Source organism: Ambystoma mexicanum, chromosome 6q, assembly GCF_040938575.1.
Source record: "Ambystoma mexicanum isolate Mex_15411 chromosome 6q, UKY_AmexF1_1, whole genome shotgun sequence".
NCBI classification, from domain to species: Eukaryota; Metazoa; Chordata; class Amphibia; order Caudata; family Ambystomatidae; genus Ambystoma; species Ambystoma mexicanum.
In genome coordinates this window covers 1,151,520,567-1,151,592,655 of record NC_090937.1, presented here as the reverse complement: position 1 = coordinate 1,151,592,655, position 72,089 = coordinate 1,151,520,567, and positions in this window count along the sequence as shown.

Genomic DNA, 72,089 nt, shown 5'->3' with positions numbered 1-72,089 from the left:
TGTAATGATCCTGTTGGAGTCACACACCATTTGTACATTCAGGGAATGAAATTGTTTTCGGTTGCGGTACTGGGCCTCCATGGCATGTGGGACGACCAATTCCACATGGGTGCAGTCGATGGCACCAATGCAACCCGGTATGCCGGCAAGTGCATGGAATCCCACTTTTGTGTTGGTAATTTCCTGCTCCGAGCGTGGTAGAGAGATGTAGTCGTCTGCGTGCTGCAGGAGGGCATCGAGCACTTGCAATAGTGTCCGTGAGAACAGTGGCTGAGAAATGCCATGCAACTGTCCGATTGTGTGCTGGTTGGTGCCTGTGGCCAGGAAGTGGAGTACAGACACCACCTTCAGTAGGGGTGGGATGGCGGTTGGGCTATCTATCATGCTGACAAGGTCAGCCTGTGTCATGTCCACAATGGCGGCTATGGTGTCCCGGTCCAGACGGTAGAGGGTGTGGATCTGCTCATCAGTGAGGTTGAACGGATGTGCTCGGAGGCGTGGGATTGCGGGCTGCCTGCGTGGTGGTAGTGGCTGTGCTGGCGGCCCTTGCTGGCCCTGCCTTGCCCTCCTCCTCCTCCTGCGTCTCCTCCGTGCGGCCGGTTGTAGTTGGTGTTCGTCTTCTTCTTGGAGTTGGAGTACTTGCAGTGCTATCAGGTCCCCCAGGGCCAACATCGCGAGTCCTGCCGGTAGCATTTCGGAGTGGGTGTGGTTGTGGGAGGAGACTGGGTGTGCAATTTATGTGTTTTCAGGCTGTATGGCCTCCACCTGTGGTGATTCATTCCACCTGTGCAAACTGCTCTCCCCTTTGGCCGAGCACGTCCCGCACACAACGCTGCAATTCGAGGAATGGCATCTTGCTATTGCAATCATGTATTTGTACCCGATGGCCGTGTAACATTGGTTGATATGTTCATTCTGCTGTGGTCCCATTGTTTCACATACTATCTGTGCAGTCGCGAACAGACTTGTGAAGGGTCAGTGGTACGTAGTACTCGAGTAACGGTGGGCCCTCATGCATCACTGTACCGAGTTGCAACGACGGGCGGGGCGTCCCATTTGTGGGTGAAGGCAGTTGCCATTTTCACACACAGCCGCACTAGATGGATTAATTAGTGATTTCAAACGGCCACAGATGCCTCTTCGACGTGATGTTGCAAATGAGGAATTCGAAGGGCGGCGCTTTCGGTTTTCAGCTAGCGGCGAGGAAATGCCCACAGGTCTGACTGCAAATATAACGTTCTATTGTTCAATGTCCTTGAGACAGGGGCCATGGCGAGGATGCAATGATTAATATGAATGGTTTGGGATGCGCAATAGCGACGTGGGCGATGAGGCTGGACGTTCCCAAATACATGTTACTTCACTACACTGGAATTACGGGCTGGGGCACTGTGGATTTTGCAGGCTGCATAACGCACAGACTCAATGGATATTTCTAATGTTATGTGAGTAAATATTCAGGCGTTTTAATCCCGGGATGAGGGAATGATGAATGGATTCATGGGCAGGTGATTTGATACAGAGTTTGCCATGTACAGGGCTTCTTGGAATCTATCCGCCTCCCCTGCGCTATGTGATGCAGGGCTGCCATAGTGGGACCATCGTCTATCTGGCCTTGTTGAGCCCTCCCTGTCTCGACGCGCCCTCAGACACTTGTGTCCATGCACGTTACCAATCCCATCTGATGGATTCTGTTTTGACAGACGCATGCACAGGTACACTCGTTTGTGATGGTGTTTACACCTCGATATAGATAGTTATGAGTCGCAAGTGGTTTTTGGGTGGTGATGATCCTTTGGAGTGGGCTAGCATGCATATGGCTGTGGATTTAGTGTGATCATTGAAGTGAGTTGTTCGAATGTAGTTCTGATGGCCATTCTGTTCTTTTTCTTTTCTTTTGGTTGACAGGTATCTCCTCCCCTTTTGCCACTGCCATCTGTATGCCACTCCTGCAGATGGCTTTTACTCCCGACACCTGCTGCTTCGTGTTAATCAGTGGAGCAGCATTACGATCTTATGGGACGATCGCCAATGGGCCACATGCCCTTACGCAGTACTGGTGGCTCGGAGCAACATTTCGGCCTTTCAGCTGGACTAGTGCCTCCCCATTGGGACGGCCCTGCGGTTCTGTGCGCTTCCATGTTGCCTTTTCGTACGTGAATGTGGCTCTGTGTACCATGATGGAACAGGGCGTCACACAAGTAGTGGCTGGTCATTTCTTGCGGATGCAGCCCACAATGGTGAAATGTGTTTTGGAGTTCATGGCCTAATGGCTGTATGGGCTTGGTGATTTTGTTGTGCATTAAATTTCTATTCTGATTTGGCCCGTGTAGCGTTCTTCTTTGCAAGTGATGTGGCATATTCCTATTTGGGGAGCGATGTATTGGGAGGAGATCTGCATTGGGTTCCAGCTTCGGAGTTTAGTTGCGTGGTACTGTACTGGGCGCGTTTGCCTACGAAGCCCAGTGAGGTCAGGGATGGGGGCTGCCAATATGACTGTTTGAATGTTGTCATGCTCAGGGGCGGGGGATTGGGTTTTGTGTAACAGATGCCGGTCAGCCAGGTGGACTGGTGGAATGATGTGATTTTCGGAATATTGCTGGTCACAGGTGCCTGTGTTTGCGTGCGTTTCGGGGGGGGGGGACTGTGGTCATGTCCATTGGATTGGCTTCTGTATTCGTGCCATCTGTGCCCTGCAGCTCCCATTGGCTGCTCTTGTGTTTCTTTTGTTCGTTGGCATGCATGGGTGACTTGTACATTTCACTGGTTGCATTGTGACTTCATTGCACCTACGGGGAGTTGTACTTTGTGGGCAGGGAGCGGTGTACAGGCACTCAGTGGGGCCGTTTACGGTTGATTCGCGATGCCGTACTTCTCAGCATGGCGGAATGGTACATTCCGCCAGGCTTGATGGCGTTAGGTACATGTCCGCTAGGGTCGGAATTAGCGTACCCTTGCGCCATGGTGGTGTTTACGGTTTGGCATGGCGCGCGCGTGCGTGCTTGGTGCAGTTAGCGTTGGCGTTCACTACGGTGTCGCTAATGGCTTCGTACTTTGCGGTGACGGGTCATAGTCGCACCGAGCGCTATTCGATGGCGGTATTGCATTTCCGCCATCGTTTTCCGAATTCCGCCAGGGTCGTAATGAGGGCCATTGACATTCAAAGGAATTACACACATTCATGTCCAAGAGTGGGAGAAAAAAGAGTCTCACTCTTGGCAGGATGGAAAAAACCAACTCCAGAAATCCAGCAAAGCTGCTGAGGGACTCACTAGGTTAGGAAATTCAGCCTAAACAGAGAATTCTCCCTAACACTGCCCCCCCAGACTAAGGGACAGGAGGATTTAATCCACTCCTGGATGAATCTCATACCTCTAGTCGATGACATACATCCTAGAGAGACCATCAGCATTTTGGTGCTGACACCCTGACCTGTGCTCAATGGTGAAATCAAACCCTTACAGGCAGATCGACCATCTCAATAGTTTCGGGTTTTCCCCTTTCATTTGCATTAACCATCTCAAGGGTTGGTGGTCAGTCTGAATGACAAAAGTAGAACCATACAAGTACGGCCTAAACTTCATCAGAGCCCACACGATAGCAAAGCACTCTCTTTCGATTGTTGCCCACCTTGTTTCAGGATCCTTCAGCTTGCGGCTGATGAAGCAAATGGGGTGCTCCCTACCTTTCCCATCCAGTTGACTGAGTACGGCACCTATTCCTACAAATGAAGCATCTATCTGCACAATGAAGTGTTGGCGGTAATCAGGAGCTCTGAGTACTGGGGCTTGGCAAAGAGCCTTTTTCAGGTTTTCAAAAGCCTGATTGCACTCTTCGTTCCATGTAACCTTTTTAGGAAATTTGTGCGAGGAGATGACATTCAGTGGAGAAGCTATGGTCCCATAGTTCTCGATGAAATTCCTGTAATACCCAGTGAGGCCTAGGAAGGCTCTCACTTGGGTTTGAGTAGTAGGTGTTGTCCAATTTTGCACAGCGTCAATCTTACTGAGCAAAGGCCTTATTTCTCCACCTCCTACCTCATGTCCAAGATAGACTACCTTACTCTGTCCAATTTGGCATTTACTCGCCTTTATGGTCAGATTGGCTCGTCCAAGAGCCTGCAAAACATCTCTCAGGTGGGTTACATGTTCTTCCCAGGAATTGCTGAACACTGCGATGTCATCCAAGTATGCCATGCAGAAGTCCTCCATCCCATTCAGAACCTGGTTTACCATCCGTTGAAACGAAGCAGGTGCATTCTTCAATCCGAAAGGCATTACCTTAAATTGGTATAAGCCAACGGGGGTCGGAAATGCAGTTTTCTCCTTGGCATGGTCTGTCAGGGCTATTTGCCAATAGCCTGACGTCAAGTCAAATGTGCTGAGGAACTTGGCGGCGCCAAGTTTATCCACCAACTCATCTGTTCTTGGCAAAGGGTGGGCATCAGTCTTGGTGACTGCATTAAGAGCTCTATAATCCACGCAGAATCTAAGCTCTTTAGATCCGGCCTTTGGTACTAACACAACTGGGCTAGACCATGGACTAGTAGAGGGCTCTATTACCCCGCGATGAAGCATCTTGCTGACCTCACCTTTGATGTGGGTTCGTACGTGTTCTGACATTCAGTATCCTCGCTTTTGACTGGCAGACAGTCACCAGTGAGTATGTCATGCTGGCCCCAAGGGGTCAAGCCTGGTGAAAGCGAGAACAGAGAGGCAAACTGATTCAACATGGATTTGCACTCTTCTTGTTGCTCTGGTGTCAGATTGGAGGAGAGATTTACTCCTTCAATTTGTTCGTCTAAAGGCAAGCCTCTGAGGAGATCCGGAAGAGCTTCACTCTCTTCTTCTTCCTCGGATGATGCTAGAAGCAACGCTCCTACATCAGGTCGTGAGACATACGCTTTGAGTCGGTTGGTGTGGAAGACTGTCGGAGCCTCCTTGGGATTGCTCAAGTCCACCACATAGTTAACCTCTCCAAGTTTACCCACAACTCTGAAGGGTCCCATCCATTTGTCTTGCAAGGCCCTCTGCCTTGTTGGGATCATAACGGGAACGAGCTGGTCTTGAGCGAACTCAACCATGTTAGCCTTTTGATCGTGCCAGTGCTTGACCAATGCTTGTCCAGCTTTCAAGTTATCGCTTGCTGCTGTCATCATGTGCGACATTCTCCTCCGGAGACCTATCACGTAGTCAGTCACTCTGACTGGCTTGGGGGAAGGAGCACTCTCCAACGCCTCCTTAATCAGGGCCAATGGACCTCTGACGGGATGACCATAGAGAAGTTCGAAGGGAGAATAACCTACTCCCTCCTGAGGGATTATTATTATTATTTATTTATTCAGATTTGTAGAGCGCACATCAGCCCGTGGGCATCGTGGCGCTTGTTACAGACAATATCTTAGTTACATAGGATACAGTAATTACATACAATACAGAATTTACAGTGGACATGCATACATTTGCAATGCAGTATATTTACATGGATTCCTGAGAGTTTCCCAATTATTTTGCAAGGAATGAGGTTTTCAGTTTCCTGCGAAAAATGGGGAGTGCGTTTTCAGCTCTAATATCTGCAGGGAGAGCGTTCCAGGTCTTGGCTGCAATGTAGGGGAAACTTAGACCTCCGGCTTTGGCTTTTTTGATGCGTGGGATGCAGATTAGGTTGGAGTATTGCGTCCTGGTGGGACGGGAGGAGGAAGGTTTGAGGATGGTTTCTGATAGATAGGATGGGGCGGAGAGAGAGAGGCATTTGTGAGTGAGGGTGAGGATTTTGAGAGTGATCCGTTCTTTGACCGGGAGCCATTGGGCTGAGTGCCTGGCCTGGGTGATATGCTCTCTTCTTGGGATACTAAGAGCGGCCCGGAGAGCATTGTTCTGCGTGACTTGTAGTCTGTTTATGTTTTTGGCTGATGTGGACTTCCCTATAAGCAAAGAGAAGGCATGTCAGTAGAAGGTCCCACTTACGCTTAAGGGGTTCCTCTAAAGCACCTATCATGCTCTTCATGGTTCGGTTGAACCGTTCTACCAACCCATTGGTTTGTGGGTGGTAAGCTGTTGAGAACTTGTAAGTAACTCCACAGGTTTTCCACATGGCTTTCATGTAGTGGGACATAAAGTTTGACCCCCTGTCAGAGATTACTTCCTTAGGAAACCCGACCCTAGTAAAAATACCAAGGGGGGCCTTAGCAACAGCCGGAGCTGTAACAGTCCTCATAGGAATTGCCTCAGGATACCTAGTAGCATGGTCTACTACAACAAGTATAAACCTGTTGCCTGAGGAGTTTGGAGGATCAAGGGGACCAACAATGTCAATCCCTACTCTCTCAAATGGGACTCCCACAACTGGGAGAGGCACTAAAGGTGCCACATTCTTGGAGCCAACCTTACCAGAGGTCTGGCAGGTGTGGCAGCTCCAGCAGTGTTTTTCCACTTCGGCCCCCATCTTCGGCCAATAGAAGTAGAGACAGAGCCTTTCCTTAGTCTTCTTGAAACTCAAGTGACCAGCCAAAGGAATCTCGTGGGCTAACTTCAAGAACTGTGGTCTGTTCTCTTGGGGTACTACAAGCCGCTTGTAGTCTCCAGGTGCAGACTCGGTCGGTTCACTGTAGAGGAGGCCATCTTCCCAGTGCAACCTGTATTTCCCAGGCTCTTGCCCTTCAGCCTGAGCTTCTGCCTGGTGGCGAAGACCTTCCAGAGTTGGACATTCTCTCTGTCCCTTACTGAAGTCTGCCCTGCTGGGTCCACCTTCTGCCAGTAAAGACTGAAGCTCAGGATGGTCAACAGGATCCAGATCTCCAATAAGTTCCTGGCCTTCCATTAGCTGTTCCTCAGAGTCTAATTCTACCACACAGGGTTGTACCTCCCTCTCAGCCTCAGCTGGAGGTGGAGTTACGGGTGTAACTTTGGACAACCGCGGGGAAGTCCGTGTTGGCTGCACTGAAATGCTGGCTGCTGGTTTCGGGGTAGAAGTCTTAGGTTTCCCTTTCGCTTCTGATTTCTTTGAGACAGCGGCCGACAATTCCAGTGGAGCAGGAGTGAGTTCTTTCTTCCTCATCTCCGGGAGAGTACCGCGCATGGTCCTCTCTCTTGCGGGACTGGTTAGCTCCTGTAACCATTTACTAGGAGGTCTGGGAGTATGCGATACAACTCCGAGAGTTTTCAAATCGTTACCCAACAGTACGCGTCCTGGTACCTCACTCTGTATGCTGACAGGTATCTTCACAGTCATGTCGTTACACTGGATGAGAACTGGTAATTGGGGAACCATCTGCACAGGCCCTCCAGCTAACTTGGTGAGGCGTTTGGGTGCCTTAGCAACATCCTCAGCCTGAAAAAACGATTTATCCACCACAGTTATGCTGGCCCCAGTGTCCCTAATGGCAGGAGTCTCCTGGCCATTCACCTGGCCACTGTCCTTATAATACTCTTTAGTATTATCGGGGATAGAATTATAGACATCTAAATTCTGTTGTTCCCACAACCCCAGAGATAATAAAGAAACGCTGGCTGAGACTCCAATGGGTTTGTCAGCTAGCAGTAGAAAGTTTCCACTTGCCATTTGGACTTCCTCCTCTGGAGCGAAGGCTAAGGAGACAAGCTGGACCCCTGAAGGTTTACCCTTACATCTGGGATCTCCTTTCACGTGGTCAGTCGAGCCACAAACAAAGCATTTACCGAATGCTTTTTGGAATGGTGGCTTGTTCTGGCCTCCTTCCGGTTTTACACCAAAAGACACACTATTCTGCTGCGGTTTTCCTTGTGGCTTACCCTTCTGGTTTTGTTTGGGGCCCTCTTTGGAATTTGAGTTATTCGAATTCTCTTTTGAGTCTTTTTTAGGCTGTTTTCCCTCATCCTTTTTCTGAGTTGCCCCAGAATCCTTATGAGTAGCCCTGTTGGCAACCCATAAGTCAGCAGCCTTAGCTAGCTTCCGGGAATCCAATTCCTTCGAATCAGGCAAGTGCTGTCTGAGCTCAGGAGAACAGGCATCATAAATCGACTCCAACATAAAAAGATTCTTCATACCCTCATAAGTTTTCACTTTGTAACCCTTAATCCATCCCTCTAAGTTTTTCAACCCTTCGCTCAACCAGGTAGCCCAAGGGGTACCATCATGCTTTTTGAGGGTTCTAAACCTCTTAAGATACTGGGAAGGGGTTTTCCCAAATCTAGCTATCAAAGCTAGTTTCACACTTTCGTAATCCGTCTTATCCGCCTCCCCCAACTCCATTATCACATCAGTCGCAACAGGGGGGATCCTAGAGAACAACCAGGGAAGTAAATCATTCCCGGTGATGTCCTGGAGCCCATGATTGTACTCAAACAGTTTTAACCAATCCAACACATCCAATCTCGGTTCATACATACCCACTAATTCCTTCGGCATCCGGGGTCTTTTGGGACTGGAGCTCCTAGAGGAACCAGAGGAGAGAGAAGCATTTTCCACAGACAACTTTTTCATCTGTAACTCGTGATTAAGTTCTATTTCCCTGAGTCTTAACTCAGCTTGCCTCTGCTCAGCCTGGGCATTCATCCGTATGAACTCAAGATCTTGGTTTCGTTCAGATTGAGCCAAGAACCGTTTGTATTCTAATTCGAGCTTCATTTTTTCAAGTTCAAAATAAGCAGGGTTACATGTGGGACCTGGTATGGGCCCCGAAGGTACAGCTGGTAAGGCAGGTAGAGGAGCAGGGGAGACAGTTTCGTTAGCCTCTCCTTCCTCGTCAGCCTCTTCATCACTATCGTCAGAATTACGATTTAGATCAACACCATCACTGTTATCTACATCTGCTGGAGAAGTTGGTTCCTCTGAACCATTACCCAGACTTTGGTTTTCCAGCAATCTCGCTATCAGTTTTAACTTCTTGCCTCTTACAGAAAGATTCTCTTGCCTACAGAGAGCTCGTAAACCCTCAATATTTTCACCTGACAAGGATTCTTGACTGTAAGCTTCAATAGTAGACATGTTTTTGAAAGTTGCTTTTTAGTGCTAAGCTTTGTGGTTAGTTATCCTAAAGTGTCGAAAAGCACTCTAAACTGTATACTCGATACAAATCCCACCGCTGTACACCAGTGTTAGGCGGAAACTTGTGCAGTTCCCTCTGGGACCACTGCAAAGGATTTAGGACTACAGGTGTTTAGCAGTAAACCCACTTGGTAGCAGTCTGCACCACACAGATTCACTTGGTAGCTGTGGCTGAGCAGTCAGACTTCCCTCAAGAAGAGTTAGGCAGTATGTGGAGTATACAATATAGGGCAATCTACACAGTAGAACAAGCAAACACGGAACAAGGCTTCGGTGTAAAGATATAAAGGTATTTATTTATAACAACACATCTATGGAAAACACTCTGGCACTAATACGGCAAACAACTTCAATCACAATACTATACAATGAAAAAGATCATACCTCCTAACAATAGTTTAACAAGTCTAGGTTCACCGGCATCACTTATTTGCAGACAGAGGTGTATGCTTTAACCTAGATGGTATTCTAAGATTCGTTAGGACGGGAGAGAAAAATAAGGCAGGTTATGAAGTCAACTCGGTACCAATACTTTTTGGACAAATGCAAGGCAAGTAAGGCAAGGTCTACTGCAGATCACAAAGTTCAGAGGCCAGGCCCACTCGGAGAGAGGCAAAGCGATATGTCCCAAAAGTGTCTCAGTGGAAATGCGCTTCGAGTCTTTATCACAAAATTGTTATGGAAAGATTGGACCAGTTCAGAACAACACGTTAAAGAAAGCTTGGAGGCGACCCAATGGAAAGGCGAGGATTAAGACACCTCACTCGATCCGGCAGAAAGGGAAGCCAGGCGGACACGGTACCTTGTTTGTGGGGAGACAGCTCCGGCGGGGGCAGTTGTTCCTGGTGGTGGATGCACGTCGGGTCTTTGCCAAGAGTAGAGATGATCTCGTCGTCGAAGAAAAGTGAAGTCCAGTGCACCACCAGGGAAGAGACCAGCCGCGGAGTGCTCCGTCACAAGGCACCACCTTTTGGTTGCGGTACAGGGGTAGTGGCTATCCGGTTGCCGAGGTGCTCTGCACGGGCAATTCGACCACTGCGTCCTGGAGCAAAGAAAAATCAAAGGGGACTGGTTGTTCCCACCAGTCAGGGGAAGAGACTCTCCGGCAGGGAGATCTCCTCTGTCGTCGGGAAGTGGTGAGTCGGTTCCGCAAGGTTCCACCGGAGGTGTCGTCGTTGCAGGTCGGCTCAGCTTTACCCTCGTCGGATTCTTAGGTCCTGTGGCGACTTCTGAAGATCCAGTCCCAAAAGCCCTGCTTTTATGCAGAAAACACCCATTCATTCAGCCTAGCTGTCAATCACAACACGCTAAGTGGTGAGCGGGGTGGCTCACCACTTGGGCCAATCACACCAGAGTGCGACCAGAGTTGGCAAGGCAACTCGGTCCAGCGTGCCTAAACCCCCTCCCACACCCCTGTGGTAACCCAGACAGAATGGCACCACTTTGCAGGGTCTCTGTACAGAAGCCTGCCAAAACTGGAACAAAGGGCCCAACCTTTTGGTTTAGGAGTCACAGAGACGAACACAGACGCGATTTTAAAAACCGAGTCTGGCAGAAAATACCATCCGATAGACTTATTTAAGATCAGTAAATCGGTGGTAGGTTAGAGATTAACGAGGAAAAGTATCAATCTCCAACAATGGGAAAAATCCCATAGGTTTATGTTCGGGGTCGAACATAACAAGTAGTTTCCACTGCCACCAGCCAAAACTCGATGAGGGGGGACGGGACAGTGCCCCCTCGAATAACAGACCTAGGAGTAATCGAATTACCTCTATTAGCACGTCCACAATAAGATGGTGTGTACTAGTTCTGTTAGTAAATTTAGGTCTAGTAAAGCCAATGGTGACTTTACATGCCCGGGGAGACAGTAGGCAGTCCCCGGGTATGGAGTCTATGATGGAGGTCCGCTAGGACGCCCCAGTGCTACGGCACAGAGGGTGCGTTGTAACACACATAGCAAAACATATGAGACCCTATGGAGTAAAAGACCCCATAGCCCATAGAACACATTGACATTCAAAGGAATTACACACATTCATGTCCAAGAGTGGGAGAAAAAGAGTCTCACTCTTGGCAGGATGGAAAAAACAAACTCCAGAAATCCTGCAAAGCTGCTGGGGGACTCACTAGGTTAGGAAATTCAGCCTAAACAGAGAATTCTCCCTAACAACATAGAAGCAAACAAAGATATTCTTTAAGGATACACATATGTTTTAGACTAGGAGAATGCAATATGATTGAAGGTATTGTTGATTCTGTAGAAATAATTTTTATGATACCTCCCATGTTGAGACAAATCCCCACACTGAGGGGGGGTGCCTGGGACAGGGATGCATAGGTACACTGAATATGGGGGAGGGTGGACATTGGGTGTAGTGGTCATGTATTGAATAGGTCCCTACATTCAGACCAGAGGAGGGAGTGTAGAGGACCCCTCCCCTCCAAGCTGGGTATGGATTGCATGGTGGGCTGATCAGTGGTTCCATTATTGCAAAAATCAGAATTATAGTGCTTTTCGAAGACAAAGAATGCATAATAGGGCGTCATATATTTTCTGGGTCAGAAGGACCCAGGAGATGGAGGGTGCCTCAGCTATTACACACACGTTATGAATACGTGAAAATGTAGTCTGAAAACTGGATAGAAAAGAAGTTATGTACAAAAGTAGATTGGTTTGCCAATTTTATATTTTCTAAAATGGATGCCAGAGGCAAAATGGCATCTTGGGTGCAGGTATCAAAAGCCCTTACTCATGCAGAATAATGAATATTTCTTTGGCAGCAGTTCACTATAGATACGCATGGCTGGGATTGGTATATTTAGAAACCTTGGCAAGCAAAGCAGACAATGATTGATAGTATATCAGATAAGGGGCATGGGAAGTCTACCAATTAGATGGAACAGCTGCTTACTTAGCAACAAATAAGATGTACTCATGAAGTTTCTCATAGTATAAGCTGCCAAGTGAATTTTGGCAGGCCTCGAGAATCAGATAAGGGCTGCTTCTTGGCAGGCATTTAAGGATTTATAATGAGGCCCGGCTGGATCTCACCAAAGCTTATCAGATTATGTGTCAGTCAAATAATACTTTCCAAGATGAACTAATGTCGCTTTGTGAGTGAGAGTTAAGCCAACCAATCACAGACAAGTAGGGGTTTGTTTTTGGCTAAAAGGACCAATCAGAGATGTATTCTGAAATTGTATGAAATGTTGCATCATTCTCAAAAGTGTATAAAAGGCAAGATGATTGCAGGAGCTCAGTGCTGCTTCTGCTGTCTTTTGAATCTGTATCAAAGATGACTTTGAACCTATGCCCGGGCATCTGTTCCATTGGTCTTGTTGTGATTATAATGGACGAAACATGTTGACCATCTTTTTGTTTTTGTTTTTTTATAATTTTTATTTTTGTTCAGAGAGTTACAACAGTACTAAACTGGTTGGCAGTTGGCAAAGCACATCGATCACAACAACATAGATACATATTAACAGTATAGGTTGCACGTTTTCACATTGCACAACAACAGTACTAGAATGGCAACGTCGGATTATCTTCTCCATCAGATATCATATTACATAAATATAGCCTGAACAGTGACCATATATCTTTGGGGCGGCATCTCGATGGTAATGTTATAATACATTTTTCCTCCAGTTCGTTAATCATTGACAAGTCTTTCAAGAAGTCCAGCCGCTTTGGAGGATGTATTGATTTCCAACATTTCAGTATATTACGTTTTGCGACCACACATGCCAAATTAAATAATCGTCTAGTGGTGGTAGCGGCTTTACCGATATCTCCAAAGAGATATTTCAGTGGGGAAGGTGTGGCAGGTACCCCCGTGATGTCTTCCAGGATCTCCGCCACCTCCCCCCAGAATGTAGTGACCGGTGGACAGGCCCAGTACATGTGAAAAGAGTCTGCATCAGGGGCATCGCATTTAGGGCATTTTCCTGTGTGACCTTGTACAAATTTAGCTAACTTAGCTGGGGCATAGTGTAACTGGTTAATAAACTTAAACTGAATGAGCCGCAGCCCTGAGTTCATGGATACATGTTTGGTCAACTGTCAGTATCTCAACCACGTGTCTTCACCCAGTTCCACCCCCAGGTCCCGTTCCCAGTTCCCTTTAATATCATTGCTTGACTTGGAGTGTGTTTGAACAAGGTTGTAGAGCGCAGACAGACTTTTACTATGTCCACCTGGTTCCGTCATGGCTGCAATACATTCATGTGTGGCCGGTTCCTCAGGGAACGAGGGGCATTTAGCGGCAAAGGCAGCCCTCATTCTATGAAAATGAAATCACTTAAGGTGATCTCCACCCACCGGCCCAATAAAATCGTTGAGAGCACAGTATTTCCCTTCCAGAAACATATCTCGCATTCGAAATTACTTTTATGGGTCCCAAGCACCTTGGAGGGCCCTATAAAAGGTGGGGCTTATGCCTGGGAAGTTCCATAGTGGCACTTCTGGATCATACAGGGTTGTAAGGGCGAGCCTATTGTATATCATAGACCATGCGCGTACAGTGGCGTTGACAGGGTCATATTTGCATGGCTCTTTTCGTTTAAGATCGAACATAACGGCTCATAGTTCTATAGGGGAAGCTGCAAATCTTTCCAGAGGGATGTGCGGAGCAGTGTCTTCCGGATCAAACCAGTGTCTCGCAAAGTGTGCCTGAGATGTTAAGTAATAGAGTTCGAAGTCTGGGGCTGCGATCCCACCCTTTTCAAAGGGTTCTGTCATTTTTGACCATTTCAACCTAGGCGTCTTCCCTCCCCATATGAAAGTGGTGGTTAGAGTGTTGAGTTTATTAAAGAAGGCTCTGCCCGGCCAGATCGGTATATTGCAAAAGAAATATAGGAGTTTGGGTAACACAGTCATCTTAAGTAAGGATATTCGCCCATATAGGGATAAGGGGAGCCTATTCCAGGATTGTAGTTTAGCTGTAAGGGATTGTAAAAGTTCACTGTGATTTTCCGTGTACAGTGTGCTCCAGTCTTTTGAAACCATGATCCCCAAATAGCGGATGTGTATAGGTGACCATTTGAATCCGTGTGTATCCGACATCTCTCTAGTACTGGGCATGAGCGGGAACAGTTCCAACTTGGATACATTGATCTTGTATCCCGAGTATTCGGAGAACGTCTCAACCTCTAACATGATTGGCCTTAGGTTTACTTCCGGGTTCCTAATGTATAATAGGGTATCGTCCGCATATAGGGAGATAATTTGCCGTTTCCCAGTCATGCGAAGGCCTCTACATGCATGGTTTTGTCGGACATATTCAGCCATGGGTTCTATGGTAAGCGCAAAAAGGATTAGGGAGAAGGGGCAGCCCTGTCTTGTGCCTCTACCCAGACGAAACAGGGACGACATGGTTTGATTAGTTAGTATTTTCGCTCCAGGGGAGGTGTACAATAGCTTAACACAGTTGACAAAGTAGCTTCCCAACCCAAATCTCTCAAGGACCTGAAACAGATAGACCCAGGAGACAGAGTGAAACGCCTTCTCGGCGTCAAAGGTGGCCGCCACCGCGTCTGCCGCCGGATCTATATGTGCCATAACTCCGAAGAGTCTGCGCAGATTGAGAGCGGTAGACCTTGTAGGTACAAAGCCCGCCTGGTCAGAATCTACCAGTATGGGCATATAGGGCAGCAGTCTGGTGGCCAGGATTTTGGCGAAAATCTTCACATCTGTGTTAATAAGCGAAAGGGGTCTATATGACCCCATATCATGAGGGGGTCTACGAGGTTTAAGCAGCACAGTTATGACTGCCTCTCGCATGGTGTCTGGTAGTATACCACATTCCATTGCTTCTTCCCAAACTGTCAGTAAAAGAGGGGCGAGTACGTTGTGATATTCTTTGTAAATTTCGGCGCCGAGTCCGTCAGGCCCAGGGGCCTTACCAGAGGTTAACGCTTTTATTGCCTCCGTAATTTCATCTAGTGTTATGGGTGTATCCAATAACATGCGCGTATCAGAGGTCAAGGTCGGGAGATCAATAACATGCAGGTAACTTGCTATTTATTCTTTAGTTTTGGTGTCTCTATTAGAGTATAATGCTTTGTAGAATGCAGCAAACATGTCATTGATTTCTTGTTCACCATTTACTATGTCCCCACTAGGCGCCTGGATGGCTGCTATGGGGGGACGACCATGCTCGGTTTTGAGCATCTGGGCCAGAAGTTTCCCTGCTTTATTACTTTCCCCGTATCTACGAGCTCGGATCGGGGCAGCCATATACTGTACCTCCCTTGCAGCAAGTTTATTAAAGTCTGCCAATGTTGTGTGGATATCTAGAAGGGCCTCCTTACTATGTGTACAGGTGTATTCACACTCCAGGAGCTCGAGTTTGGCTTCTGTGGTATCCAACTATAGTCTAACTGTTTTAAGTAATCCTGTGGTTTTAGCCATAATTGCACCCCGAACCCACACCTTAAATGCTTCCCATAACTTGGCGCACCATTTCACCGACCCCTCGTTTAGTTGAAAAAATTCCTCTATTTCAGTACACAATGATTCACAGACATTCGGGTCTCTAAGTAGGGCAGGGGGCATTCTCCAGCGTCTGGCCCTGATGACAGCTTCATCTACACTAAGAGTAAGTGACACAGGGGAGTGATCTGAGAGGGTGCGGGGGTGCATTTCACAATGCTGGACCATATTCACAAGTGTGGTGCTCATTAACCAGTAATCAATTCGGGACTCTGAATCATGCACTGATGAGTAGAATGTGAAGCGCTGCTCTAGGGGGTGTAACTCATGCCAGATGTCTACCATAGTCATTTGTTGCATTATTTGTCGTATGGCCAATGCAGCTCGGGTTAAGGGTCTGTATGACGTTGGAGACCTGTCAAGAGATGTGTCAAGGATTGTATTGAAATCTCCCCCCCCAGACCACTGCAGTATCTTCAGCTTCAATCAACATAGTATGTGTAGCATTATAGAATTCGGGGTCATCCATGTTGGGGCGGTACATGTTAACCAAAACCATATTCCGCCCTGCCAACTCTCCCCACACCAACACATATCTTCCCTGTTGATCAATCTTAACGTCATGAGTGCGGAAGCCCAGTTTCAGATGTATTAGGCTGAGGACTCCTCTGGATTGGGAGGAGTATTCGGTGTAATATCTCAGAGGGCCCCACCTAGACAGGAAATTGGAGCAAACCTGCCCTAGTGCGTGCGTCTCCTGCAACAATATAATCTGGGGGCCAGGTCTGGTAACATATGCTGCGATTTTCCTAGATTTAATTGGGTTGTTCAAACCTCGTATGTTCCATGAAAGGAGCTTAACACTTACAACTTTGTCACTCAGTACCATAATGTAATGTCAATATCAATGAGTGAAGTAGTTCGCCCGTGCCACAAACCGTAACTGTCGCACCTGTTGCAACCTGACTCTGTATTTTAGAACATTTGCCAACGATGGCAACCATTTGTGCCCTTCCCCAACCCCCACCCTCACCATCAACCCCAACCCGATGATGTATCCCTTCCCCCATAACCTGTGGAACGTTCCTGAGGGTCGCTGGTCGCAGTCGCCAGACCTCCATCAGTAGAGGCTCACGATCCCTACTTTTCCAAAACAATATCAACTGGGGCCGCTATACCCAAGAGGGTCAGCCATATGACTTGGACAAGATGTTCCCATAATCTCAAATCAGTCTGCTGAGTCCGGGATGTCATCCTATTTCGATCTTGTGGATAATCTTCCGGAGGCATGGGGATGGACGACTCAATATACGAAATGGCATCTGCCGGGTTTTCAAAGAAATGCGATCTGCCTCCATGTTGGATCTGCAATTTCGCCGGGAAGATGAGGGCGTACGGGACACAGGGCAGTCTCAAGAGCTTTTTGGCCTGTTCGTAGGATCTGCACTGCATCTGGACACTTGTCGAAAAATCAGGATATATGTAGACCTTGTTGCCTTCGTACTGCAGAGAGCCCTTTTCCCTGGACAGCCTGAGCACCGTGTCTCTGTCTCTATAATTGAGGAGACGGACAATGGTCGTGCGCGGTGGTGCCCCAGGCTTGGGCGGTGGCGCGAGTGTACGATGAACCCTCTCAACCAGAAAGTGGTCAGAGAAGGATTCCGTTCCCAAAAGGGTTTTCAACAGGGCCTCTACCTGTCTCTCCATCGGGCCCTTGCAGAAGGATTCTGGAACGCCGACAACACGGATATTGTTTCTCCTGGATCTAGATTCAAGGTCCTCGCATTTTGCTTGAGTGTTGCGCAGTTCACCCTTAAGCTGTGCTATATCCCGGCCATGCTGTGTTATCGTATCTTCATTAGTACTGATTCTGCTTTCGGCCTCTGTAATGCGAGAGCTTTCCTTGTCCACTCTAGCCTTGAGGGAGCTGATGTTTGAAACAATATCGTCTAACTTAACATTCACAGCTAGGAAGCCGTTCTGCACCATGGTCATAAAACGGTCTTCTCTGGCGTCATGCCCTGTCTCAGCAAGTATGTCATTTTCCATGGTTGTGGCCGCCGGCGTCCCCTGAGGTTGGGAGCTGGCAAAGGAGTCCATCGGGCCAGTTTTTTTCCCCCCTGTGCTTTTCTTTTCGTATCGGCCCATGAGCCGTCTTTACAGAACAAGGACCGTTGACATGAGTCAGGCCAGGCTCACACGATGGTGCAGTATCGTTCGCGCAGTTGGTTCTATTACAGTACATGATGAGTGCCGATATATCGACTCTCAAAACCCAAAGGAGTCTTTTTGCCAGTATAATATAGCGCAAAGTCTACGGATGTATTGTGCTCTCCCACATTAATCAGCGTCTCCGATAGACAGGTAGAAAGGTATGCACTACGATGCAGCTGGGTCCGTGCACTTTCAAGCCCCTCACCAGCCCTCGTAGCGCCAGTCGGAACCTGGTTTGCGGCAGCCCCACAGAGCTAACTGGGGCCCTGCGTGGGAGACCGCGCATCGACCCAGCCGTTGTTCGGGAGGTGGGCAGTAGCAGCAGCCAATCTTCGTCTTGCAGGGGCCTCGGCATCAACACACACGGTCTGCCCGTAGGCCCGCGTATCAAGGAAGCGCCGCCGAGATCAGCGCCCCTCCCCCACACGGCCCTCCGGCGTCTGCAGAGTCTCGGTCTGGCGTGTGACCCTTCCGGATCTCAGGGGCGGCTTGCAGTCAGCCGAGCGGCCGCCCCGCAAAACGAGGCTCAGAACTCAGCCGAGCCTCTGTGGTTTCACACAGGCTTTGCACACAACGTGCAGCAAGAATGCCGGCAACAGCAGATGTAGTCGCTTCCTATCTTCGCGGCCCCAAAAAGGATTAATTTATGATAAGGATGTCCTCGGGATCGGAGCACTCCAATCAGGTGGCCATTTTAGTTGTGCGCAACAGCGCCCCCCCCATGTTGACCATCTTTAAGACTATGAGCTAACAAATTCTTTTATTGACCATAAGCCAACATATGCCTCTTAAAACTAAGTTTTGCTATTATTTTATGATACATAAAGAATAAGAATGACTCTGTCATATATGAATTGTATAGGTAATTTGTCTCTTTGTATAGAACCTATGATATGACCCTTTTCTGCCATCCATGAGAAGGAAGGATGAAGTACAATAGAACAGCATAATTAGAACCCCAATCCAATAGGTTTTATGGAATTGGTGATTGATTCATTTACAATGATTTGTTAAACAAAAAATCCTTTTCTGTGAACATACGTAGTGAATTCAATACACTACTAAATTCTGGTTTAGAGTTTTTTTCGAAACTGGATTTTTGAGATGTTATGTTTTATAAAATGTGTAGATTGCTAATACAGTTATATTTTGGATATATTTTGTATGTCTTCTGTCTCGTGGCTGAGATACTTTTGAAGTGTAAAATTTGAATATGTTTTGATTAAGTGGTATACAGTTGTGGCATCAGTGCACCGTTCAGGTTGGAGAGAGGGGTAACCAGTTTCCTCGTGTGTTTATTTACTTTTGAATTTTTCCCAAATGGAAACAAAAGGCTTTGTATCCAATGTCACCCGAAAATTGTGCTGAAAGAGATTTACATGTTTTCTTCACTTCAGAGCGGAACTGGCCACCAAGAGCCACATGGGGTAGAACTGGGACAGGAAGTTGCATACAAATGTGATAAATACAGTGGCAGTGTTGGCCTATATAGTTGACACAAGCCCGTGATTTTCTGTGAGCTCACCCAACATGAAATGGGGGTAGCCCTGCATATATTGTTGAGACAGGCCACATGATTGACATTGGGCACCACCAGTATGAAAGGGAGGCAATACTCAAATAGATTGTTGAGACAAGCCACAATAGTCTTTGGGCACAACCAGTACGAAAGGGGCTAGAGCGTACATATATTTATAAGGCAAGTTTCATGATTTGTTTGGGACATAATGTATATGCAGAAGAGTCTGTGGAAGCAAAACACAATTTTCACATTACAACATGATTGAAGTGCAAACGGTTGAATAGAAACACACAACCCCTATAAGCAAAACCTCCTCACCACAATGGAACCACAACAATTTAGAATAAAGTGCATACAATGGAGCACTCTATACATTTCGACAGTCATTAAAGTGCGTAAATGGTTTACATTGAACTTGTCGAACCATGTAACATTTGTAAAGTGCAGTTATTAAACTGCATAGACAAATCCCAAATGACTTACAGTCCAAAGGAAGATTCAAGTCAAACAGGCAATATTCCTTAAGGGGACTCCAAGGAATAAATATAGAACGGTGGAAAATATAATGTGTATGTTTCCAGAGCTAGCCAAGGGGATCAAGTTGAAATGATTTCATTCCTCCAAAGCTAGCCAAAAAAGGCCGGTTTTGACGTAAATTGCAAAGTTATGCATGTCTTCATCTAGGTATACACAAACTAAACACTACAAGACAAATGGAAAGCGAAAGGACTTGGAAGTCAACCAGTAGTGCCTGCAAGATATATCTAACATTCAATACGCATTGTTCACAATTGTGATTTTGGTACTCACAGTGAAATAGAACCATCAATTCAATGCAGCACACAATCCAAAGAGGGAAAATCATAATGCATAAAGTGTTCCCCAACCTCTAGGAGGGTACCCCATTACCACTGGTGAAACAACAAACAAAGGAGCTAATTTAGAGTATGAATGAAAGTGTTTTCCACCACACATCTGCAGAAAAACCACCAGAATATTGGTGGTATCACAACACCAACGGAACAATGGCAATCTGACGTCAGAAAGTCACTCCTTCGGCGTACATGCATCTGCCAATAAAGAGTGGTTATTACGCCACAAAACCATCAAAAATTACACGGGAAATGTACACCACAACGGATGCAGGGGAAATAACATAAAAGCAACAGAGGAAGTTCTGCAGATCCACCAGAGCACAAGATGGCAACTGCAGGGCCATACCTACCATTAGTGGCTATCCACCTGCAAACACAGAGACAACAGCAAGCAAGAGTAAGAAGGGTAACACAGAACAGGGGCATTTGAAGACGCAGCAGGACCAAATGACAATGTGGCACAACATGGACGGTGAGTGCAGCAAAGTAAATGCATACATATGTTGGGACAAAGTGTTCGGAAGGGCATGCATAATGCATGCAATGTTAGCAGGGAAGGTCGAACATGCAAACAATAGCACACCCATCTATGTGTCACGCCAAGGACTGCAGGGGGATCACTGCATACAACCCGGTTAAATGGCAGAAATGGGGTGTGCATGAAAGGCATTGCAATGCACATTAACATGCATGCTGGTAAATTAAAATTGAAACCAAACTTTGTGCACCCTACAGGCAACACCTCAGATAGTGCTGAAGACTGTGTATTCATCTTCCAATGGCATGTCTCCAGGTGATGCCAGCAGAGCACACATTCAGCATATACAGACCCGACCCCAGGACCATCATGGACCTGACAGATGGCTGCTGACCTAGAGACGCAGATCAACATTATCACATTAACTCCTCCCATTCTAAAGGTGATGAGTGTATTGCATTACTATGCCAGTGGATCTTTCCAGAGCTCTGTCGAATGTGTAGCTGGCATCCCACAGCCAGCATTCAGTGCCATCCTCACACAGATATGATCATATGATAGGGCATTTATAACGCGCCTGTACATAAGTGTTTCTAGGTGCTACAAGACAAGCAGGGGGAAAGAAAGGGAGGACAAAATGATGATTTTACTAGGCCTTGAGTCATTCAGATTGGGCAAGTGTGGGGAAGGGGGGAGGGGAAGGGAGAAGTGCAGGTAAATCAATAAGTGCTGCCAGCAGGTGGCTCATAGGTGCAGAGAGGAGGGAATGCAGTGTTGCAGGAACAGACCATTAAGTGCTACGGGAGCCCGGAGGCAGTGCAAGGGAAACTGGACATGCAGGAGCCTGGGCTCAAGTTTAGAGAGTATACAGGTGACCAGTGCGCGGAGCAGTCAGGTACATTAGCAGGGGAGAGGAATAGAGAAAGCGGAAGCGAAAAGCAATGACTTGAGTTGCTTCCGGAACCGGTGGTGGATCTGCTCAAGTTTGAGAGAGGCAGTGATGCTGTTCCAGAGGAAGGCCGCAGCCGAGGGGAGAGATGTGCCCCCAACTCTCTGCATGGAGAAGGGTCTGACCCTCAGAGAGTTGGAGGTGGATGAGCGGAGAACTCGAGAAGGAAGATGTTTTGGAAGAGAAGGTTGGAGGTACACCAGTCCCAGGCACTAAAAAGCCTTGTGGGCAATACAGAGGGTCTTGAACTTGATCCTTGCTGCCACAGGGAGCCAGTGAAGAGATTTCAGTGCTGGAGAGATATGATCCCTGGGCTTGAGGCCAAGGACAAGTCTTGCAGTCCTGTTCTGGATAAGTTGTAAAGGTCGAAGAGTAAAGGCAGGCAGATTTAGAAAGAGGCTGTTGCAGTAGTCCAGCCTAGAGAGGACCAGAGCTCTGGAGACAGTGAGCTTCTGGGGGCAAGTGAGAAAAGGAAGAATTCCTCTGCGGAGGTGCAGCTGATAGTTTGACTTCTTAGAGACATCCGAAATGTGAGGCGAGAATGAGAGGGTGGGGTTAAAGATGACACCAAGGTTCTTAGCCTCACAGGAAGGAGCAGGTAGAGGGCAAAGTGTAGGCGGCAAGAGAGAGAGAGAGACGAAAGGAGGAAGCAGGTTTCCCAATGAGGAGGATCTCAGTCTTAATGGCATTAAGGCAGAGATGGTTGGCGGCACACCACCCCTGAATTGCAGCCAGACAATCTGGTATGAGAGAAGGCGCAGATATGGCTGAGGTGAGTCTGAAAGAGAGCTGGGTGGCATCCGCATTAACACTGCGAAATTGGAGCAGAAACTAGCGTAGCAGCGTGCAAGAAGTGCCAGCTATTCATTGAACAGCTATGGAGAGAGGTTAGACCCCTGGGCAACACCATAAGTAGAGAGAGATGTAGAAGCGAGGAAAGACCCCAGTATTACAGGTGCTATGGAGAGAGGTTAGACCCCTGGGCAACACCATAAGTAGAGAGAGAGGTAGAAGAGAGGAAAGACCCCAGTATTACAGGTGCTCGACAGTATCATTGCGCGTGTGGGGGAGCACATCAAATTCCCAACCGATGTCCACAACCTCAACAACATGAAGACAGAACTTTTATGGTGTCGCTGGCCTACCCAACGTTGTAGGTGTAATAGATGGGACACATGGTGCCTTCATGCTCCCAGGGCACATGAACGCATGTATCAGAATAGACACCTTTTCCATGGCATCATCGTTCAGGCTGTGTATGATGCAAACATGATATTCACTCATAAATGTGCAAAATTCCCTGGATCAACACATGACGCCATGGAAATGCAGAACAGTAGAGTGCTAAGAATGATGCATAGGATTACCAACAGGAGGACATGGCTGATAGGTAACTGTTGAAACACAAGCAGGGCATTAGTGTACTATAGATGAGCATGCCACAAATCCAACATAACTTTGCAGTTTGTCTGATAATGGGCTATGATTGGCTGAGCCCCTTTTTATCCGGGCCAATCACATAGCCAGCAGGCTTGTTGGCCCACTTCCAAAGGCCCCACTCCTAAGGCTCCTGTCTGTGCCTCTCCGGGACTGACTGGGCTTGGCTTGCCCTCCACTCCATTACAGGCAAAGTATGTGCTTTGCCGTTGGGTACCTCCAACACTTTTCCTTGGACTATGGCCTGCTTCCTTCTGCTATAACATGAGTGCCGCTGATTGCTCTGTTTGCCTGCCTCAGCAATCCTTGACTCTTTACCTGTGCCACTCCTGACTTTCTCACTGATCTATCTCAGCTGGCACTTCTCCGCCCCTTAACCTCATAGTCAAAGGGCCTCATTCCGACCCTGGCGTTAACCAAGGCGCTATTAGTGCCTTGGTTGACGCCGTTATCTTTCCGACTCCGCCATGGTGAATGGCGGAATTACCGCCCCATTCCAAGGTTGGCGGGGTCGGTAATTCCCCATTCACCAAGGGCCCTTCCCCATTCCCATTTTTGCCCCATAGGGCTCAATGGGAATGGGGAAGGCGCTAATTACAGCACCGTAAATTACGGTGCCGTAATTAGCTCCTAGGTCCCTTTGCGGGTTGGTTTTTTAGCACCTGCAAAAAGCAGGCTTTAAGTACCAACCCGCAAAGGGAACTCGGAGTAGGGCGGTAAGGGTTTAACGGCACCGGTCTCGTTAACGGTGATCGTTAACCCTTACCGCCCGACTCGGAAGGACCCCCAAAGTGTTTAGATTGTCGTTACTTCCTTAGCTCTCACATCCTTTCCCTCCACCCTGTTCTGCAGTGCTACAATACCTGTGTCTTAATATAATCGCACCTAGGTGTGCTCACATCCTGCATTGCTTTGTGACTGTGTTTTAAAACGAATTTAGGTGTGCTCACATTGTGCATTGCTTTGTGACTGTTATCCTCAACATCCACTTGCCGCCTGTGACTTAAGGCCAGAGCTGTGTACTGCAGCTCACCCCATCCCCTCTTTATCTCGCTGCCTCTCACATCTTTCCTCTTGCTCTGAGATGGCACTGTATACTGCTACACTTTCACCTATCCACCCTCTCTCACATAATCTGGATGGAAAAAGCATAAAAAAGAGATCCTTGCTGCAAACCAAGGCCTCCCAATTGCAGACACCTATGTCAGTGCATCCTCCAGAGAAATCCTCACTGACATCCTTTTCCCTGTCCCATCTCCAGACCTATGGACTTCTCATCTGATCTCTACTCTCGTCCCTTACTCTTCCTCTCCCATTAATGGCGGCACCAAGTGGGAACTGCTCTTGACAGGCTTCTTCTCTTCTCACTGCTGCATTACTGTCTACCTCAAGGCAACCATCCTGGTTCAAGGCCTTCAGACCAACCTCCTTCTCTTTCACCAGATCCTGCCATCTCTCATCAACTTCCTTCCTTCTCCTGCCTCGCCCCTACTTCCCCCCTGCTCCACCACCTCTGACTGTAGTACCACGCCCATGTACTCCACCTCAAAAAAAGTTCAAAGGCATCTATCGTCTCCACTTGGCGACCCTCGATGCATGCTCAGCCATCAAACACTCTGCTAACATCTGCCTTCCCCTTGGGGACACTGAGACACTGACCTTGACATACTCGCACTCACTGAGACTTGATACAATGCCAGCTCAGTCACTTCCTTTGACTCTCTCCTACCCGACGGCTTTATGATCAGCGCCAAGCCTCAACCTCACTGGGCTGGCGGTGGGGTTGCCTTAATGTTCCCTGAGTGCATTCCTTTGTCAATCCTTCCCACTCGGCTCTATTCATCCTTTCAGAACCTAGTAATCAAACTGGTCATCTCTCCCTCCTCCACCCTAACCACTGCTACCATTTACTGGCCTCCAGGCACTTCATCTTTGTTTCTCTCTGAGTGGGCTGATTTCTGTTCCTCCTCACTCTCAATCACATCCAACCTGCTACTGCTGGGTGTCTTTAGCATCCAATTAGACTCCCCTTGCACAGCATCCACCCTCTTCAATGACCTCTGCACCTCCCTATCCCAATCCATTCTTCCTTCTGGCCCAACCCACTCTGCAGGATACACGCTGGAAGCCATCATCCATTCCGACCTCCCTCTCTCATCTTCTCTGGTCAGCCCCCTCTTTTGGTCTGACCAGTCTCTTCTCTCCTCCCACCTGGGTCCCTATAGGCTTTTGACAACTCCTTCAAAAGCTCTGCCAACCTCATTCACATGCATCCGTCCAATTAAACAAGTGTCAGCTGCTGCCTTCACTTCCACCTTCATTCCCAAATTGCCCACTTAACTCAGACGCTACCTCTGAATCTGCTGTCAGCAACCTCTATCTTTCCATCACCAACACTATTGACATTCTTGCCCCAGTCATGAGGATCTGCCTGAAACCTGCCTCCAGGCGTAACACCTGGTACGACTCTGAACGTGTAAACCTGAAACATAAGTGCAGGGCTGCAGAACGGAAGTAGCAAACCTCAGGTTCACCATCTGACAAACTGGCCTGCCACCTGCTCCAAAGGCTTCACAGACTTTCTATCTGTTCCAAAAAAGGGCCCACATTCAGCCACAAGTATCTGGCGGGCGTGTCCAACACACGGCTGAACTCTTCAGAATCTGCAGGGAACTTGCCAACCCGTCCGCACTATCCTCTTCCCCTACTCCTTCACAGGCCCTCTGCAGTGCACTCGCCACTTACTTCACCTCCAAAACCCAGGATATTCAGAACAGCCTTGTCACACACGCTTCCAACCCATCCCTCCCCCCTGCCTTCCCTGACCACTCACCCTACTCCTTCCTCCTTTTCCTTGTTTGCCTCTGTCTCTCCGGAAGAAGTCACCATAGTTGTCAACTCCATTAAGATCTCTTCCATCAAGGACAACATTGTCTCTCTCGCCCCTGCTCTCGCTGATCTCTGTAACCCCTCATTTACTACTGGTTCTTTTCCATCCTCCCTCAAGCACTCCCTTGTGCGTCCCCTTCCTGCCCAGCCAACTACCGCCCCATCTCCATCACCCCTTTCCTGGGGAAACTGTTTGAGAAGTTGGCCCTGCCCCAACTTAACTTCCACACTAAACTTGTTGGCGATCTTCACAACCATCAATTTGGATTCCGAGCATCCGTAGGCATAGAAACTGCACTTCTGAACACCCGTGAAGAACTTCTCACATCCCTTGACTCCAACTCCCCTGCTGTCCTCATTCTCATTGATCTCCCTTCTGCATTTGAGACATTGAACCACTCCATCCTTATAAAAAGGCTCCATGACACCCTTGGTATCTCAGAGAGGGCACTGGAATGGCTGACATCCTTTCTAACTGACCACTTGTCCAAAGTCATACTGGGATCCTTCTCCTCCCCTACTTCCATCTCCACCTGTGGCGTCCCCCAGGGATCCATTCCTACGCCTTGGCTCTTTAACATTTACCTTACTGTGCTGGCACACCTAATTTCCTCCTTCTACCCCAACTTCCAGTGCTATGCTAATGACACACAACTCCCATGCACCCTCCATTATCCCTGACTGCCTCTCAGCCATCCAGGCCTGGTGTACCTCCAATGATATCTCCCTCAATGGCAGCAAAACAGAGATCCTCCCTATTGGGACCCTGGCACCCGACTTCTTCCCTTCACTCTGGCCTTCTTCCTTTGGATCTCCCCCTGCTCCCTCTTCGGAAGCCAGAAACCTTGGGGTCATCTTCGACTCCTCTCTCTCCTTCCTCCCTCAAACTCAGGACATTGCCAAGAAGTCCCACTTTCAGCTTTTGTTTCTGAAAGGAATGCTGCCTTTCCTCACATTCCCCCAGAGACTCAATGTTACCGGGCTCTGGTTCTCTCTAGGCTTGACTATTGTATTAGCCTCCTCCTTAATCTACCTTCGTCCACTCTGTGACCCATCCAGCTAATCCAGAATAGGGCAGCAAGACATATCCTTGACCTCAAGCCCAGGGAATGCATCTCTTCTGCCGTACAAAGTCTCCACTGGCTCCCGGTCGCAACACAGATTAAATTTAAATCCCTCTGCATCATCCACAAGGCTGTCTGAGGCTGGGGAGCACTCTACCTACAACTCTTTCTAACTAAATATTCCCCCTCAAGACATCTGCGTTCTTCAGGCACCAACTCCTTGTGTGTAAAGTGGTTTGCTAAACAGAGGGCAGGTGGTTGATCGCTTTCGTCAGCGGGCTCCCTTCTTAGGAACAGCCTCCCCCTCCCTCTTGGTCTTGAGCGGTAACTCCTTAAGTTCCCGGAAAAAGCCTCATGACCGTCCTCTTTACCTCTTCTTTCCCTCCCTCTCCCCCGTGCTAATCGCACAGTAGTTTGATTGGTGTGCAGGTCCCTTATACATCCTCTGGTCCCTGACCTCCCACATCTTATCATCCCAGCTGCTGTCTATATTCTGCACTTGCCTCGGCTAACCCTCCACCACTGGAGGTGGAACTTACCTTCTTCATAGCACTTCACCTGCTGCTCTCCAAGAACAGCACAGCGCCTATCCTATACCCCTCTCCCCTCTGCACTTGCACGTTCTGAACACTCACAGGGCATATTGGGTTTGTCTTCCACCTCCCCAAAGTCTCTTCTTATATTGTTGTATTTGACTATTTAACATTTTGTAATCACATTGTCTATCATCCTCTGTCCCCTCCCTGTTGCCCTGTGGGTGCTTTGAAACAGTATTTGCTTCCTGTATAAGCACCTAACAAGTGAACGATAAATAAATAAATGTGACTCCCAATTACCCTACAGGTGATACTGCCTATCCATGCAGACCTTGGCTACTGACACTTGTGCGCAATCCACAAAGTGCTTCAGACCTAGCTACAACAGAGCCCACACAAGGACATGCAATGTCATAAAACATGCATTTGCAGTGCTGAATAATCAATGGCACTGTCTGCACAGTACTGTGGGCATGCTCATGTATGCCCCTGGATATGTGTGCAGCATTATCCTGGCATGCTGCATCTTACACAACATTGCAATGCAAAGGGGTGTGTCATTGCCAGTGGATGCAGACAGTGAGGATGAAGCAGATGATAGTGGGGAGCCAGCAGAGGAACATTCAGCGACATACTTGGATGAATGCACATCCATGCAACAGACACTAATATGTGGTTACTTCTAGAGGTGTATATAGTGGCACAGAAAGCAGCACACACCTGGGACTTGTTCATGCCACAAATTATCACATCGATTCATGACAGCATGGGGCAGTATGGTGGAGCACACATGCATGCAGAGTTGCACTACCACCAATTATGTGCACAATGCAACATTGCCATTCCATCCCAAGGCCCCCATCCAGTAGGTAGTGATGTGTGCACTATTACAATACATGCACATTGGTTACCACATAGAAGGACAAAAGGATTTACAGTGAACATGTGAACAAGGTATGAGAGCTTACCCCCTGTACGTGCATGTTCCCCTCCACAAGTGTCATCTATGGACACCTCATATGACACAGCGAGGTCAAAGGCACCCCACACACATTGCCTCACGTGCCACTTCTTTGCCATTTATATGGCCCATCTGGGGCTATGGGTCCAATTGCAGATGCATTACCTCACGTGTCACTTCCTTGCCATGTATGCGGCCCAATGGTGGCTATGGGTCCAATTGCAGACACGTTACCTCACTTGTCACTTACTTGCCATGTATATTGCCCAACTGGGGCAATTGCTCCAAGCAGCACATGTTCCCTCACTTATGTGTACAATGCAATTGTCTGCGTGAACAGTGCAGGGCATTAAGATGTAGATGTAACGGTACGTTCACTTCCTCTGTCTCGTCTGTGCAGCTGCTTCCTTGCCCTCTGGAATACCTTCTGACAGTGGTGTGGGAGTTGAGCGGCTGCATGTCTGAGGTGGGATTACTTCCTAGGATGCCATTCTGGACACATGTGATGTGGACTACTCTGCCTGCTTCAGCTGTAAAAGGGTCTGTTGGAGTGATTGGTCCTGTCTGTCAAGCATAGTTGGCAGACCTTCCTGCACCCTCTTGGTGGCCTCCATACATTGAACCATGTCTAGATGCATGTCACGTTGCAAGATACCAACAACCAACATGACATGTATAAATTCCGTTTGATGCTGCTAGTCCAGCATTGCTTCGCTCAAGCCTCCTCCTGCGTTTTGTGTACTGCACATGCTCCACTCTTGCCTTGTCATGTAGGCCCATGATGGCTGATTTGTACTTGTCCAGGGATTCCTTGAGTGATGCCTGAATCTCATTCAGGCATGCAAGGAGCTGGCTGTGCTGCTCCATAGCATCTGGTCTCATGGACTAGGTCGCGTTGGCTGTAACCAACAGGTCTCATCATGGATCTCCACTTCGTCATGTATGTTGGGTGTGTGCTATGGGGTAGACATCTGAGACTGTGGGTTGCTCCAATCTTCTGCCTTGTCGTTTGGGTATTCATGCATGCCACCAGGTACATCTTCATCCTCTCCCTCCTGCATGGGTGCCTGGGCCACAAGGTCAGCCGCTGCCACCATTTCCTCTTCCTCCTCCTCAACTGTTCCCACCAGTGATATGGGCACTGCAACCTGGGTTGGGTATGCAGGGGTTGGCCAGGTGGTATCAGTAATGTTACCACGATCCACTGTGGCTGACTACTGGGTCTGCACTGCTGTCAATGGCATGTGAGTTGTCGCCAGAGGTACCGACCATGTGCCCAGGTGTTGCAACATACTGCTTCTTGCCACTCCTTCTCTGCCGTTTGGCATGTGCAGCTTCATGGCCACTGGACTACTGTGATGTGTTGCCTGCATGGAGTAAAGCATAGCATACATTCATAGCATCAGCTTGTGGCCAGGCAGTATGTTTGTACCTGTGTGTTTGTTGTGTTGTAGATGCATGTCTAATGGGTGTTGAAGGAAGGGGAGTGTGTACTTGGCATGGGGTAATAATGTTTGACATGTGTACATGTTGCACCTGTATGATTGTGCATGTATGTGTGTGTGTGTATGACTTATTTATGTTTGGCAGGATGTGTTGGTGTCCGCAAACCTGTGTCATGTCTCTCCTCTAGACCCATCACATTCTCCGCTTGAATCAGTGGGAGAACCTTCTGAAGCCAGTCATGAAATGGTCTCTGAAATGGTCTCCCTTACCAGTGTTGTCCTTGGATTCTTGTGCCTTGGATATTTATGTTGCACATGGCACGCTTCAGTCATTTCACCTCTTACGTAGGTCTTCCTTCTCTCGTGGTACAGTGGACAAAGCATTTACTGCAGTGATCAGTCCCAACCAAATGTCACACAGCGGGTGATAGGAGCAGGACAAAGAAGCAAAACTCTCATGTGTCCGGTTCAACAAGAACAGGACAGTGTGTACTATAACAGAAATCCTTAAATGAAGATCAGGGGAAATGAAGTGATGAGCAGGTACTCGACCTGTTCAGTTGATCCTTCTGAAAGTCAGTGGAGTATGCAGTGTCCCAGTGTCCATTCCCATTCTCCCTAAAAGCAGAGTTTCAAGGTACTGTTGAGCATGTACAGGGAAACTTCTACAACTAAAGAGAGGATAAAGCACGTTGATGGTGACACCGTCGTTCTGCGCATTCAGCTGCTTGATACTGAACTACTCATCCTCATGTTGGAAATTATGCTTTTAGGCAGATTTGAGGATTAACAAAGACAAGCTATCCTAGCGATTGTATGTAGAATTGGGGAACATGTGAATGAGGTACACAGAGGCTGCAGAGCAAACATTAATGCACAAATGTCGAAGACTGGCTAAGAGCTCAGTCAAGTGGTCCCATAGTAGTTAGCATTACACTCCCTTTTCTCCATGGTGTTTTATCTTAAAAACTGAAATGGTCTGTTCTTCTGATGATATGATGATATTAGATCTTAAGTGAGAACCTTGTGCAACAGAATGCATAGTAGGTTTTTACTCCTATGGGTAAAGCTTATACAGATTTCATCTTGTGATTGTCCTTCCAGACGGACTTGCAACCTTCTTCCCTAGGGGGAGCCATCCCCGTTGAGGCTAGGGAGGTTAGCCCGATCAGCAAAACCCTCCTTAGGGGTTTGGGAAAGTGGGACCTCACTAGGACTGACTCCCATTTAGGGGACAGGGACTCCCACTCCCATGGGGAACTCCCTATACCTAAGGTATTTTCTGCCTACATGGGAATAAGAAATACTGACAATACCTTTATGTGTTTGGCTCAAGGTAATGCTGAACTGTCCATATGCTTGACAGCCTGTGGTGACCAATATGCCCCTTTTAATATCAGAGCAAGAATAAAGGACCAACAATCCTTGAATGTAGAAGGAGAAAGCTAACGCTGAGTTGAGACTCATATGTAAGAATGCCAGCAAAAGGCGGAGTGCGCCGACCAGCAGAGCTGGCTACAGCGCAGAAGGATGCAGACGCCCAAGGGAGAAGTCGTCCGCCAGACAAGGAAGCGTGCGGGGCATGAGAGGCAGAGGGCACGCAAAGCAAAATTGACCTGGATGCACAACCACGTTCTGGACGGGGTGGGCCTGAAGCCCGCAAACAGATGCTGAGTCCAGGGACAAAGGGAGTACTGGATACTTATCTCATGCCGAGAGCCAACAAGAGAGCGAGAGAGAGAGCTGAGACGAGCGAAATGTGAAGACTGCTCGCATTCAGTGTGGAATACCGGCAAGCCGTGGAGAACGCTGCTGTCACTTATGAGACGGGCGCTCTCTGGAGCAAGCACCGCAACACAGCAGGTACTCGGGTTGCCCAGGTTGGAGGGAGAAGAGAAGAGAGAATGAGTGGGTAAGATGGAAGGACTTCCTTAGCCCCATCCAAGGGTCACAGGGAACTGGGAGACGAGTGAGCACAAGACCAGGAGAAGGGTTAGGGGAGCCTGAGAAACCAGAGCAGCATAAACCTCGACAAGGATCACAGGGGCCCGAGAAAATGAAGCAGGGAGGGATCATATGAACCTTTAAGAACTAAGTGAGATATTGGGTCAGGGAAATCCAAAGGAGCCACAGAGGCACAATCAGGAGAGTGAAAAGCAGCTATCCCGGGAGCACAGAGGCACTCAACAGCAGGTTGAAGTGGGGAAAGATTGACCAAGATGGTGGAAAGGGATCAGGGAAATATCCTCCCGCCTACAGAAATGTGGCCACTTTGTTTGCCAGGAACTTGAGACTTTTTGTTTGAACTTTGGGGAACTTTGAGGAACCTTTGGTAGACTGACAAGAACTGTTTTCTTTGAGTAGAACTGCTATTTACGTCAAATCATTGGATCCAGACCCATGAGGGATTCCTAGGACAACCAGAGATACTGTTGTGGAGAACCAAGAGTGCAGAGCACTGAATCTATTTTATTTTTCCATTTTGCTAACTGGTATAGTTTAGTGGATAGGTTTGAAACATGGACTATTTTTGATTTTTTTTTATACTTTAGACAAGCTTCTTAGTTTAGCTTGGTAAGGAAGGGAACACCCTTTTAGTAATAGAGTCGGTGAGCCGTTTTCTTTTAATTAAAATAAAACTACATTCCAACATGTCCTCTGGTCCGAGTCCCTCAACTGGCTTAGCAATTGTGTTTTCTCTACAGATGGGCCAGTGCGAGACTTGTGGGGTTTTACATACAGTTTTGTTCTTTTTGGCAACATTCTTGTATATTGTCACTTTCTGGCAAAATCCTGCATGACTATGAAAATTGTGACATTCTGGTTAGTTACTCGCCCACCAAAGTTGCATTCTGTGGCACATGATCTTTGCTTAAACACCAGTTGAAGAACGGTGACGGAGCCTGGTTTTGATGCCAAGGGAGCAAAGTGCCTCTCAGGGGGCACCGGCACCACACCGGTTGGGTCAGAGAGGGGTCGGGTAACTACCATTTCCTTACGTTTTGCGGGTATGACTAGGAACTGTTGCTAGGGAAGCACACTTTTTTGTGCATTACGCCTGTTTGCAGAGCCCAAAGTAGCTCCTGGTAGATGTTGGTGCCAAGCTAACCAAGCAGGAGCAAAATAGCTCCCAGCTTCCCTCAATTTCGAACCCTGACATTGCAAGGTGTCATTTGCAGACAGCTTCTTTTGCCCACTGAATGTATGGTTTGCCACGTCCCACACTCTGTTATGTGCGAGGCCCGTGTGTGCCATTCATGACTTGGGGCCCCTTGGCAGCTTTGTGTGCTACCAATTCCAAACATACATCACCTGGAAATCCCTGACTTATAGATTCGTATTAACAGCTATTTGTAAATAACCTCAAACTGTTGTCGTGTATTGCTCCTAATTTTCCTGCAGCCTCTATTCTTTTCTACTTTTTATGCATTACTTTGAGTAAGTAAGAGGGTGTTGGATGTACACTGACGGTGTGGGTGACTGAGATTGAGATTGAGATATATAAGGTAATGAGGAGATATTCACACTAGAAAGGGAGAGACTCGACCCCTGTAGGTAGTGAGCAGAGCAGCTACAGAGGGGTATGGTTGAGGAGAACAAATCACCATGGTTTTACATGTTTTCGGAATGTTAGGTGTCAATATATGGCGCCTATCTTGGATGCAGAAGATGGATAGTGGCAAATCTGAACATCAGTCTTGGGAGGACACTGACTAACCAGACGACGCGTTCATAGTTGTCCATCTTTTTTCCTCCTTGCTCCACACTCTCCTTTTGTTCCCCCTTCCATGCACTTCTCCGTCGCCCCCTCTACCATGCACTTGCGCATTCTCAATGTCACGGGCCTAGTAAGATCGTTGTTTTTGTTTCTCCTCTGTTCCCCTTCCCTTGCCTTGTCCAGCTCTGAAACACTTGTGTACGAGCGTGATACAAATAAATGATCATATCATATATAAGACTCCTTCCAAAAATGTGCAAAATTCTTTAGGGGGGGAAAATTCCCAAACCGAATTTAGAAAACAAATTCCTCTCTGTAAAGTCTGTAAACCAATTGAGGTAGAGTTCATAACCCAGATGGGAATTCGACCTAAAGTATTGCTTGACAAGTGGTTTCTGGTAAGCTCATTCATTGGGTCCACTAACACCCAGCCCTAGTATGCTTTCTTCACAGATTGCAGGAGTGAGTGTTCCATTGTATGTGGGCTATCCCATAAATGTCCCATCTTGATCTATATTAAGATGTTCTCGACACGTGTGATCCAGGGCCAAGGTTTAATACTGTTCCATCTCAAAACAACTAACATTGATCCCTTCTAAGCATCTAATTCATCCCCAATCCATAGCTTAAACCATAACAGTACTGGCCTCATTCAACTGGCGTGTTAATCACCCATAACAGTACTGGCCTCATTCAACTGGCGTGTTAATCACCCATGACGCCTAGTGCAAATTTAAGAGGAGTAGACAGCGTTCCTTGGAATAGAAGTAGGCACCACGGAAGATCATCCCTATGACATGTCGTTATCATCATCAGTCATTATGGGACTGTTGTTAGCAAAGAAAGGCAGCTGCAACAATTTGAAAACAACTTTGTATGTATACCAATCACACTATTGCCTACCTACTTTTCCCTCCTCTTGCTCATCCAACTTATGAGTCATGATGCACACTATTTAAATCACCTCACGCTACTAACACTATTTACCCTCACATGATTGTTTACAACCCATTGGTTCCTCCTTCCAGCCTACTGCTAAAATAACTGGGCAGTCTTAGGACTGTCTTGCAATGTTGTCATTGGTCTAGCATTGTGTATGCAATGTGTACTCTGTTAGACACTACAGAAGCCCACTTAGGTGTAGCAAAGCACTACCAAACTTCACTCAGCGCTATGAAGCCAGGCCAGCTGCCAATAAGGGTTTTATAAATAGCCAAATAATATTATTTTAGCATGTTTTCTAACAGGGAAGGAAGGCAGACTCCCTCGCTACTGAAATATTGTTTTATGTGTAGACCTTAATTTAGCAAGACAGAGTGAAGGAACAAGCTGGGAAGACTCAACAGGTCCATTTATTTTCCTAAAACACCTCTGGGGGATTCTGGAAGGAGAAAGCTTTTGAACTTGTACAGTGAGTGAGTGACATGGTGGTTACATTTAGGTCCGCCTGGGAGGGCTGACAGGTTAGCCATCTTTCTGGTAAATGGCCTGACAGCCTCCCTCAATTTGAATTACAGATTTTGAAGTTACCACACTCGCAGGTGAGAGCGGCTCTGATCCTAAATAGTGGAATCCGTTGGCAGACTCCTCGAAGTTGTATGGTAGCCAATCTCCATACACACTGGCAAGCATGTCTCTGTTCTTTGCCACCTGTGGCCAGATTACAGATGATGTGCACTGGTGCAAGTGCAGAATTTGCACAGTATTAGCACTAGGGCAAAGTTTGCCCTATTTCTAAAAACACTTGCAAATATTAGAAAACCATTGCACCATGACAAGTGCATTTTGGCATGTCATAAGCCGTAGGGCAAAATTGCCCCAGTGCAAAAAATGCATCGGAAATGCACCTTTTTTGCACTAGGGTAATGTTTTGCCTTGGTGCTTATACCATGCCAGTCTGCACTTGTCATGGTGCAAGTTTTTCTAATATTTACAAGTGTTTTCAGAAATACGGCAAACTTTGCCCTAGTGCTAATACCGTGCAACTCTGCACTTGCGCCAGTGCAAAGTTTCTGTAATCTGGCCCTTGGTCTCAAAAAGACCTGCCTCCTCTATGCTCAAAATGGCATTCACCACATACTGGGCACGGTGGCAGGACAGCAGCATCTGGCTGCACATCCTCTAGCAAGGTTGGCAGTGCACATTGCAGAAACCCACCTACCTGTTCCACCAACTTCCAGAAAAGGTTCATTAAATTGACTGTAGCTAGTTCCCAAAAGTAGCTCCTGCCTGAAGTGATGTCTTCATTGTGATGTTGATGAGCCGCGCCTCACCTGCATAGCCTGCCACACGCGCAGCTGTGTTGCGTTCTCACTGTCCCCCCTGTAAATTACATTAGATGAACGGCGCGCGGAGGGGTAGAGTTCAGGAGGATCAGGGGTTCTGAGGCCCACCTCGCGCAAAACGATGAAGGCGCTGATTCATCACGCATTGGATGAAGTCTGAAAGCGATTTTCAAGAGGTATCATGTGTTGTTTTTTTAAAGAATTCATTATTTTTTCAGCCCAGCTATTAGCGGCAACCTGACCAGAAGTCAGCTGCGAGCGCATACCCGTCAGGCGCGAAAGTAAGCGATTTTGACAGTCAATGAGAAACGTGGTTAACAGTGTTAGTGAAAAATGTAGAAAGAGGGTGAAAAAGAAAACTGTGAAAAGCGCCCGCTCCAGACTGCCTAGTGGAGGGCAGCAGATGCTTCCAAGGAAATGGGCACAGGAGGAAAACAAAGCAATTGAAATCTGCAAATTATATTATATGAAGGTTGCTGTTGACCTATCTGTGAAATCATACAAGACTAGCGAAGCTACGTGATATTTCGATTTTCTGAGTTGTGAGAAAATGTCGGTTCGCTGATGTAAAAAAGGTGAAATCTGGTGGCAGAGCCCTCCAAATTGTTGCGACACATCTCTCTAAGCACCTGAAACCTGCCCTGTGATGTCCGTTCATTGGTGCGTGTACTTTTTGTGTTCATATATCGGGGGTCACTAGAAATCACAAAAGCTCCACAAAGCAAGTAGCTAAGAACGAGGTAAAGCAAAGAGTAAGGGCGTGAAAGCGAGGAGTAAATGGCTCTCCCTGTTCAATAAAGGTAAAGAAAACATAAAAGGGAACGACAGACAGAAAAAATACTACAGATGTAAAGACATGGCACGCCTGACGAGAAGGGAAAATTACGTAAACTTCCGGACATTCCCAAAAAGCAGAATACCGTGAATTCGAGCCACCATCTCCACAAACTTGTTTAATGTTCTCTTTGTGAGTCCACCGAGTCATTACAGACGTGCTCTGGAGTGATCCGCCAGAAAGTTGAAAACATGTTAACAAGCATTAGGGGCACAAGGAACATGTTGGAGGAATTACGCTGGAAGTCTCTGGTAGAAGGGCCAGACATGTTTCCGTTTTGCCTGGCTGGCTAACCTGTACTTTCCATGCTGAAGCTTCATCCGTGGCCTCACCCGAGACATCAGTCTGGAATGTTTGCACCTGAGGGGCCGCAGGTCTCTCATAGTTAGGGTACCCCAAACGTGTCCTGTTCTCTGTGTGAGTATCCATGCGCGGTGGGTTGTGTGGGGCCCACATGATGGTGGCATTTTTGCCGAATTAATGATTGCCGACAAACAGCAAGCTGTAACGCTGGGGCTGAAGATCAGTGGGTCAACTACCATGTGAACACAACGGGACCAAGGCCTCCCAGAAGCAGGGGGGCAATTCCAACCAGGCTCTTCATACAAAATCCGCCCAACAACCCCCAAAAGTAGTGGTGGTTAAGTCACCATCCCCAAAAGATAACAGGGGAGTGAGTGGCAAAACTAAAAACCAACAGGGTTTAGAATGGGGTTGGCACTGCAGAGATCTTATGCACTGGAGGAAGGATCCCCATTCTAAGGTCAAAACCTTAGTGGCACAGAAGGCCAGCCTGTCCTTCCAGCCTGAAGAGGAGCGCAGAGATAGTGTGAGTTTCCATGTGTGACTGAAAACATTACTAAGGGAGGGTTGGATGAGAATCCCATCAAAGCTCAATGATACACTGGAGTAGCTACCTTTATGGACATTGGACCTCTGCCTTACAAGGCACTAGGGTGAGCATTATGGTGGTAGACTGGACGCTGCTCCGGTGCATTCCCTAGATATTTTCAGATTGAATGCTTTCATGACAACCCAGATAGATGACAAAATAGCATGACTACCTGCAAATGTATGGTAAAATGTCCCTGTGGAGTTTTGGTTGGGGGACAAGCTAGTTGCAATTGATCTGGTTTCTGTAGATTCAGAACTGATTGTGCTGTGATCGGCGAATCATAGTCCAGATGGAACAGTCTGTTGAAAAACCATCCAATAAAAAGGGCAAAAGTGAACTTGTGCCTGCCCCTCAGCAGTCCAATATAGGAACCAAAGGGACCCATACACTTGCGAGGGAGGACTCTGACACCGCCATATGTACTGATGTATTTGACCTGAGGGACCCAAGCTGTAAGAATTGCTCCAGAACGTTTCCCTGGATCAAGGAGAATGTTGCCAGGGTCAAAGGGAGTATGTCACTCTTGATGGACTAAAACAGACAATATTCCAGTCTAAAGTGGAATCCCCTCCAAGAATACACAAGATGTATTGCGAAGGCAGGCTTCTTTATAGTGAACCCGTGAACTCTCAAGTCAGGAGCACAAATGAAGCTGGTAAAAAGAGAAAGAAAGGAGCAGGGAGCTAACGGGAATGCGAGAGTGGGCAATTGGTAGCAAGGGATCTGCAAGCCACCAGGGGAGGAGACAATGGGGAGGAGATCACAGACTCTCAGGCAGGGTGGGGAGTATAGGGTGTGTGGACCCAGGTGTTAAGGAAGAGCCATTCCTTGAAGGCGAAGTTCTTGAGCTCTTTCCTGAACTGTAGAAGTGATGGGGTAAGTCTGATATTGATGAGGAGGAGGGTCCAGAGTCTTGGAGTGTGAACAGAGAAGGCCTGTTTTCTGGTTCTTTCCTTCCTGCGCACCGACGTAATTCAAGTGTGCATGTTTCCTTACTTCTGGTGCATCACAGACCTCTGGAGATGCTGCGTTTCACAGTGAGGTTGCTTGGCGACTTCAGGATGACAGCCTTGTAGATGATGCAATAGGATTTGAAGATGATACAGGCTTGCAGTGGCCAGTGCAGATCGATGAGGGTCGGGGTAATGTGGTCGAAACGTCCTTAAATTAGTCTTGCTGCAGCATGCAGGACACATTTCAGGGGCGCTAGGGTAGTAGCCGGAAGGCCTTCCAAAAGGGCATCAACACCATCCAGGTGGGAAAGGAGTAAGGCTTGGACAGTGGATCTGAAGTTGTTTTCTAGAATGGTGGATTTTCCACAGGAGAGAAAGTTGATACCAGGCCATGTGTGTCTTCCTTGCTATGTGCTGTTTGAACATGAGGTGTCTGTCAATGTTGAACCCAGAGGACTTGGTACATGTGCCATCTGGAGTGTTAATCCCTCCAGGTTCATAGCAGAAAGCCAGGTCTGGATGTCAGGGTGTTCAGTGTTATATGTCAGCAGTAGGAATTCAGTCTTGGAGGGTTTGAGCTTCAGGTAAGCACTGGACATCCAGGACTAGATCAATGTGAGGCAGGCCTTAAGCCTGTGGATATGTTTGATGGAGGATATCTTGAGGTAGATCTGTGTGTGTTCTGCGTATTGGTGAATGTGGAAGTTGTGTGGAGTGTGAAGGGTGAAGAGATGCCCTTGATGGAAGAGTTAAAAACAGAAAGGAAGAGGCAGTGCTATGAAGGAGGGTGGGGCCTAGACCACATGTCCTAGAGCCACTTGCACCTGCTCACCAACAGCAAAGGAAAAGAGCCTGGAGGGCTGCTTAAGTAGAGAAAACGGCAGAAAAAAAAAAGGCACCAACAGATTAGCAGTGATTGACATGTTGGTGGGACTTAGGCCACATGACCTAAATCTACTTGCACCTGCTTAACAGGCAGTAGCCCAAGAGGGGCTTCCCCTTTTATTGGCCTTCTCCCAACCTTTTTTCAACAGTCTCCCTGATTTTCTTCTTTCAGGCTACACTCAGCAAGGAGTGCGCACGGTTCTTCCATCGCATACTGAAAATAAATAGCTCCATATTAAAATGTACAGCATCTCACTAAACAATTGCAGAGCATTTAACTTGTTACAATAACATAACAACAACAGTGGCCTTAAGTACTGTTAGGATCTAAGATTGTGTGTGAATTTTGTATCTGTAAACTGTTCTGGAACCCCTCGCGCTACTGAGTTGTTTTGGAACAAGGAGGTACACAGATAGGCAGTTGTGGGGAAGATGAAAGGAAGGGAGAATGGCACAGGGGATGGGTGTTATAGGAGGATGGAGAAGGGGGTCCCATATTTTGGTTATTTTAGTGGAGAGGTAGAAGGCAAACTGGTTGGAAATCAGATAGGAGGGAAACAGTGGAAAGTGTGGCCTAGAGGATCACAGATAGTTTGCAAAGGTGGAGAGAGGTAATAAGATTATTGTAACAGGAATATTTGGATGCATTGAGAGCTGTACTCAAGGTCTGTAGTGTGTCCTGGTAGGCAGTGAGGAAAGTGGGAGGATAGGTTTTTGCACCAGAGCTGTAAGCAGCTACGGATGATTGTCCTCAGCAGCTGGATGGCAGAGGAGATCCGTGGTTGAGAGCATGGGCAGAGGTGGATCGTGGGGTCGACAGTGTAGTGGGTGGACAATGCAGAGTTGAATTTGATGTAGGTGAGTTCATTGGGGAGGACAAGTGGTGGAGAGAGTGAGCGCGTAGTGAGATTTTGACTTGGTTGATGTAGCGAAGCATGGATTAGGGCTTCATTTTACATTTGGTGATGGATGAAGTGGAGGAAGGGAGAGTGGGGGAATACAGCTGGCTAAATGAAAGCATGAGTAGTGTGGTGGGTCTGAAGAAGGAGACACACTCAAAACATTCATATTCAACTAATTCTTTATTTAAAGAAAATTAAAAACACCTGGCTTTCCCTAAGATAGGGGGTTTCCCTACCTGACCAAACTAAATACGGTGCTCGTCAATCGTTGGCAAGTCCAAAACACAGTCTGTCTACTGTCCATTACTAATCTAACTTGACTCTACAGCTATCAGAACAACCAAAGCACAGGAGAATGGCTCCCTTCTCCTGTGAACTGCTTTCTAAGCACTTTGCATTAGTAACAGATTTTTAGGTAAATCTTAGTTCTTTTATCAAGTCATAAAGTTCAGCTAGTGGGCTTTTCAACTTTTCCTGCTCTCTCTTGTGTGGGTTTCTCAAGTTCTTGTTTCTTTTGTTTTCTCTTCTCTCTTGGGGCTCTTTTGCACCTCTCTGATTAGACAAACTTGAGACCCTCTCATTATTAAATGTCCAATACTTTTCTTGGTCATAACAAGAGGTTCTTCTCTAATCTCTTTTTACACTCCAGCTCATTCACTTTGTTCTGAGTCTCTCTTTCCCCTAACTGTTCCTCATGCCCCTTGTGCCTGTTTGCATTTCTGTTCGTTTGGCCCTTAAGAACTGGAACTCTCTTGCTCTTCCATTGTGCTCTGTTTCTTCCTTTTCTCTTTTTAAGACTCATCTAAAAACTAATTTCCTTACTCATTGATCTGTTGGATTCTGGTTATTTGCTCGTGAGATCTATACTGCTGGTTGCTTTTACAACACTTAGGCATCAAGCGCTATAGAAATTCAATAATAAAAAAAGAATACAAACAAACAGCATTGTTCCAACTATATTTCTCACTCTTCTCCAATATTTGTTTTTACTGGGACGAGTATGAATACCTCAGTAATGATTCTTGCTCTTATTCAACACTGGTTTTGTACTGGTCCGAGTATGAATACCCCAGTAAAGATTTTCACTCTTCTTCAACAATGGTTTTGTACTGGGGCAATTATGGGTACCCCAGTAATGATTCTTACTCTTCTTCAACACTGGTTTTGTACTGGGACGAGTATGAGTGTTCCACATTTTCGTTGCCCTCTGTGGATCTTCCGCTCTTCCTGTTACCTTTTTGATTCAGTGATTGTGTCACTGAGCCTGTAGAAGGTCTGGAGAGCTCTTGTTTTCTTGTCAGGTCAGGATGCTTTTGTGGTTTGGCATTATCCTTTGTCTCACCACACTCTGTGGTACCCCCAGGTAAATGGTCTCGGCATCTTTGATGCACACCCTCGCATTCTCGGCCACGCAGCAAGTTCTTCCTCGGTCCCTTCTGAGATAGTGCTCCCAGTTTTCAGTCTCTCGTAGCTTGAGTCTCCTGGAGTTTAACCCATTTCATTTAGAACAACAGCTTCCCTTCAGCATCGGAAGCGGTGCACCCTCATTTCCTTCAGCTACACTGCAACAGCTGAATCAGAACTCCCGGGCTTCTCTCTTTCATGTTTTCTCCTCCGATATTTATGACGCTGTGCTGGGATTTCCTCAGCGTAGCTTTCAAGTCCTTTCTCTCTCTTCTGTTTGTGCTCGGTATTACTCCAGTGGTTTTCTTCATCTCAGTATTGCCCAAATACTCTTTTCAGATTTCCTTAAGGATTCTACATGATAATAACAGATCTCAACTTGACCTTCATGTTTTCTTCCAATTACCATGATTAGTAATGGATTATATCTGGCTTGGTTAGGGAGTTCCTCATCAAAATTGAAGTCCTTGTTCCCAGGGGGGAAATCTCTCCCGGCAAGGTCCCGCTTACGTCTTCCCCTAAGGAGGGTATCGCGCAGCTGGCTCACCATCGTAGCCTCACATGGAAAGGCTCGACCCTGGGGAGAAGTGATTGAATCCCACGATTTATCAGAGTAGTAAGAGGAGAGGGGTTAATTGTGAGAGCAGAGAAGACTAAGGTGGAAGATAGAAATATGAGATTGAGAAAGTTGATTGTGGTCTGGTTTGATAGGATATGTTGGTTGACTAACGATTGGTCCTAGGCAGTGGAGTCAAGTTGAAGCTGATGCTACTTAGATATATCAGAGAGGATTAGGTCACTCGTTATGACAGAGGAGTGATAGCTGAATGCTTTTTGTGAAATGTCAAGATCAGAGAGGAAGAGGTTGAGAGTGCCTGATGGACTGTAGATGGGGATAATAAGAGGGATGCAAGTGAGGAGTTGGACAGAGAGGGACTCAGAAGATAAGGGAGTGAAATCAGAGGGAAGAAGGGTTTCTGATGGCGTGTCTTTGCTGATCCAACACCACCATCACCAACATTTGGGATACAAGGGGAGTGAGAGAAAGAAGCAACGTCAGTGTGAAGGCCAGTCATGGTGGCAGTATCACGGGAGGAATCCAGGTTTCAGTAATAACCATTAGTGAGAGTTTGGGATGATGGGAATGAAGAGGATTAGTGAGAAAGGAGTTTTCTTACAAAGGGATTGAGCATTCCAGAGAACCGGAGTGAGGTCACAAGGAGAGCAGAGGGTGAAGAGTAGTTTCTGAGTAGATGAATAGAGACAGGTGGGATCAGTGAGATCCCCATCGGGGAGAGAAGAGTGGTCTGAGTGGCATTTCGGAGGAGAGTGAGGTCTATCGATGGGAAGGTGGGGGAAATTGGAGCAATGGGATTGGAAAGAAGGGTCACCAGAGGCACCAGGAGAGAGCTTGGGAGAGGGAAAAAACAGTAAGTAGGAGTAAGATTGCAAGGAGCATGATAGGCAGGAGACAGTGGGGACGGGTGTAGAGGGAGAGGGTCTGAGTGCACACAAATGCAGTATGGGGAAGAATGCAATGCAGGACAGTGTCACAGGGGACCACAAAATGTAATAAAACAAGCTGCTAGGCCCTAGGCAACCAGACAATGCAGTTTAAAAACTCACAGGTTCCTAGATGACCAACATTAACGATACACGGTGTAAGTGATAATGCATTGGTGTGGGTTCAAAACTGCGATTGCACTGATCTAGGAAATGAGGCCCATGTGGTAGTTTGGCATGGATGAGAATGCAAGGCTCTGGGACCTACCAGCATCTACCAGGCCCAAGCAGACCTTGTCCTTTGCACACGTATCCTTCTCAGTGACACCAGAAGGTGATTTTCCTTGGGTCAGATAAGAGGTAGTTGCAGGTGACTCGGACGGCCAATCGGAGGCTTCCTGGTCTGCAAGGTCCCTAAAGGTGCCAAAGTCATGCAGAGGACTGGAAAGGAACAGGTTGGGCACTGCAGGTGGGCTCCAGCTCCATGCTGGAACTCGCATAGGCCTCTCCTGATGCTTTCGTATTTAGGGGTACAGGGGGCTGCCTGCAGTCTAGTCAAACCTTTTTTCTTGCTGGGATCCAACAGAAGAGTGGTGATCACATTACTGGAATGACCAATGGGCAACCCCCTGCTCCCCAGCCAGCAAAGGCTGCCGCTGATGCCAAGGTCAGGTGGATGCCTGCATAAGAAGATGTGAGGGGCTGCCATTGGGCTCCAGCTACATGCTTGCTTAATGGAAGGCCTCTCCTGGGGCCTTGCTGTCCAGGCGATTGCAGGGATGCCTAAAATATCCTTTACTTCGTATGCTGGGGGGTGGAGAGAAACCATCCAGAGCCATTTGACCGAGCCACAGTTGAATGTTGGGATTGCAATTGATGTTAGAAAGGACATGAGTTTGGGTTAGGTGGAATTAAGCACTAATCATGGTTGCAATGCACAGAAGAGGCAGAATTTTAGCTGACACAAGACCTCCACTTGTGAACCTTTAAGAGACAGTTGGGTGGCAGCTACATGTGGGTAGGAGGGCACTCCATGGATGCGAAGTACGATGACTAAGAGTAAGTGCTTGCTGAACCTGTCTTCAGCGCAGGTAGAGCCCAGTCCCTTGATACTTCCTTATTGTCGCTGGAAATAGTGCAGAGAGAAACACTATCAGAAAGGTAGAATTTTCGGCTGGAGTTAGGGTTTGATGTCATCTTGATGGCATCTAAGTCAGAGCATTCATGGTCACTTATCACACTTCCTCACGATGCGCTTAAATTATAGGTCTATACTCATATTCACTTCATGGCACATTGAGAAATGAAGGAGAGTTAAAGATAAGATAGATGGAAAAATGACAGATTCCCGCTGGGTATAGACCCTGAGTAACAATACAGATTAGGTGCCTCGGTACAGTCTTCTGGTTGCTCCAAGTTAGTTTCTAGATTATAAACTAAGAGCAAACTCAGCCTCTGCAACTTTAAGAGAACACTAGAACATTATCCATGTAGAAATGTCTCTAATAAAAATAAAATGACTCCCAGATTGTGTAATGACCGAAAATGTTTCCCACAATTGGGAGCGTAAAACGATACAATGTGCTTTTCTCCGTGCAAATACCTGCACGCACGTCACTGCTCCCAGACCAATTTGATAATGCCTAAATGAAATGAGGAGTCTTCTGTGTAGAGCTAGTCTGTGGCAGGCCCACTTTGATTGGGCCTATTTATGTTTACTTCATGTGCCAAGACTTTTGCCTTTGCATTACTCACACACAATATGTTTGGTTCATACTAGTTATGCAGAAATTGAATTAAAAAGTGTACAAGTAACACAAACACTAGAAATGTTTTGTGAAAAACAGATACACTAAATTGTTCGGAATGCTAGGCAAACAGCTACATATGTTGTATGTTGGTTGGGATCACTGCAATGATGGAATCCAGCATATGTGATGCTTGACCCTGCCTCCTGTGGCCTGAGGTACACATCCTATACCCTGGATTTGTGCAATATCTTTTCGCATGATGGTACAACATAGGATTCTTGGTCATGGATAGGCATTATAGATGTTTTTGTTTACTAATAAATATATATTCCATTTTATTGCAATCAGGCCAGCGTAAGAGTGACTTTTTATGAATTGTGCCGATATTGTTACATTTTTCCACTGACTTCTAGTATGAGATTTGAAAATATATGAATATCTTCTTGTATGATTTTCTTTTGTGCCATTATGGAAGAAAGTTTAAATATCTTAGACAAAGTTCGAGATTCCCATCTTTTCTGACATAGGAGAACACCTCTGGTCCAGATTACTGTGGCCTGAGATCAACATCATATACCCCTAGACCATGGCATATAGTATGACTAATATACTCATCTGAAGCCTAGTGGCACTGGATTCATTTAAGGAAGGGGAAGCACTACAGATGATGTTGGGGCGCGGTCACCTTCATTGCTGGACGCCAGGAAATTATGGAAGAGTGCAACTCCTTGGCAGAGCTGCCTGTGTGGCACAACCATAAACCTTTCGTCTTCAGGCTCATCCAATGTGAGGTGAAGAACCATTGGATCCGCATGGAGTGTGAAAGGCGCACCCTGATTCACTTGCTCAATCGTATTGAATAAAAACACAAATAACAGACTGCAACACAGATAGAAATGTATAAGAGCCATACGTTTTCTCAAGGTGGTATAACATTGGATTCTTTGACAGATCACCACCGTGTACTCTGCAGTGGCGTGTCCAGGAAGTGGCCTGGGGAGGCACATGCTACCCCTGGAATCTGATTGGCCACCCCAGGTGCCACCCCATTATCCTAAACTATGATCAGTGTGTGTGTGCGTGTGTGCGTGTGTGCGTGTGTGTGTGTGTGTGTGTGCGCGCGCGCGCTCGTACTTCATGTCACCCCACCATAGGTCAGTGCCCCACTTGGGCCACCCCAGTGGGAAGAGTCTGGACACACCACTGCTACTCTAGCCTCACCACTCAAACTCCCACAGTTCTCTCACTCTCAGTGGCTGTGTGTTTAGGTGCTGGATATCGAAAGAGGACTGTTCTTTAAAGTCATACACTTCCATGGATCTCTAATCTATAGAGGAACAATGCGCAAGGATATGCAGAGACACTAGAGTATAAAAAGGTGAGATGGAAAGCCATTTGTGTCTGGGTCGTGATAAACCTTAAAACTCACTGGAAACTAATCAGACAGAGTGATTCACCCGATATATTAAGAAAATATTATCTTTATGGCTTTAATAATAGTTTCAGATAATTTGTCATTCAAATCACGGCACGCTAATTTGTCATGATAAGTGTTTTTCAGCAGATGAAGGGCTCGCTTGGGAAACAGGCGATTTGTCTAAACATGTTGCACGAATAATAGAAGTATGATGCCTGAGCTTTCAACAAGTCTTTTCACGTTTCTCTTGTGGTTCGAAATGCCATGTGTCTAGCACTTATTCCAGGTGGGTCATCACCTGGCCTACATTAAAGTACCCCGCCATCAGAAGGGTATGAAATCTGACAGTTCTATGTAGGATCAGAAAGCACTGTTCATACATGTATACATGTACAGTACATACGTATATGCATGCATACATACACACATACATAAATACATACAAATAAAGAGCCTACTTCTACCCTTGATAACTACTGATGTTGTTACAGACTAGTATCTTCGCAATTACTTCTACTTTAACCAATGGACTACTTGGCAACTCCCATGGAGATTATTGCAAGTGCTTGCCACACCTCCTCAGCCATTTGGGAGATACGAGTATGCATACTCGCTTCTGACTGGGTTATGCATATTTACTGTGACATCAAGTGCCATATGCACATTCAGAGTGTGCTGAGTGTTACTGTGTTGCTGGGGGCGTGGGGCGTGGGTGGCGCACCTTGCCATCCGCGTTTGAACGTGCTGGGAGCAGTGTGGGAGGCACGCGAATAAGGTGACCCCTTAACGTTGCTGCTATTGCTACTGCGACCGGACCAGACTGAGTGAGTGTTACTCCATCTGATTATACATTTGTTTTCGATTGACTTTACAGTAGTGTGACTCTTTTGTGTCATTTGGACTTCTGGACCCTGGTTGGATAACATAAGTAGAAGCGTAGTTTGTTTACAACGTACTGCCGCAACGTGCTTATCTGTTTCTAGGAACGTGACATGGCTGCCTCACTACGCAGCAAGTGGCTAATGAGTACAGAAGCCGACATTGCCAATAACTTCACCGAAAATGAGTGGGGTCTTGCCTGCTCTCGGTGAAACAACCTATTAATCCAAACAAGTTAAACAATCAGAAATTGCCTCCTTCTGCCAAACCACACCAACGATCCAAAATGCAGGCTATTCTTCAATTCTGACGTCAACACCAAGTAGTGAGCAAGTGGTCACAGTGGAAATCCTGCCTACTGGTTGAGCTATCCTCTATAAAACTGAATTAACATCAGGTATTCAAAATGTAATGTTGCCCACGACTGAAAGGGACCATGACAAAATATTAGATGTTAATCTGCTTCTTTGAAATATTGCAATCAGTGATCAATTGCCAACTGAAATTGCCTTGTTGACAGCACTGAAAGCATCTCACATTGATACCATTGTGCTAGCTGACAGGATGGAAAAGACTATACCTAATGGTCGGGATGACTCAATCATATTAGATGAGTAACTCCTACTTGTTTGTAGGGAAACGGGTGATTTCGTGGGAAAAAGCAGACTGGCAGGTACTGCAAATAATACATTCTACTAAAGGAACCAGGGTGGGATCCTCAAGTTGTACCAAGGAAATCATCCTTAAAACAACCTGTACCGCTGATTTCTTCACTCCTAGGAACACCCAAATGAGGCGCGACTCTAGTATATTGCTCTAGTGTACTCTAGTATATTGCCAAATGTTGAAACATTGGGCCACTTTTATCCACCATAGTCGAGCGTTTGGTCCTGGATGAGCGACCAAACCTTAAAACTTTGGGTTTTGACTTATATGAGCTAAATAGCATTACCACAGTTTTGTCATTTCTTTCAGCCTCTGTACCTGACCGAAAAGCATGGTCCACTGACCAGGAAAACATCGGCCAATCAAGTCAATATCTTGGGCAACGTCTCACTGCCACCGCCTAATCCAAGGATGGCACAGGACTGGACCTGGTTTGGAGGTGGTGATTAAAATGTTTGCAAATAATAAATGTGGCACTAAGCATCTTTAACCCAGTGCTCATATCCATAGCTTCCTGGAATCTTTGTGAATTTAATAACATATCAAGAGCCTCCCAAGTTACTGAATTTTCTTTGCATAAACATGTGTTGATTCTCCAGGAGACGATGGCAGTACAACATCTGGAGTTGGAGGGATATTGAACTTATAACAAAATGGCTACCAGAGGTACCTTTACGAGATCATCTGGAGGATTAGCTATATCAATTGACCTAGACAATTGACCTAGACATCAAGGCAACGTACCTAGAAATCCCTAATGGCAATGAAAACTTTATGGCCATTGGGCTGATTTTGGAATCTCCAAGGGTGGAATGCCTGATAATAAGCTTCTATTGTCATCCGATAAAGACATCAAGCCTCCTACTGCAATCAGCCTTGGGTAAAAGTATAAACAACTGACTAGAAGCAGAACACTCACATCACATCATTATAGGAGGAGACGTCAATGCAGAGTGTGCTGAGGGGGCAAAATATAATGATATTGCAGCTAGCCATTGTCAGTTCCCTCGAGCTCAATAAACCGGGGCATTGACAGGGTTTATTATATTCAGGGGAGGGGTTTGACCTTATTCTCTCCAGAAATGTTGTCTGATGAGGTTAAGATTTCTACGTGGCATAGAGGGGTGGCTTCCGCGTGGACTGATCATTTTTATGTATCTTTATGTTTGATCTCGCTATGTAGCCCAATTACTATTATCGATTTACCGTCCAGTGACCATACAGCCCTAAAACTAAGCTTACATTTGCCTGTCAAATTTCATGACTTTGTACCTCATACAGCTATGTTATCTTTGAGCAGGGGTGGCCTCACAGTAAAATGAAACCTAACATCATGTTGGTCTTTCTCTAAAATATTGCAGGAAGCAATTACCATGGCAACTTCAAAGGGGGAACCGATGCCTTGCCTATTCTCTGCAGCAAGACTTGGTACTACATTGCTGTGGTGAAGGTCTTGGTGGAGAGGGGCAAGATGCGGGGGCCTAAATATATACCCACACACATGATATTAGGGCTGATGAGGCCCAAACATCTATGAGAAAACAAGAGATCTTTCGCATCAGCAATTCTCCTTAGTAACGTATAGGCTAAGAAAGAAGTCCATCCAGCAAAAGTATAAAAATTACATCAAGACTCTTAAGCTACAAATGTATAATAATGATAACCATGTGATTTTAGAAAGACTAAAGAACAGTAACACAACTCAATTTTAGGCCCTTGCGAACAACAAGCTGGGCTGTGCGAGAGTGAATATGTCTTCTCCCATACCTGAGCATCTATGGAAATACTTGTTCTCTCTCAAGTTTGCATAACTTACTAAGCCCACCCAACTGGATCATAGAATTTTTTTTTGGTTCATGGTGCTTCATGGTGCTGTTTCAGAGGATTGAGCTTGGTTATATAGTACAATCTTAATGATATACAATAGGTACATTCTTATTTACAGCATGTAGAGTAAGGATCAGACTTGCTGAGAGAGGAGGGGGAAGGTGGAGAGGGGACATTAGTTGAATAGAGTGGTTTTTAGGGCTCTCCTGAATGCTGAGAGGGAGGGTTCTGCTCTAAGAGAATTGGGTAGTGTGTTCCATAATTTAGGTGCTACGTGGGGGAAACCAATACCCCCTGCTTTGGCCCTTTTGATGGAGGGGATGCAAAATTTGTTGGCATGTCAAGTTCTTTTTGGGCGAGTGGAAGTATCTTTAACAATAGTGTCGGATAGGTAGGGTGGAACATTGAGTGTAAGACACTTGCGTGTGAGAGTGAGGGTCTTAAAAGTGATCCGCTTCTTTAGTGGGAGCCAGTGCGCATCTCGCCTTGCTTGAGTAATGTGATCCCTTTTGGGTATTTTGAGAGCTGCTCTAAGGGCATTGTTTTGGATGACCTGGAGATGGTTTAGATTTTTTGCAGAGGTCCCAGCTAGGAGGACATTACAGTAATCTAGTTTCGCTCCAATGGTTGCTCTGGCAATAGCAAGGCGGTTTTGCATGGAGAGGAAGGGTTTTACCTCGTTGATGAGCCTGGTGGTATGGGCAGAAGCCGAAGGCAATAGCACTAACCTGACATTTCAAGGAAAGAGTTTAATCTAGGTGGACACCTAGTGTCTTAACTGATGAGGATACAAGGATGATTGAGTTGTCTATGGTGAAGTTGCAGTATTGTTGGTCCAATTTAGCTAGTATATCTTTGGGGCCGATAATGATGATTTTGGTTTTGTCACCATTTAGGCATAGCCCATTTGTCACCATCCAGGATTGGATGGTGCTGTAGATTAAATGGAGGGAAGCCGCGTTGGGGTCATAAGAGCCAGTGAGGGGTAGGAGTACCTGCGCATCGTCGGCATAGTTCGTGTAGGCTATGCCGAGGGAGTCCAGTTTTTTTAAAAGAGGTTTGGTGAACAGATTATAGAGAGAGGGGGCTATGTAAGAGCCCTGTGGACCCCACAGTGTATGGTTGTGGGAGTCGCATTTGCCTGCCTGTAGAAAGCTTTCATGGCTCTTCCATTAAGGAAAGAGGTGATCCATGAGGAAGCCTCATTGGAGAATTTTGCTGAGTGTATGAGGTGAGAAGTGAGGATCTTATGGGACACAAGATGAAAGGCAGCCGAGAGGTCGAGTAGTAGGAGGAGGGCAGGCTTGCATTTGTCCATGATTGTTGTAATTTGATTTTTAAGATCAAGGAGGGCGGTTTCGGTGCCATGTCCTTTACGGAACCCCGATGGGGGTACCGAGCTGGCATTGGTTTAAAAAAATAGTTGAATTTGATTGTGGGCCGCTTTATCCAGGATTTTTAAAAGGAATGGGACTGTGGTGATGGGTCGGTAGTTATTTGGCGGTGATGGGTCTAGTCAGGGTTTTTTTAATAGAGGGTGCACCCATGCTTCTTTGAGGCTAGTTGGGACGGACATAGTGGTGAACAAGGCCTTAATGAATGCCTCAAGAAGAGGTGCTAGTGAGTTGGTGCATTCTTTAACAATATTAGGAGAGCAGATATCTCCTTTGCACATGGATGGTTTGAGTTGTTTGAGGAGGTCAAGGACGTCTTGTTCTGTAACGTCATGGAAGAAGAAGAGTTAGTTGGTGGGGTTGTGGGGTAGCTGGTGGGGTGGAGGGGTTGGTCGAGCTTGGGCATATCTTTGGGTTGCGCTTGGATACTGCTTTGCAGCAGTTCTATTTTTTTAAGCAGGGCTGCTTGAATACTGGAGCACCAGGTTTCATCTTTAACAATCTCATCAGGGCTGGTGGCAGGAGTAATGAGTTCTCTAAAGATAGAGAACAGTTCTTTAGGTTGAGAGTCGGCCTTGGCAATGCATGAGTTGAAGGAGAGTGATTCGGCATGAGTGATTGCTTTTTTATATTGAGTGGATATCCATTTGAAGCTATCTTTGGTAGTATCACTTGGATTGGTTTGCCACATGGAAAGGGTGTTGCGCTTGATGGTGCGCAGGGCCAATAGTTCATTCGTGAACCAAGCGTTAACGTTCAGTGATTTTTTCTTCTTTTTATTTTCCAAAGGAGCTGTGGCCTCAATTGCATTGGTCATCGTGTGAGCGTAGATGTTTGCAAGTGTGGCTGGGTCGCTAGAAAAAGGAGGCTTGAGCTCTGGGGTGTCTAAGAAGGGGAGGAGGTTATCCTTGGTTAGTTTTTTTGAGCTTCACACTTGGGCTTCTGGGCCATAGGTGGGAGCTTTAGTTGGTTGGACTGAAGGGAATGTGAATTGAATGCACTTGTGGCTAAATCCATCCATGGGAGGGCGGAGATGGAGGTGACAGTTGTGTGGCAGTTGTGGTCGGTCACCCAGTCGAGGATGCAACCTTTGCAGTGATTTGGGCTGGTGATATTTTGTTGGAAACCCATGTTGGTGAGTTCTTTATTTAGGGCTGCTGCTGTTTTATCTTTGGGACCATTAAGGCCTAAGTTGAGGTCTCCTAGGAGAATTGTTTTGGTGGATTTTTTTATGTTGTATCCTAATAAATGGAAGAGATGTCCTTGGAATTATATGCCTGGGGCAGTGGCAGGAGGTCGATAGATGGTATGTATATTTATGGTACAGCTGGGCGATAGTGACAATTTGGTGGCGATTAGGCCTTCCCAAGGGGGAGTGCATTGTCTGATGGAGAGCGAGTCTTTTGTTATGAGGGCTACTCCTCCTCCTCTCAGCAGTTGTCTGTCCTGTCTGAGGATGGAGTAACCTGAAGGGAGATGGCAGGGCCGGATGCATCATGGAGCCATACTCCACAATTGCTTTAAGTACTGAAAACAAGTCAGACTTTGGTGGCATTGCCGTGGACCAGATCCAGTTATTCCTAAAAGAGTTTTCATCATACTGTAGAGCATTCCACTGAAATCTGGCCACTGGCATCTAGTATATCACAGGGATCTCTCCTCACCCAACCTCTCTGTTCAATACCTATGTGTTTATTACTCAGCGCATTGAACTAGAGTACTTACTCAGAGTGGTCGGCACGAACGACATCCACCCTTTCACTGTTTGCCTGTCATCAAACATTAAATGGTGGACTATATAAATGGCTTATGGACTCAAATTCAGAAAGTATGCATGTAGTTCTAAACTAAAATCAGGCACATTAACTTTGCATCATTTATAACCAAAGAAAGTGAGGGTCGGAAAGTTTTGAGTTCATATTCGTCTTGTCCCCCTCTGTGGTACACCTTAGGATGAACCCCTAGGCCCCTGCGAGCGACGTGCTATAAATGAGGAACACAGAGCCTAGAGTAACAGATGCTTGTCTCCCTTTATTATTTTACATTCTGCCGCTGAACCGTAAATCCCCGCCGTGCGCATGTGCGGGTATGCGCACGTCTCATTGGTTCCTCCCAGGTACCATAAATTCAAGCAATCCCATCCCATTGAGTCCAATGGGACTCCATGGAATGGGAACTTACCAGCATCTCCGCCACCTGTAATATCCTGGTAATACCGGGTTATCGGGCAGCAGAGACAGTAGGGGCAGTTTCCCGGTATCCCGCCGGAATTAGCGGCGGGATACCAGGAAACTTGTAATGAGCCCTATAGGGCATGATTTACAAAGGCTTTTTCAGTGGGGTTTTCCCATTGAGAAAGGCTTTTGTAAATAAGGCCCATAGACAATTATATTCATACTCTGGTAGATAGCTTACTAGCAAAGCTGGTCTCTTGACAAGAAAGCAGCCTGCACTTCACAAGTTCAATTGCAGCGCGAAGGCCAACTTAACTTTTCATCCTGCCTAGTAGATAAATCAAGCACCATTACCATTGGGTGATAATAAAACTTCCAGCTACAGTGCCTAGAAGCTTGAGGAATTCAGCATGAAGCACTAAGAACAAACATTAATTATTATTCTAAGTGACAACATGTGTGGAATGAGTCAAAATTGTCTAAAGCTTACGAAAACTCTCCTAATAAACGAGAGGAGTGAGGTGAAGGGTAGTCCAAGATGCTATGACATACCGATGACTTAACCCGTCAAGATATGTCACAAAAGAAAGGATTAAGAATCCACGTGTTTGGATGATACAACCATAGCATTTGGAGTTATACAGTTATTTGCATGGAGATCAGAAGCTAAGGATTTTGGGAGCAACTATAAAAAAACAATAACATCACAATATCTGATCATTGGCTAGTTGCTCTTGCCTCCTTTATTTCTAAATTAGATTACTGTAATGCAATTTATGTGGCAATTTAACAAAAAATAAAAAATACTGTTACATGTACTTCAAAAGATTCACAAACGTTATTGCTTAGGGCCTTAAGATGTGATCGCATTATGTTTTTATTGAAATAACTTAATTAGCTGCCTGCTCAATATCATTGTCAATTTAAGGTGCTTTGCCCGGTGCGTAAAGCTTTGTACTCTTAAACAAATACATGTATGGCTGAAAAACGACTTCAAAGTAAACCGATGAGACTTTCAAGAGCATAGCTATTGAAAAAACATGAAAAAAAGAAAGTAAGGTGACAGGATACTAGAATATCCAAGTCTGGTGTGTGTGCGTGTGTGTGTATACGGGTTGCATAGCCTCGCCTAACATATTGCTGCAAAACGTGCCTTACAATAGAAAAATAAATTAATTAATAAACATTTGGGAAATTGTGCGTCACCAAGAATCACTGTAGCCATTTTGACTCGGACAACGAAGCTGAGGGTAATCACGAAGTCACAGAATTTGGCGGTGACTTCCTATGTCCTGGGTATGCACAGGACTGGAGGCTAAAGTGAAGAGATGCTCAAAGAATAAGACAACTACTAGACTCATGAAGCAAAGTCAAGTGTTTGGATCCATCTGGAAAATACAAGGAATGAATACCTGAGATTACACCAGTATCAGAAATGCTGCAGTGGCCATTTCTCAAGTTTAAAAAACTATAAAAGAAAGCTGCTGCCATGAAAAACAGAGTCGGAAACTACTTCTTGTCCCTTGACTGTTTCCATGCTGGCCATTGGAGGAGTAATGGAGTGGGGAGGCGAGAGACTTGGGAGAAGCCAGACAGCTAGTTGCTGGCGGGCTGGGGCGATGGGGAAATTTTGAGGGGCGACAAGGCAGGGTCAACTTGAGGCAGGGATGCACGGCAGTGACTGGAGGCAGTGAGGGTGGGGGGGTAGCTGTCCAGTGCCAGCATTCCAGGAGGGCAGCTAATGGCCTCCAGCTGCTGATTGGGCACCTAAGGTGAGAATTCCTTCCGGTAATGGCCACATTTGGAGCTGGAATTCCACTTGACGTCGGCTGCTGAGTGCTCATTTCCAATAGTGACCGATTTTTAGGCTCTCCAGTCGATATTGGATATTTTTGCATCTAATCTAATTTCAATGTGTGTTTATTTATGTATGTAATAGTTTTATATAACACCTTGGGCCTCATTCCGAGTATGGCGGTAAGGGATACCGGTCACCGTTAACGAGACCGGTGCCGGTAATCCCTTACCGCCACATTCCGAGTTCCCTTTGCGCCCTCGTCCCTAACGCCTGCTTTTAGCAGGCGTTAGGGACGAGGGCGCAAAGGGGCTTTTTATTTGGGAATGGGGAAGGGCCCTGGGGAATGGGAAATTACCGCCCTGGTCAACTCGGAATAGGGCAGTAATTTCCCATTCCACCAGGGCGGTGCCGGTACGGGTCCGGTGCCGACCAAGGAGCTACTACCGCCATTGGTTAGCGCCGGACTCGGAATGAGGCCCCTTGTCTCCTTATGGCAACAGTGCTTTTTTACATCGATCTAGGTCATGCATGAGTGCATCAGGAGTTATACATAATTGTGAGGTCAACTTTTATCCTGCATTTCACAGATTCAACCAGAACAGCACTACTGTTATGAACAGCAATTATTGTCCTGTCCACTCACAGATTGGATGTCAACAAACAACGATCCCTACAGTGGAGCCTCATTATGACATCGACGGCAGCCGGGCTGCCGCCGATGTCATTTGCTTTTACGGCTCCCCCAAATGGGCAATTACCGGGTCATTATGGCCCTGCCGGACCCGGTAATTGCCCATTTGTGGGTGCAGGAAAAAAGAAACTCCCCATTCCCATTCGGCCCAATAGGACTGGGGAGGTTGGATGCACTGGCACCATTTATAACGGTGCCGTTGCATCTGACATGCTGTGCTTGCGGGTACCGCTCTGCCCGCCAGGTCCGACCTGGTGAGCAGAAAGGCACCCGCGAGCACAACTCGTAGTTTGCCAGTCTGGGAACTGGCCCATATAATGAGGCCCATGATCTTACTTAAAAGGGACAGAAGTTTCCACTGGATTGCTGCCTTAAGTGATATGAATCCTAGTTCATATCTAATGGCACATATAGGGATGGAGTGAGAGTGATGTAAATTCCTCCTACAGATGAATCCCTCAAGTGTCCACGGTGCATAGGGGATACACATCCACTCCATAAAGAATCTTAGGAATGATTTTCCCTTCGTAATATGTACTGCATGGTAGAAGGGAAAATCTACCGTAACTTAAATCAATCCCTGATAGTTGATTAGATAGAGCCAAGGCATGGGTCTTTACCCAATTCAAAAGGTTACCCATGGAAGGTTTTTGCAGAAAGCAGAAACCCCATATATATTATTAAGTTCACTCCCCCACCAGTTAACTCCAACGAAAAGTGCTGATTTTCCTACCCAAGGAACATTGTAAAATGTTTGTTTTCGCTGGATTAATTTGCAAAGAATCATTATTGACAAACCCAGCAAATGTGTTAACCAAACACTGCAATCCCACTGAAGTGCAGTCGAAAATGAGTACATCATCCGTGTAAGCCAACCAGAACGGTCTCAAATGTGGCAATTTTGGTGATACAAAGGTTGCTGCATTCAGATGATCCCCCATATCAGCTAAATATAAAATAAAGAGTCAGGAGGACAAAACACACCTGTGCCTGACACCACGAAAGGTGGGAATTTGGCGTGATAGCTGACCTGCACGACTGAGGCGAACTTAAACGTTTCAGTTCAAATAGATGCCAATAATCAGCCTCGGATAATCAGCCTCGGGAGGCCTGAGGGAATGCCCCATGCCCACAATTTAGACCATAAAAGATTTGAATCAACGGCATCAAAGGCAGCACTCATATCAATCGAGGCCATATACACTGCCTCATGTGTGCCCTCCCATGCTAACTGTTGTATACATTTTACAATGAGACCTTTTGAAGATGTTCCCACTTTCCTCCTTAACCTAACCTGTCATTTCTCCAACCTTCCTGCCCCATGTGCCCATTTCTCCAGATGCGGCAGTAGTATTGATGGAAAACCGTTACTGTTCGCATCCAGCATCGCAATTGGTCTGTAATTAACACCCTTTTTACAAATTGGGACCATGATGGCGGTAGACCAAGAGGGAGGAAAAAGATTTGTACTCAGGACACTCTCAAGAACGTAGACAAAGTCGAAGCCCAGACCTCCGGTTCTTGTCGAAACAGAAAGTTGGACACCTGATTGGGGCCTGCGGCATGAGAACTACTAATCCTCTTTATAGCATTGAGCACCCTATCATAATCAAACAAAGATGTTTCTATAGTAATATCTGCTTCCGCCCAAATCGGGGAAAAGATAGCAAACTCTGCAGATGGTCGAGCAAACGGGTCAAGGAAGTGGGATATCCAATCAGACTCTGCTACATCATTAAGTTGATTTCAGTGCTGGGAAGATGAAACATTATTCATTAAACCCCAAAAGGCCCTAGTGTATTTATTGATAAGAATTGAAAACATAGCTTCAGCAACAGCTTGATGCCTTTTAGCACGACCCTGCGTAAGCGAATTACGTTAAGTCTGTCGTATCATCTTAATCGCACTTGAACGCCCAGAGGCCTGCAGGCGAGTTGGTGCCTAATAAAAATGTATTAGAATAGAATTTCTGTTAGCCAACGATAGGTCACATTGCCTACCAAGGAGCCTGATTGCCTTTCTCATATCTCTTTTTTTAGAGACAACTTCCGGAATATAGGCATGAGAGTGTCTAGGGTTTTTTGCTTGTTTCTTAGCATTCCCCGAACACCCCCCTGTGCCAATTAAAACTCACACAACATGCTCAAAATTACTCACTGAAAAAGTGAGATATTACCAATCTAAAGTAGTGGTAAGCAATACGTTTTCAAGTGAGGAATTCACCTTTGATGCTAAAACGAGATTCCAAGAAATTTTATTTCTGGCTGGATTAGTTATTAGATCACACGGGCCCAGATTATAATTGTTTAAGCCTAAGGCAAAATCGCCCACTAACATGGAATGGTCACTAAAGGGGGTAGGTGTAATATTCAGGTTAGTACAGTTTGTATACAGCCACCAACCCACAAAAATGTAATCGATGGTAGAATGCACATTCCCATTAGACAACGTGGGATTAAACGGAATGTCCCCCTGAACAGTGCTGTTTAAAGCAAACAAGCCTAACCCCTCTAAAGTACCAAGCCATGAACTCCCGTTGTGAAGCTTATTGGAAATCTCCTCTCCTGGTGGATCCTGAACATAAAGGGAGCTAACATTAACACAATCGGAGTCCAGATCGCCTAGGAAAACTACATTACCGCCCCTATATATTTCACGTCATGCATTAATAGACCCAACTAGATACTCCAAGACTGCAGTCAACCTAGACATACCCTCATGCCAATATTGATTAATGATTAGAATCTCAATAATTGGACTACCTAAGATTTGAACATGGGTAATTAAAACACCAAAATAGGAGTCCATAGATGATAAGTGTTAAAAAGCCCCCAAACGGGTGACCCTTGTCGCCTCGCCTAGTGGCCTGGACGATCACAACAAAACCATCAATTGAGGGAGAATTGTGCAACCATGTTTCTGCGTATGTGTCCCTATTTTCTTCCCTACTAAAGGGTTATTAAACAGATGAGTGTGGACATGGGAATTCCAGGAAAGGATGGAAAATTGATATGTTTCCTCTAATATAGAAACTGGAGAATGGTCTTTATCTGTGATGCGTCCCACTCAGCAGCCAGGACCAATCATCACTTTCCTCTGAGACCCTCATCTTATACTGCAATGTTTGAATTTCTTCCCCTGGGTTCTTTACACTTTCAAACCCCTCAGTTACAACATTTCATGCCAATTTCTCAACATAGGGAGACAGATCAAATTCAAATACCTGAAAGGATTGACGTTCTTGCAAGACAAAATCATAAACCAATTTAGATTGAAAATGAATTACAGATCTATCTGTCCTGAACACATCAATAAAATCAAGCCGCTGAAGAGAGCTCAAAGAGAAACGGGCCAAGCTGGGTACCTTGGAGAACAAGCAAAGTGTGTTAGACCAGTTAAGAGTCAAAGATCTGTTAACAGGATGAGCACATTCCAACAAAAGTCTAAATTAATGGATCGGATTCACAAGTTCCTGAACTGAAACCTTACCATGGTTGAGTGAAGACAGTACTGCTCTTGGGTCCAAATGGCAGCGATCAGTTGACCCGACTTCACTAAACTTTAACTATGCTTTAAGGTTCTCCAGGCCATCCTCCCAGTGACCAACTGAACCCATCGCAATATCCTGTGCAGACTTCTGAGAGATGTCAACATCCTTAGCCGATACTGCTGCATTGATGGTTAGGACAGCACAACAGCTACCAAAGCCGAATCAGTGACCCAGGCCAACTGGTTGATCACATTCACTTTGGTGGCGGTTACATCCTGAGTGGTCACATCGCCAACCAAAACTACATCTGGCTGAACAACGCTTGAAGTATCATTTTTATTGTGAGCCATGCAGCTTGCACTGTTGGTAGCTTAAAGAAAGATCTCAAAAATCGCTTTTAGGCTGAATTTTTCATCTTTGTAACTGGCCGATTTCTTATTGTCTTCCGAAGTAAACCCTTCCGAACCCATGCCTTCTGTTGTGGCCTTGCCCCGGGGGCTTTTACTGATAGAACAGATGGAGAATTAAAGCTCACCACCAGCAGCTGAGGGGGACACTCATTTGTACAAGAAACCTCAGAAACAATGGAAGACAATGGCAGTACAGGGCAATCAGCCAAGACAACAATAGTTAAATTAGACCCCTGAACTTTATCGACTGGATCTGGAAAAGAAGTCAACACCATAAGGTTTTTACCATCGGAGACCAGTTGAGGCAACTTTAGTTGCAATCCTTGGGACATAGGGACCGGCTGCCCAACACATTGAGGCTCAAACCTTGTCACGTGATCCCAAACACTGTGTTTTTGATGGTAAAGTAGCCAAGTAAGGAGCCTCCACAGTGGTAGATTTTAAAAGAGATTGATTGGGACTATGATGGCGGTAGACTAAGGGGAGGAAAAAGATTTGTACTCAGGGCACTCTCAAGAACGTAGACAAAGTCGAAGCCCAGACCTCCGGTTCTTGTTGAAACAGAAAGTTGGACACCTGATTGGGGCCCGCGGCCTCCACAGCGGTAGATTTTAAAAGAGACTGATTAAATCAAAATTCCTTTGCAGTCACATGCAGCTTAATATTATCAAACTTGGAGAGTAGAGACTGAAGGAGTACAGTATTCGTACTTGCCTCCGCTTTAAGACTCTCATAAAGAGAGACAAGGACACACAGCACCTGGTTAATCTCAACAAGTGACTGCCCCCCCTGGACTTGCCCCTCTTTTGGCATCTTAGTCAGCTCAGCAGGAAAGTGACTGAATGGCACATCTGGGGACATGGAACCATTGTGTGAACAAGAGGAATCAAAGTCTGGAGCATACAGCTTCCCCATTTCCGGCAGGGAGTCGAGACAGCTGTGTGAGATGGAATCAGCCATCCGATCAAAAGAACGACCCCTCAAGTCAGATATCACCTGGGGGCCAGATTGACGTAACAGGGTTGCGGCCGGTCCATTGACAGTTTTTGCCGTTTCCATAGAACTTCCAGCATGTTTAGGCAAATCCTGAAGGCCGGTATGATAAAACGAAAACACCCCCAACCATTTTTTGAGCTTTTGCCTCAGGTCGATTAACAGCTGGGTAAAATGCGGTAATTTTCCTTGGAGATTTTAACAGTACAGATATTCTTTACCGCTGTATTTGTGCGACAGCTGGCTTCCACTGAACCAAGCATTACAGAGCAACATGGCCAACATTGCTCAACATTTCACACAAAGGGAAGCAGAATGTGATGTGTCTGGCGAAGGGGGCAGCGGGAGGTTAGTTGCCGCCAAAAGGGCCTCATCAGAAATATGCACAAGATTTGACATTGGGCCTCATTACGAGTTTGGAGGTAGCCATGCCCTTAACAAGGGCATGGTAACCCCAAAACTCGGGTCCGGGTCCCGCAAAAGGGGATTTACCGGTCCATTCCGACCTTGTAGGGCCCGGTAATTCCCATTCATGGGACCCGGACCCAGTACGTCCCCATTCCCATTTGAGTCCCCTTAGGGCTCAATGGGAATGGGGAGGATGGTAGCAGCAGTACCGGTAATAACGGTACCGCTGCTATCATCCTAGTCTGCTCGCTGGTGCCGCCTGGTCTGACCAGGCATCCAGAGTGGCACCCGCGAGCAAATTCGGAATGCTGCGGCAAGGTAACAACGGCACTGGTAGCACTACCGGCGCTGTTGTTGCCTTACCGCAACACTCGTAATGAGGCCCATTGTGTAGTTCCTAGACTTGCCACACTGTAAGTCATACAGGTACGATTAATAGTAAACTGATGACTCACCCTTAAATATGATGGAGTTCACCTTTCAAAAGTGTTCAAGATCAAGGTTAAGGCTTACCAGATAAAATAAATAACAGGCGAGTACCGCAGCACGTAAACCTGACTTCCCAAACTGCCTCACTTATCACACTTGACAGAGTGAATAGTAAGAGAGCAAGTTCGGAACCAACAACGCAGCTCAGATGGCCTTCAGACTTTTCAGATGGGACTCTGAGGAACACTGCCAGACAACAAAACTATTTTCCAAGCACCCACAGAGTACAGATTGCGGATTGCGGGTTGGTGCCACGTGGCCCAAATTGACTCAAATGAGGGCTTTCTCATTCCACCTTTTATCACCTGCGAGCCTCCTACAATCGACCAGGTGTTAACGTGGTTTTTACCTGGAATTTTGCCCAATGCCACTGCCCCCCAGCACCACCACCACTTGGACCATGGACATTCATAGCACAGATTGATTTACAGGTAGGTGGGGATCAAGCGAGAGACTGAAATCACCTCTGACAACAAGCAAATTATCTGAATACTCATGTATTCATTTTTGTGATACTCTTCCAGAACTCCAACTTGTCGGCGCGTAAAAATATACGTACAACAAGCAAAAAGGCTGAAAAACTCACAGACCTGACACTGGGTGATGAATAGAGAAGTTCAGGAGGGAACTACTACGGAGGTCACGAGGCTGGAAAGATTTCTGAAAGGCCTATCGGGTATGAGAGGGCTTATCTCAGATTTGTATAGGATCCTAGAGGCAGGAGAAGGATTGCCTATACCTAAACACTGGAACAATTGGGAGCAAGATCTAGGCTATTCCCCCACCCCAAAAGAGTGGGAGGAGATCTGGGAAAGGGAAAATACCTCTTCCATATGTGTCCAGCACAAAGAAACAGCTTATAAAATGCTACATACGTGGTATCTAGACTGAGATAAACTTCACAAAATGGGAATAAACCCAAACCCAGAGTGTTGGAGGGAACGCGGTAGACACTGTTCCTTTTTTCACATCTGGCGGGGATGTCCAGTTGTGATACCATTCTGGAGGGAGGTTCTGCAAATTGTGAGAATGATCTTGGGTGTAGATCTCCCATGGTACCCTGGGGTAGTTATTCTTGGAATCCTGATACAGGGTGTTTGCTCATTGAAGTCCTTTAGAGGCAAGTTGATCTCATCTTTACTGCTTGCAGCTAAGTTAACGGTGGCAAGCCAGTGGCGTCAGAGTGGAAGCCCTTCAATTGATATTTGGTGGAACAAGATATGGCACATATTACCTATGGAAAGACTGGCAGCGGACCGCACGGACCACTCCATACTGTAATTCAAAATTTTTAATCCCCTAATAGCCTATTTGGCCAAAGAAAACAGAATCCTTACCTACACGACCAGGTGGAGAGCCCTCCAAAGTTTTGAGGGGGAGATGGCAGAAAGCAGACCATAATAGAATTTAAACAAGCCTATAGTATGAAGGCTTTAGTAAGCACGAGTCAACTCTGCTGTTTGGAGGATGTTTTTTGGGGTGGCGTGGGGCGAAAGTAGAAGGTGGGTTTGGAAAATGTTCAGTTCAGTTTATGCAGCAACAAGACAGTATTATATTGTACAATAGGCTGTCCGTTTGTGCTGAGATGTATTTTATGTAGACCTACAGTCTGGCTCAACAAATCTTGGGAAATCATTTTTTTCTACAATGTTTGTTTCCTGCATGGCTGGGGATCTAAGTGATTCTAATGAGCATGGCTCACATCACCCCTATGTCGCGATAAAATTAGGCATGCAATCTATCTCAATTCATGAGGCGAATGAACCTCGAATGTGGAAACACTGTTTGTATATTCTGTGTATTGGTTAATAATGTTCCTCAAAATAAAGGAAATACATTTTATTTTCATTTAATTCCCAATTGATCCGTAAACACTTTTTTACGATCAGTGTTGGTTCATCACAGAAAACATAGATATTAATGTGTTTAAGTCCAGGCGGGTCTTGTTCCTGGTGCATATTCATTAAGCTGCTGTAAACGGAATATCAGGAACTCATGTATTTTAGGATCACTACTGAAATCAAGACACGCTTGATGGTTTCAAGTGAACACATATTTGTTACCTTTTAGATTCTTCTGTTTGACTGTTTTCTCTAAAACAGATCAACATCTACAGCAATTCATTAGCTTTTGAAGGCTCGGAAAAGTTATAACATCATGCATCAGAGTTTTTGCCTCTAAATGCAGGCCTTTTTTTATTCATTATTTATTCATTCATCTAATTAGATCATTTTATTCAAAACTTTTAGATGTAGTTTCTGTTTCTTTATACAAGCGTTTTATATTTATTGTTCCAACATTCTAAGGCTTGAATAGTAAATGTGTTATGTTTCCTTCACCTTGCTGACCAAATTGTGTCGCTATTAACACAATGGCATTTTAAATAATTCTTATGGATCTATGTTTTATTTATTTATTTGAATAAAAAATAAAATAGTATTTCTGAATTATTGAAACATTCTGCTATATTTAGTTAATGCCTTCTTTCACATTGTATTCCTTAGTGTTTATTTAAGGAAACAACAGCATGTGTAAGAAAACAATTATGCATTTTTGAATTATTGCATTCACTAATTAAGAACTTCATGTGCTTTGCACCTTTTCAATTTTTAAGGACCATTACATTTTAAAAGAGATAAGAGAAACATTTTGTCTCCTTTTTAACTCCTATATCTAAAATAAAATTGCTCACTTTAGTCTTTAGTGTGCTTCAAAACGGGAGAATCATTTTGCAATTTATTATTAGCACTTCTTATTTTTTCAAGAAGTTGCAATGGTTAATTTTGTAGATTTAATGTGCGTGGAAAATCGCAGCGCAAGCGTGCCAAATCCGCGCACAATGATTCATGGAAGTCCGTGCGCGTGTAAATCCTGGGATGTGTGCTAAATCGTGGGTGGCGCACGCGGGCGCACATGTCATCAAATGGCGTGTGCTACGTGCACAGCGAAAGCGCACATAGCGCAGCGCACACAACAAAAGTGAGCAGAACACAGGGCGTAACACGCGGAATGGGGAACAACACGTGAAAATGTGGGCATTACGGGGGAAGTAGAGGAGGTAAATGCTCGCAACGCCCACATGCCACCTACAACACGTATTCATGGAATCGAACAGGGGAAACGCGTGCGCCAAAAAAGACGCGCTAATCCGGAAACACGTACGCCAGCAGGAAGCAGGCGTACACGGCCTCGCGCAGCATAAAAGTGCACGCAAACAACAAACAAGCTCAGACGGTACGATGAATATACCATTCCTCGCAGCAGTGGTCGTGGGACACCGCAGGAGGAGGAGGAGGATAGCCAGGCCCCAAATGTTTACATCCAGGACCAGCCTTTTTGGGATGCCTGATGACCAGGTGTATGGGCGGTACAGGTTTCCACCACACATAATACTCGACCTGGTGAGTGAGTGGGAGGATGACCTCACATCACCCACCCTGTGCTCCCAAGCACTGAGCCCCTTGGAAAAGGTGTTGAATGGACTATACTTCTTGGCCACTGGTTCATTTCAGCGGACAAGTGCCATAGTGGGGGGGATGTCACAGGCCACGCAGTCACGCTGCCTACACCAGGTGTTGGCCATCATGACTGCACGCTCTTCAGTCCGCAGGCACATATACATGCCCAGAACACCTGCAGAAAGGCAGGCTGCCGTCCAGGACTTTTACGGGGTGGCACACTTCCCCAAAGTGCTTGGTGCCATTGATTGCACCCATGTGGCTCTACGTCCACCCAGGGCAACTGAGCACATCTACAGAAACCGCAAGCACTGCATTCCATCAATGTGCAGGTAGTATGTGATGCCAAAGGAATAATCACCTCAGTATATGCCAACTATCCAGGGTCCACCCATGATAGTTTCATTTTCAGAATGTCACCTCTAAACCGGGAACTAGAAGCTGGGGGGCATGGCGATACATGGCTGCTTGGTGAGTATAAATGCCTCTGCACATGCATGCATGTCAGATACTGAGTAATGTCACAATCCCACTAAAGATACCCATCATCACCTCCCCAGAGGACAGTGCCTACCCTCTGAGCAGCCACATGATGATGTCAATTCAAAACCCCACCACACCACCTGAGGTAAGATACAACACATCCCGTATTGCAACCCAGGGCATAGTGGGGCGCACATTCGTAGTGCTCAAGTCATGCTTTCACTCCCTTGACCGCTCTGGAGGGCAGTTGCTATACGCGCCCCCAGTAGTGTGCAGGATCATAGCGGCAGCATGTGTCCTGCACAACGTTGCAACCTGCTACGGCCTGCCGGTGGACATGGTGGTGCCCCCACATCCCCAACCACATGCACAGCTGCTGTGCATGAAAGGTGAAAGGGCACATGGTGAGGCAGCCCGTACACAGCTGGTGGCTAATTAATTCACCTAAAATCCTACCCCTGTGGAGTGCACACAGCCCTGGCACATACCAGCTGACAATCAATGATGATGACATAAGGGACAGTCAACTGTCACAACCATACCAGCCTGAGATTGGTCACCTGGAAGTGTCACATTGTGTGCAACCCTACCTACTTAAAGACAACCAATGCTGTGTGACAAAAAAAACACATTCATGCTGCATGAATGACTACCCCCTTGAAAAATACAACATGAAAATAGTGCCATGTCACCCAACCCCTCCCCATCTCAGCTACCCAACACACCATGGCATGTCATGCAATGTGAAACCAACAAAATGAATGCACAACACATGACACAAGTGTCACAAAGTGCACTGTTCCAAATGTAAACAGGCCACAGACAGTATGCTCCCAGTAATCAATAAGAAACAGCACACATGAACAAATACTTACTAGCAACACAGAACAGCAACACAGGATGAAACCGTGTCAAAATACGACAGTACAAAATCAAAGTAGTGCAAGTCTCACAACCTGACTAAGGCAGCACATCGACCCCTTCCAACTGCAGAGTGTTGCTGTCAGGCAAATGTGTCAGTGTACTGCACACAACATGAACTGCATCTGCAAAGGAGACGGCCTTGTGAAGACATGAAGAAGGTACATGTGAATAAGGAAAAAGTCATGGATGCACAAGCACATATCAATACACCATGCAGTGTTCAATCCAACAAAAATCCCCACTCAGGATGTACACACGGTTTTGACTACAGACTGCCCACACAGCTCATGGGAGCCCAATGTCACTGTGTAAGATACTGTCACTTGGTCACACCCTTTGCAAGCCCATGGAAATGGGAAGCAGGAGGGGTATGTGTGTCAGGAACCCAAGCATCTAACCCAAAGACAGGACAAGCCTGCATGTGCCCAGCTGAAATACACAGTGGATGCCCACGGGAGCCACACAAGGCAACACACTGTAAAAAAAATGTTAAAAAATAAAAAATGGCCATGTGTGGACCAGGAGGGGTGGGGGGAAGGCCACCCAGGAGGTTTGAGGACAGGGTGCACACCAACACCCACATGCGTGGATGTTGCAAAAAAAAAAATACCTCCATGGGCTCAAGGCCTGCACGGCTACGCTATTGTGGGAGAACTGCTGTTGCTCCCTTCACCCTTTGCTGCTACATCAGGAGGTGGCTGTGCTATGGGAGGCAGCCCACGCAAAGCCCTGGTATGGTCCTCCATGGCAGCAAGCATGCAGGCGTGGAAGGTTTCGTTCTGGAGGATGATGGTGCGGAGATCCCATGCAGCACCTCACGGGTAGCCTAAATTTCTACCCGCATGGCCTTGCGTGATGCCTGGATCTCTGCACGGGTTGCCTGAGCACTGCTGAGAGTGAACGTGTGAGCTCTCCAGCTGCTGTTGTGACCTAAAATGTCGGGAAGCCTCAAGTTCACCCAGAGTCTCCCTGAGGAAATGGAGTTCGAACCTCAGGGCTTCCCGGTGGCCCTGTGACTCTACAGATACGGTTTCGCACAGAGTCACCAGTGCCGCCTGTCGGTCCCTGTTGGACGCCAACATGTCTTCCCTGTGTGATTGGCAAATGGAGTTTGTTGCCTGCTGTTGTTGCTCCATCTGCCTTTCAGGGGGGAGAATGGAAGTGGCCATCCTATCCATTGCCTGAGCCATCATTTCAACCGAGGCTCCCTTTTGTGCTGCTATACTGTAAATGGAGTTTTCCCATACAATATTGCCTAGTGGCGTACGACCACCGCGTCAGCGGGCACCACACCTGTTTGGGGCAAGGCGATCTGCACCTTGCTGTGCTGGCACTGCCTGAGGCTGCAGGACTGCATTCCCCCTTTGATCTGCTGGCCCAGGAACAGGATCAGATGTTGTGGAGCGTGACCCTGCATCCGTAACCGCCAAAGGCGGAGTTACCAACACTGACATCCCCATAGATGGGTCTCCCCCTGGTGCAGGTGGGTTGGACAGAAAGCATCCCTCCCAGTAACACTCACCTGCAACACCACATATGTCTCACTGTCCGATTCAGCACCTGAATCATAGAGGTCTGGGGAGGTGCACCCAGAGACACCCGTGGACAGTATGGTCTGCAGGAGGATTGGGTTTTCACCCACCATCACCCCACGTCCTTCACTGGTGCCGGTTGTGGCTGAGATTCCTCCTGGGTCTGCACCATCTCCTCCACCTCAACAGCATCAAGTGCCTCATCATCTGCAAAAACATGAAAGACAACAAATGGAAACAGGCATGAGCACCATAGCGCACACATAGGCCTGACAAGCCAGAGATCCAGTACATGAATTACACATGTCCCACATGACTATAACCCTGGCATGTATGCACTGTCAATGAGTTTGAAGGGGAGGCAAAAGGCAGACACTGAGGACTCCAAGATGGAAATGCAACACATTTGTTGCATGCTGGATAGTACTGGCATCACACATTAGCCTGTGAGTGGCATGTCCAATACACATACATGACACATGCAAGCACACAGATGGCATGTAGCATAGCCATGGTACATTTCACAAGTACAGCCATATGTTAGTGAATGAGTACTGTCATCCATCCATGTGAGATGGGCATGATGAGATGAAAAATGCAAAATAGTGTGACTGTGGAGGGTTTTGACCCATGTGGAATCATTAGACGGGGTAAATATGGGGATTAAGCTGTCGCTGCCCATCATTTTACCCCAGAACAAAAATAAATCATTGGAGTGCGTAAAGATGGGGATGCGCTGTCGCCGCCCATCATTTCATCCCAGAATCCAGGAGAGCTGCGCAGTTGTGCGCACACCAAAATGGTTACCTAACTTGCCACCCACCAGTGTAAAGAAAGGTCTTTGTTAACAAAATCCACTGTTACTGATGTCAAAAAGTTGCTGAAATCGTGACTCATTGGACCACTTTAAAGATTCACCCCTTTTTGTGGGGTTCCACATAACCATCTTACTATAAGGAGCCCCATCAAAACAATGTTAAGCAAGGATTTACTACCATGTAAGAACCATTCCTGTTTAGAATGCATTAATCCAAGAAAATCCCAAAGTTGCATGCAGTGCCAACAAAATCCCGATGGTGGCGCTAGCGGTCTAAACTCTGACAGGAGAGCTGTTTTGCAAGATTGTCTAAATGCAAAGAAAAGGGGTCTTATTTCATCAAAGGTTCAAAGGGGTTGCCTGTCTTGGGAACTATTGACACTTCAGAACTCAACACAAGAAGCCAGGAAATAACAGGGTTCTGTTAATTAAATGCAAAGTGGCCCCCTGGCCTCCTGATGGGAGCTTCCCAGAGACCACACAAAGGACCCTTTCCTCTGAAAGGAATATGTTAATTCTGAAATATTTGCTGTCAACAAAGATCTGCCAGCCAGCAGAGATCTGTGACTGACCCACCCAAGTCTTGGAGGCGGACCTCAACACTCTGAGGACTGAATTGGAAGTAAAATATATATTTTACAAAAACACTGATAACTCTTTGTAATCAAATGACAGAAATGTATAACTTTGAGAGCTTTAATTTAAAAAATGTACCTTTGATTCAAGACTAAACTCGAATTTGTGTGATGTTCTGGGGCAAAACCCCATTGTTTATTAATATTACAGACTCCCTGTTTCAGCTAGACAAACGAAAATGCATTGGTATGTGGGTAGATATGTGAGGAACAGTTGTATAAAATTTAATGAAGATCCAATGTTGTTTAGCACATTAAAAAGTGCTAGAAGTTGCCATTTGTGAATGCAAGCTCCTAGAAACAGCAGATTTGGACAGAGACATGGCTAAATTCAGCCACACCATGTATGTGTAATTTCAAACAACTGTGTAACTCTGAAGTATGTATTTTGATCATATATAGATTTGGGTGCACAGATGATAAGGGAGGTTCTTCAAGAGATCATAAATGGCTGACATCACTCTGACACAACTTAGTTCGCCAATCAGGGGACGAATGAAAGCTTGACCAATGATAAGTGAGAGGGGCGAGTTTAGTTATGACCAACACACCCACCCACTTGCAGAACATATAAATGGACCACTGAAACTTAGGTAGAGACCTTCAATTCCATTTGCTGCAACGCACTCTGCCGGACCATACAACATCCAGAGATCCAGACTTCAAATTCATCAATCTATCCAGAACTAAGAGACCAGACCAGAGAGAAAGCAGTGCTGTACTAAGAGATCCAGAAAGAGAGAGACCCAGACCAGCAGAGAGAGCTGACCCAGATCACTGTGAAGTGCAGAGGCCAGACCAGACCCGACCAGAGTCCAGTTTAAAACCCTGACCAGATCCGTGGCGAGGCCCATTTAACTCAAGAATATAGTGTGAGTGCCTAGAAAACTGTGCAGAACCAATCTCTTAGTTAAAATAATATAATTCAATCTATTTAATCTAAGTAGAACTGCCTCCTAACGGTCACCTGTCATTTGTAAAGCTGTCACTTGTCATTTTCTAGTCGCAAGCTGCACTTGTCTTTTTTGAACTTTAAAATTTCAAATCTGAAAAACGACCTTCACAAAATCGCTCATATCTCCGCAACCGTTTGTGCTAGAGACTTGCAATAACTTTTATTTGAAAGCTTAGAATCTTAGCTTTGAATCGCACCAAGAACCGCATTCCTACCCCTTATAGTTTTACCGTGATTTGCAATTTCTTCACATGTAAAAACTGCTGCTGTTTGCTTTCCATTTGTCAGAAATTCGTTTAACCTGCTAACTATCCCTGCATCATTGCTAGTGTGAGCCTGGACTAATATTAACTAGATACCACTCACCCTGAACCTCTGTAAGGGAATTAAAAGCGTTTCCAGCATATTTCTCATTCATTGCCAGCACATATCAAAGCATTTGGGCCTGTGTTTTCAAAACTCCTATCTGTGTTTTAAACTTCTGTTGTCTAAGCTTGGGGGGGATTGAACTGATTACATTGATTGCATTTCTGAGAACTGCGTGCTTTCCTCCCATTCCCTTGCATTGCATAAAGAGGGGGGGAGTGAATAGCCAGAGAAAAGTGATTACCTTGTTTGTTGAAATCATATTGAGTATTTTCTGTATTGCATTTTCATTCAACATTACATCCATTTGAACTCTATAAGGCATTCTCCACCACATTATACTTTTGTTCCTATTTACCAGTGTGCTACCTTATCCATTTCATGTCAACTCCTTATTGATTATAGAGAAGCGTGTTAGTGCCAGATTCTCCGTTATTAATCTTTATCATATCAGATTAAGTGTGCTATTCAATTATTAATTTATTATAAAGTGTGATCTATATATCTCTTGTTTAAATTATCAAATAAACCTTTTAACTTGTAAAACAGAACTACTTCTTGGCTCAGTGGGGTCAGGGGGATTCCAAGAGAGGGGTGTTATATAGGGGTAGTCATCCAGAACGCATGAACTGGACCTAAAGATATATCAATAAGGGTTTTCATTCAGTATTCTAGACTAGGCGTTAACTTAGCTGTAGTGCTGAATTGAATCCTCTTACAAAGTGGGGGCTCGAGCCGAGACGTTGGGTTAGATTTACCATTTGTGCAGCTTAATACAGTGTGCTAACTGACGGGATACATACATCCAGTCGGATCACCACGCTGCATTACGCTGTGAAGCATTCCTCAAAAGGGACACTCCAAGAAAAGTTCTGTTCTGCAAAACTAAAATACTAACTTCTGTAAGTCAGGACAGAGACCAATCTCTAGAATGACGACCTTGGTAGATATGAAAATAGCCAGAGAGCACTTCTTACACAAACTATTTGTGAGAGGTGAATGGACTCACCAGGACCAAACAATCTGGTTGCAGGCCATCACGCAACAGGTCACTGAAACAGGGTCAGATATATATAGAGATCAGGGTCCATTACACGTGGCCCTGAGTGAACTATATATGGCTCCTAAGGCCAAAGATGAGCACGACAAGATTGTTAGGATAGCGGCATATTTATATTTATACATGGGAGCCATACAGGATAAATGTGCTGAAGGCCATGATCTGGCAAAAAGGCAACAGATGGCGTTAGAGAAGGCCCAATCTGATCTGGACTCTTCTGAGCAAAGGCTGCACAGAAGCCAGGAGTCAGAAAATGAGA